Consider the following 72089-nt stretch of genomic DNA (forward strand, 5'->3'; position numbering starts at 1 on the left):
CACATCAAAATAAAAATAATTTAGCTCAACGGAACTGCAAAACTGTTTTCAAATGAGTTCTCACTCTTTGCTTTGTTTGGGTTTTTTAACAAAGTATTCTATGGCTAGAATGAATAAATTTTACCCAGGCAGTATAGTAACACAAGACGGAAAAAACTCACCCATGACACACAGCTTGGTGAGCCATGGGGAATGGGATTACCAAAATGCAACATATTGGTGAGCCCAATAAGTGACAAGGTGAAAATTAGGGACACAAGGTTTAGCATCCCTGTTTCATATCCAGTCCAAAGGGGTAGCAGAAGCAAGTGTCCCACGTGCAGTTCCTATGGGAGCAATCACTGGCAATCCCCACACATCCAGCAATGCATGTCCAGGCATTGCTTCTGGGGATCTGTTTTAAACACTGGGGATGTTTCTATTACCAAAAAAACCAAGAACTTGTGTCCTGCGACCATATTGTCTATTCTTGAACTGTGAATTTATTACTGAAATAAGTATAATAAGCAATATAATTGCTGAACCAGGTCCAGTGACTAGGTACAGTCACTAGGCAACAATGCTTATTGTCGTCACTGGGAGGGGGTGGCAAGAGTGTCTGGAAATAGATACTACATTTGAATTGGCATAAATTAGGAGAAAAGAAGCAAAGAACTAATGGTTGGATTAACAAAAGCATTAGAAGACATTGTCATCACTGTAAATTAAAAAAAAAAGTCCTGTTCTACTGCCATCTAGACATGAAATTGTACTAGTCTTTGGTGATCAAAATTCCAAGATTATTGCTAACAAGCATATGAGGGATATTACCATGATACAATTCTTTGGGCAGTTTTGATAATACTAGGCAGCTTATTGCCTTCCTCATACTTTGAAAATACCAAGCAGGTACTTTGTTTCTCTTCCCTGCTTTGGACTATATTTGCACCAGTTTTTGAAGCACGCCTGAAAGATGTCCAAGTAGAAAAATGACAGGCTCCTTTGTCTAGAAGCTGTGTGTGATGAAAGGTATTTAAATTGAATAGTGCATGATACAGCTTCAAAACCTACCTTTGTCTCCCAGAAACATAAACTAATTAACAGGTGATTAAGTGCTCTCTGGACCCTTCACATGGAAGGATGTTAGTACAAAATTGCATTTTCAGCTATGTGGACAAAATTACCATTGCTTTTTGCTCATAGCAGTTCCTATAAGTACATTAATCCAATTCTTCAGTAGTTACTCACCTTTTACAGTTTTTACCTGAGGTTTTTAGACTTAAATATGAAGTGTATTTGTGCATGTTTTTGTAAATGATTAACTGAAAACACTCCCCCACTGAGAAAGCCAGACAAGCCAGACCTGATGCTGAGTACACTGTTCATGTGAGGTTTACATTACTAAATTTAAGTGTTGAACTGTGATAAAAGAAGAATTTTCTTCATGACGTCTGAGGGTAAATAATTGCATTCATATGGTTTACCTCCAGCACCTGGCAACCGAAGTGCACCCTGATACACTTGCTTCCACTCCCTCTTCCCTCAAAGGGAGAAGAAGCAGAAACAAATCACAAGGGCACTGAATATAAATCAGATAAAGGAATAAGGCTCTTGAGTGTTTGTTCAGAGTACATTAAAGCTGTCTCCCTGGAGTGCGTAGCATTTTCACCCTTTGCTTACATGCTTGGTGTGCAGCATATTGAAAAATTAGATACTGCAGATTTCCCCTAATGCCAGTAGGAAGATTTCCATTTATCTTTTGTCAGTGCTAAGACAAGGTCTTCAGTCATTTTGTCTAAATCTTTTACTTGCTGTGGTACAAAAATACAAGCAGCATGGTTCCTGTCTTTAAACTTAGCTCTAGCACATTATTCACTGTTTTTTACAGTGGTACTAAGAAAATGGGTGGTAATCACCTCGGTCAAAGTCATCAGCATGTGGTAATGCTCTCAGATATTCTTCACTGAAGTAGCACTTAACACACAGGTCCTTTTTCTTTTTTTTTTTCTTCAGAGCTAAGTCACCAGTGTCTGTGTCTGGTGTCTCCTTAAGCCTTCTCTTACCTGTCTGCTCATTCATCCAAAGAAAAATCAACTTTCTTTAAAGAATAGTAAACACTGTCTTTGTTTTCAACAGTGATGAGATCCTATCTGTGGACACTCCCTATTTAAATTTGTTGGTTTTGTGAAAGATCTTAACAGCTTCTTACTGTTTAGTGAGCCAAAAGAAGTGTTCATGTTTTTCCAGGATATTACATGTGATGTGCTAATGCTGAATTTCCAATTGAGTGCATTTTAGCTTTTAAAAGAAGACACTCTACATGTCTAATAACTAGCACACAGCCCAAAAACCTTATATGGATGAAAGAGATTTACTTTATTAGGTGTACAAGCATAGAGTCATTATTTACCAGGTATTAATTTTCAAAGTATAGATCAGAATTTACTGAGTATTTCCGAAATTATTTTCTCTCTTCATTGCATTCCCTCATGCTGTGTTTTTGGTTATTGGTTAGTACCTTTCCACCAAGAAGAACAGGACAAATGTTTTTGATTTTTCATTTATTCAAAGCTCGTAACTAGAGATATATTAATACCTACTTGGATGAAAAGATCAAATTAGGTCAATCAATGTCCTGAAAAACACGTATTTATCAAATAACCTATTCTGCAAAGTAAATACAGTATCTATCTCCTACAAACAGAGGTGGACAGTAAGGCCCATGGTGGTACATCATGATTTTTGTAATACCTATATTATCAAAATACGAATCAGAAATTTTTCCTCTTTTTAACAGAACTGTTGCCTTCACACTCATCTGTGAAAGAATATTAAAGGGAAAGCCTAAATGAAGACCAACCTCCCTTTTTTGTATATAATTTTCAGTTAACGGCTTGGAAACTTTTCAGTTCACAGGCTGAAGGAAAAATGCAGAGGAATTTGCTTTTTTAAATTAAGCAACACAAATTCCAGGATTTTTTTGCTTTCTGTCTACCCAGACACAGTACACTCATCTTTTTTATTGAAACAGGTTCATTTGTGCTACCCACAAAACAAAGAAAAGTTACTTATATGAAGCAAGTAACTTGAAAGTAAAGACGCATGAGTGAAGCTCTGAAGGTGATAATTTGCTAAGGAAACTTCCCGGCTTGGCCATTCCCGAGGCCCCCGGCAGTCTCACTCCCAAGTTCAGAGACTTTCACTGCGGGGACCGAAGCCCCTCCACCACGGGTGGCTCCAGTGCCCCGAAGGGTCCCTGCTCGGCTCCTGCACATCCCGCTCAGTCAGACCAGGTTTCCTCACTGGCCCCACCCTACTTTTCCCCTGGCAGAGTCTCAGATGTTTCATTCCATAAAGCCATTTATTCACAGCACAGTAACACAGAAACAGCCCGAGCTGGTGCTGCTGAGGAGGGACCCCTAACAAAGGAACTCCTGGGCTTTCATCCCCTCACAGTCCAGGCCGGGTGCAAGTCTTGCTCTTCCTCCTTCCTTCTACTTCTATCCCCCTCTCCTTGTCTGTCCACCTTCACACATCTTCATCTCCTTGGTTATCTAAAAGGTCAACGATTCCCAGCTCCTGCTGTGTCTCAGTGTGCATTCACCTGGATGGCCTCGTCCATCTTCGTGCCCTTTGTTATCCCAAAGGTTGGCAGTTCACAACCGCTTGTCTTGGGCTCCCACTCAGTCGTCAGTCTGCATTTCAGTCTTGATCTCAACCTGCAGCTTCTGAGTCCTGCTACCTGGACCTGGTATTTGTCCACCAGTTTAACACAATAATAATATTTTTATAGACTGAGATTCAAAAGGAAAATTCTTAATGATTTCATACTAATTCTGTTTATTTCGTTTGTGAGTCACCCTCATATCTCCTCAAATGTATTACACTTGAAAGGCAAGAGGTTCTTGTCTTCCTTTCATTAGCTCAAGTCACTTCTAAGGGAACAAAAAGCTGTTGCCATGAGCTTGCAGAGATGTCATCAGATAAACTGATAGGTTTCATGTGTTCTGTTATTTATGCACCAGTGATATCACTTGTTCAAATTCCAATTTCAGTTACACTGACAAATAAGAGATTTCCTATACATAAAAGGGTTTCTTATGCTTTACAAATATAAAAATGAGAAAAATGTCTGCCTCAACAGAGAACTACAGACAAGTAAAGAATGCTGATAAACATTTAAAGACAAAAGGAAATAAAAATACACTATAATATCTCAGACTCATTTCAGAGCTTGGCTAAGGTGTGATGTCCTAATTACCATTTAATTAAGACAGTGGTCATTCAGTCTTCTGACAAGCTTTCAAACAAAGCTGAACATGGTATATCAACATTTGCCCACAGGCTGGCAACACAAGAACTATAAAGACTGAAGAGCAATTGAAGGAGCTTTGGAAAGAGAATTTCTGTGCCTGGAGAAAGGGAGATCTGTAAAGTATAACACAACATTATGAATGCTACTGGGCAGGAAACATCACCAACACTATTTTTAAATTTTTTTTTTATTTATTTAGCTCAGATGCTAGCAAAAGCCGCCCAGCCCTTCTTCCACAGTGGAAAAAATGTACCTTCCATCTATAAACACCCCTTTTTGCATCCTAATTTATGTAACGATAAAAAGGACATAAACATTACAATCCCTGCAGGAAGAATTAAACTTAGAAGGAAGAAGAAAATTTATCCCAGCTGTATTTCTGTGTTGCCTTTTTCCACATTTCTGGAAAGAACACACTGAACGAAGCATCTTTCTTCCTTATGAAAATGCAGATTTCTTCAGCAATCTTGACTTTGGCAATAAAAAGTCATTCTCCAGATGGGGATTTCTAGAGGACAGATATTAGCAGTAACATCTGCTGCCTGCCTGTGCTGGCTGGAAATTCAGTTTACATACCAAATTCTATTCCCAACAGAACTTTTTTTTAAATGGCACATTAATCTAAGTGTTTGAAAAAGCTAAATTTCATATGACTCATACCTCTTCCTGTCAGAATAGATGAATAGTCATGTTTATCCACACAGCACATGCAGCCCTATCAGTAAGAGATGGGCTTTCCTGGACTTGAATACGTACCACTAGACTGCCATCAGCCTTTTTGATTTATTATTTCAGTAGGAATACACAAGAATGAGAGAGCTGGAAGATGCAGGTCTTCTGGTCTACTACTTCTCTAGTCCTCATCTAGCTCACTCTGTTCCTCTCGGATCCAGATAAGGACAGATAATTCAAATCATATAATCATAGAATCACAGAATGGTTTGGGTATGGAGGCACCTTAAAGATTATGTAGTTCCAGGGACCTCCCACTAGACCAGGTTCCTCAGAGCCCCATCCAGCCTGGCTTTGAACACTTGCAGGGATGGGGCATTCACAGTTTCTCTGGGCAACCTGTGCCAATGCCTCACCACCCTTGCAGTAAAGAATTTCTCCCTAATATCTAATCTGAACCTACTCTCTGTAAGTTGGAAGCCATTTCTTCTTGTCCTGTCACTACATGTTCTTGTAAAGTGTTCTCTATCCTTTTCGTAACTTGTCTTCAAGTACTGGATGCCCACAATTAGGTCACCCTGGAGCCTTCTCTTCTCCATGCTGAACAATCCCAAAAATCTCAGCCTTTCCTCATATAGGAGAGGTACTCCATCCCTCTGATCATCTTGGTGGCCTCCTCTGGACTTGCTCTGTCCCTGTCCTTCCTGTGCATCCCCAGAGCTGGATGCAGTGCTCCAGGTGGGTCTCAGCAGGGCAGAGCAGAGGGGCAGAATCCCCTCCCTCCCCTGCTGCCCACGGGGCTCTGGATGCAGCCCAGGACACAACTCTGGGCTGTGAGTGCCATGGCTGGGGCATGTCCAGCCTCTCACCCACCAGCACCCCCAAGTCCTTCTGTGCACGGCTGCTCTCGGTCTGTTCATCCCCAGCTTGTCCCCCATACTTGGGATTGTCCCTCCCCAGGTGCAGCATCAGCACTTGGTCTTGTTAAACCTCATCAGATTCCCATGGGCCCCTTCTTGAGTTTGTCCAGGTCCCTCTGGATGGCATCCCATCCTTCAGGTGTGTCATCAGCACCATCAGGTTGGTGTCATCTGCTAATTTGCTGAGGGTGCACTTGATTCCTTTGTCTATATCATTAATGAACATATTAAATAACACTGGTCCCAGTATGGACCCCTGAGGGACACCTCTTGTCACTGATGTCCCCTGGGAATCTGAGCCATTGACCATTAACCTCCAGATGCAACTGTCCAGCTCCTTTCCTATCCATCTAACAGTCCACCCATCAAATCCGTGTCTCTCCAACTTATACAGAAGGACGTTGTGGGGGACCCTGTCTGTAGACCTTCCTTACCCACTGATGTGGTCACCCCATTATGGAAGGCCACTGGGTTGGTCAGACAGGACTTGGTGAGGCCATACTGGCTGTCTCCAATCACCCCCATGTCCTCCAAGGGATAGCACAGCTTGTAGGAGGATCCGTTACATGATTTTCACAGGCACAGACATGATGCTGGAAGGTCAGTCATTCCCAGGATCACCTTTCAAGCCTTTATAAAGATAGGTCCAATGTTTGGGACTCCACCTGACTGCCATGACTTCTCAAATATCATGGCAAGTGGCTTGGCAACTACTTCAGCCAGCTCTCTCAAGACATCAAGTTTCTAGGACTTAAGTATACTCAGGATCTTCAGGTGGTCACAGACTCTATGTTTACTGGCATTGGTGGTGTGGTTTAAGCCCAACTGGAAATTAAGCAGTATGCAGCCACTCATTCAAGCCCCTTCTCTACCCTGCCAACCTGATGGAATATGGAGGAGAATCAAAGCAAAACTTGTAGGTTGAGATACGAACAGTGTAATAATTGAAAATAAAGTAAAAAATACAGTAATAATGAAAATAATAATCATAGTAACAAGGGAAAAACAAGGGATGCCCAGTGAAATTGCTTACCACCCACTGACTGATGCCAGACCCCCTTTCCTCACCCAGACTGGCCCCTCTTCATGGTAATTGCCCACAGTTTATATGACATTCTATAGTGTGGAATATCCTTTGGGTCAGTTCGGATCACCAGTCCCAGCTAGGCTTCCTCCCAGTTTCTTTTGTGCGCCTCCTCAGTGGCAGAGAAAAAAGTCCTTGACTTAACATAAACACAATTAGCAGAAAACCAAAACATCAGTGTGTTATCAACACCATTCTCATTCCAAATCCAAAACACAGCACTGTAACAGCTACTGAGAAGAAATTAACTCTATCCCAGCCTGAAACCAAGACAACTGGGAAGTACTTTGCTTGTCCCATCCCCATAAGGATTAGCAGCCCTCTAAAAGACAAGTAGCAAAGTTTGAGCTATGCAACAGGTCCTGGCCATCTGTAGGCATACAAGGGAAAAGCAATTCAGTTCATGAAGCTTGTTCTTATCTTTGGAAAAACGGATTTGAATCTGGGCATTTCTCCAATAGCCTTTGGAGGGTCATAAATCCTTTGGTGGATGGGAAAACAACAGTGCATTTGAAAAGAGCAATCCCTGTCCCACTGGGAGAAAAGGGGTTTTAAACTTCCGCTTTTAGGATAATACTCCGAATTTCACAAACTAAATGGAGACGGTAAAGTAATACCTGTCTAACTATATCATATGAAAAAGTCTGCACAGAGATGTATGTAGAAAGTTGGCATAGATCTTCATGATACTGGACTCTGGATCCAAGTTAACTGTATAAAAACCAAGTACTGCAACATTTAAGCTTCTTTTTTTAGAAATCTAGCCCCAGATTTATACATATAATTGTTGCTAATATGTTTTATTGTGTTTACAAATTAAACTGTCATACAGAAAATTCCTCAGCACATTGTAGATGTGGTGGTTAGTCCTCTTGGGACAGAAGTGGCCAGCAGCTAAAGCACTTATTTGTCATTGTCCTTATTAAGCAGAAAGACTCCACATCTAAACACATCTACAGCACTAAAATATTGCACAACTGTGAGGTAGCTATGACTAGAGCCTGGCATTTGCAGGCTGGTTTCTGTTCCCAGTAATATGGATCTCTCCCTCCCCAGGTGGAAAGAACTCACAACTCTCTTTTGCAGACAGAAACCACCTTCTCCCTTAACAGAACCTGCTGCACTGGCACACTGTATACAATAGAAAAGAGATGGAAAACAGCAGCCTAACACAGTCTGAGGATGGGACACAAATGCCCCAACTCCTGATTATTAAAAGCCACGGGAACCTAGACATAGAAATTATTCCATGTACCAGACTGCAATCCAAACCCAAAGACAGTCATGACTGAGACCTGGAGGAATGTCCTTACAGGATCAGTGGTGCTCAGCATGTACCAGTTCTGCAGAAAATATTCTTATTTTTGGTAACATGTGCATGTTGTTTAGCAAGATATTTTTATTTCTTAATATGTATGCTCTGGAAAGAGACTGCTGAAGGGGCTCAGGCAACTATATAGAAAGAAATAGAAATTAACATAAAGAACAACAAAATTTGTCGGTTGTCACAGAATCATAGAATGGTTTGGGTTGGAAGACACCTCAAAGATCATCTAGTTCCACCCTGCCATGCAAAAAGACACCTTCCACTAGACAAGGCTGTTGAAAGATAGTCATGAACCTGATCTTCGTTTATCATCTGTTATATCAGCTTTGAGATGTGATGCAACTCTTTTGGATTTAATTCTTGAGTTTGTAGTAGTTGTGCCTGCCGAAGTGGTACAGTTCATACCTACAGGTCACTCACTGCCTTCCCAGAAAGCTCTGGATGTGTGAATGCTCAAGGTTTGTTAGCTATTAACAAAACCAGTCACAGGTAGCACCTTATTGAGGGCAGACATTTTCTAGCTAAGGTTTGAACATTCTTGGTATTGCCACTACTCTTACAGTTCTGTATTTTACCTTTTTTTCCTTGACTTTGTGGTACAATTTGGCCTACATTCACATCTTTAACTACACCATTTTAGCATGCTTAGCAATTTCTTTATTTATCCCATACTTCGGAATGCATGCCAGTTAATAGGAACCATGCACTGAACTTTCAGAACTATTCCGGGGGATGCATCTACTTCAATTTCCTGTATGCATCATAAAAAACCAGTCTGCAGATACATACAAAAATAAAAAAAGTCTCCCAGAACATCCACTCCAACCCCCCTTCCTTCCCCCCATGAAATTCATACACATAAAAATAAATAATAATAGAGAGATCAACATTAGACATCAATCAGATTGGTTTTAGGCAAGTTTTCACAATACCCCAATACCACAAAACCCAAAATAAGACAACAAAGGAAAAAGAACGTAATGCTCACAAAGAACTCTTTTCAGCGTATTTGTGAAATGGAGAATTTTACAGCACTGAGAGGAAGAAAACGAACACATCAGTTGAGAGACACCCAACTGAGAAGGGCTGAAAAATGGAAGAAATAACGAGACAGGTGAATGGTCTGCACTGCAGCCATACGGGGCGGTGGGATTTGTGTAGACTCTTGAAGACAGTAGGACCACCAGAGTTAGGGGTCATAGAACACAGGAGCACAGGCAGAGTGGACTTAAAACAGTCACTTTTCCTGGGAAATGAAAAGCAATACCTGAGACACAGAGTGATGATCTGGAAGAAAAGTATCAAAAATTTGCTTTGAAAATTAAAAGCTGTTCTAAAAATGGAAAGGGCATGAACAGCTAATGTATTTGCAGCAACTTGGATTATAGCTATGGATGTGCATTATCCCTTTGCAACAGCATAGGCCGTGGTAAGTGATATTAAATGATTATGTGCTAGGTGAAATAGCATGAATGAAAACTGAGCAGCATAACAAGTACATTCATTCACACCTTGACGAAAACCTTAGCCATACAATGGTTAACAAGACATCTTTGGGATGTGCCTCTGCTACTTGCTCCCCTCACAAGAGCTTTGCAAATTCTTTACTTAGGGGGGAGAGAGCAAAGATCAGTTAAAATAGTGTGTGTGAGTGGGGAACTGCTATTGAATACTTCTTAGAATAGATAATTAATGCTTTTCTCTGAAGTTTCACTTCAGGATGTTTGATACAGACTACAAAAGTACATTCTAATTACACTGGATCAGCTGATAGAACTCACCCTTCCTGCTCATCAAGAAGGCCAAAGGGATTGGACCAATTCAAGGAATACAGACCATCTACCCTTACTAGCCTCCAATGTGGTGTGTCCCTGAGCCACTGACTGCACAAAGCCAGGGAACACGGCAGGGAAAAGACCAGTCCATGTTTCCTCTTATGCTCTCTAATAACTTGCCACTAATGGAGACTAGGATACTTTGGTTTGATTCAGTACAACTGTTCTTTAACCAGATCAACATGAAATGATATAGTAATGAAAACTTTAAATGGTACAACACATAAAATCCAGAAAACAATACACAGCAAACTATCTGTCTGCTAGGACTCCTTCAGCAGAACAGTTTTCTTGAAATTTTACTTTCAAGGTTTACTGTCATTTCCCAATTCAAGACTTGGACTGAGAAAACAAAATGAGCACAAGTCTTTCTACCAACTGAAACTGCCTACTTGCTTTCAGTGTTTAGGATTTGAAACTGTAAAGCAGAAACTGAACCACTACACATGAAAATTAAAATACTTTGTGTTCATTAAATACTATGAAATAGTCAGTGGAAAAAATCCTGCAGCCTTTTTGCACTTTGCTTAGCTTGAGTCAACATCTTATAAATCCTTTGAGCCTCTCCAATTGAAACGGAGCCAAGGTCCAGCATAATTTTGCAATGGCCACAGATTGGCTGAAGAAGCACATTCCAATCCAGCTATTCAAAGATAGTATTTTTATTTTTACAGTTTAACTATAGGAAGTGTGCAGTGGCTTCCACATTTTTAACCACATGGAACTCATCTTGGTTGCAGCAGTAAGGATTATATACCATCTGATTGTCACGATCTAAACCTATAGTCGGACAAAGCGTTGTGTCTCCACTGTTCTCTTTAAAATTCAGTGTAAAAAGGTATTGTTTAGTTACTTTTGGAAAGGAATTTGAGCCAAATAGTCTTGAAATTAGTTGCTTTTAGTACATGTGGTTTTGATATAGAAACATCTGGGAAGATACCCTCCAAAATTAAAAGCCAGAAATATACAACACTTTATATGATTTCAAAATACACAGTGAAGTAACAGCTCTGCAAAGAGTAGAGTTCAGAGATGTCAAGAAGTTGGCAATATCTTTTTTCTACTACCCAAGCAAGGAATAGAAAAACACTCCTCTTCACAGTATTGAATACCATGCTTATTTTCAAGCTGTACACTATGCTGCAAACAAAGCATTATCTCTCTTGCCCTCAGCTTTCTGCCTGCTCAGAAGACAAAACCAGACCAACCAGATAAGCCAAACTGTGTGTAATATGAAAGAAAATGGCAGTTAGTGAGATGTTTTTGTCTTTGTCATCATCAGCTTGATTAAGATACCCTGGTCTGATGAGAAAAATCAGACATTGAAGTTCTAAACTGCAAACAGATCCTCAGAAACTAACATAGCCTACATGTTGCAACACCCAGTTTTTAAAATTTTTTTCATGTCTCATTCATATGTTTAACACTGCTCATTTCAATATAGGGTATGATTTAAAAAAAAAAAATTAATTATTGACTTCAAGGTGTGTTTAGTATTACAAACTTTGGAAAAGCTCAACCATTTGGGCCACACACATCCCATGCTTTGTATGCAGAGTCATAACTGGTAATTCTGAAAAAAGATACCTAAGTGTCTAAGAAGCAAGTACAGAGCAGCTGAGTCTAGGTTAGGAAGCCCACAGAAATCAGTGCATAAATGAAATGTAGTTATGAACTTTAATCTTTTCCACATGGAATTCCAAAAGCCTATTCAGATTTTAATAACAAAGTATGAAATATGTTTGCTCAGTACATGAATAAACTCAATTACAAAAGCCACAATAAATACAGCAGAAATCATATATTCATGATGTGCTGAAAACCTTGTTTAACTGGATCTGAGTAGGCTTCTGCCTAAAAGGCACATTTCTTTTTCAGGAAGAATTTCTTCATTGAAAAGGTTGTTAAGCATTTGAACGGGCTGCCCAGGAAGGTGGTGGAGTCACCATCCCTGGAAGTGTTCAAAAAATGACTGGATGTCTGGTTTAGTGCTATGGATTAGTTGACTAGGTGGTGTTTGGTCAAAGTTTAGACTTGATGACCTTGGAGGTCTCTTCCTACCTTAATGATTCTGTGATTCTTTTCTATGGTTCTGTATATTCCCTTGGACTGCCAGCAGTGCTCAGGTGGCTTCACAATCAGCCGATAAAAAAGCTTCAGTTTAATCTAATTCTAAAACTGTACCCTTAGAAGCATTTATTAGAGAACAGATTCAAAATTCCAATTTTTTTAATCAACAAAAACTGACATAATTTTACTTTTGAAAGTGTAAATATAGAAATGGTTCCTAGTTCACATAATGTATTTTACTGCAAACAGGGACCTACAGAAAGTTATTTGTGTGTGTCCTGGTTTCAATTAGGATAGACTTAATTTCCTCTCAGTAGCAGTTACAGTGCTGTGTTTTGGATTTGGAATGAGAATGGTGTTGATAACACACCGATGTTTTGGTTTTTTCTAACTCATGTTTATCCTAAGTCAAGGACTTTTTTCTTGTCTCATGCTCTGCCATCGAGGAGGTACACAAAAGAAACTGGAAGAGAGCTTTAAACTGTCTAAATTCTGAATTTTGAATAGAGTTCCATAGTGATTCAATCCCGTGGCAATGATTTGATATACGAGGTTGACAATAAACATTGCATATTGTCAGAAAAAAAGCTGCGGCTTTACTGCCAGTAGTTTCATTGGTGAAATTCACTAAACGCTACCAATATTGGAAATCGCTTTCAAATTTAGTTGCACTATTTCAGAATACTTTTCAAATTTCAGTAGGCAAGATGCCCTCATCACCTCTCCTTCCAATTACTGTGGCAGTCAACTGTATCCACAATTGATCTTGGATACAACTAAGAGCATAAGAGTTCGTGCTGCACCTAGAGCACTCACCACTATTAGCAGGTGATTCTTTTCATCAATCCTTCCCTATTGAGCTAACATATCTCATAGCCATTGATTAGTTCCTAATGCTGATAAGGAAGATCTAAATGGATGTTCCAATTGGTATAAATCACTTGTTAGGAATTTATTTTGTTTGCTAGGAGTTCAGTATCCATCTTATTAAATACTCCTAATCCTTTCCCAGGGTGCCTGTCCCATCTCCCCTTGATCATTCTAGAGAGGCAAGGGTCAATCCATGCAACCCTGCTGGCTGTCCTGTGTAAGATGTGCTCAGGAGTGGTGAGGAGGCAGGTTTAATTGCAGAGATATTAATCTGCACTGATAATTCCACTGATTTCAGAGACAATGAAGGACTAAATAGCACTTGTTGCTGGCCTGTATTTTTGATGGCATAGGATCCAATATTAGAAATTTGTGGCTATACAGTTTCAATACTCTTATTGGGGGTCTTAGAAATAGTGGAATGCATTGTGTAGACTACGTTAGTCTCTGTTGTGTCAATATATATTGTGCCAATGTACATTTATCCCAGTTACAGTTGTGCATGTATCTTCATGTGCATACTACTTCCTTTTTTACATCTTGTTTTAATGCCAACACTTACTGAACAGCAGCTAGTCTTACAAGTCTTTGAAATATCTTCCCTCTGATTGCTAACCTTATTTCTCTGAACTGGGGGTCCTCTCAGAACCACATGAATTAGACCCTGGCTAGTGCTGCTAGACTGTCTTTGAATTGCAGCTCTTGGAATGCCTAATGCTGAGACTTGATTACACAGCTCTTCCAAGTCTTGGGTGGATGATCAGGGAGTTCTGGTCCCAGGGAAATTTTTGTCTGATCTTGTAACTCGTATTTTTGGTTTCACTAGATATATTATCCCATCCCATCACTTGCACACAATTTATGATAGCATGCTTTAATGTTGCCATCATAGGGATATCTCTGCATAGTAGGACTTCTCCCTGATCTCCAACAATCTCTGTTACAGCCAACAGATAGCACTGAAGTCAGTGTCTATCTCAATTTCATGTCATTTTGCAATGAGATAACTTTTGAGGATGGCAGGGGCTTCCTTAATTAATGGATTTAGTACGTCATAATTTATAGGCTGAAATAGGAACATTAATAGGGTTATGCCTGTGCATGGCCTGGATACAGGCAGCTTTTGTAATAGCTGTGGAGAGTCCATTCAAGGATCTAACAGGTACTTAACAGGGTGCTTCTCTCTTCAACCCATCCACTCATCCCAATATAGCACTTTGCTTGTTATCAGGTGGGGAGCATCTGGGGATTTGGGTTCAGAATTTAGACACCAAAATCCATTGGATTCATCACTATTTAATAAAATTCTATTTCCAAGACGCGTGCCATAACTATTCAGTTTCATTTTTACCTGGCTTACAGCCATGGTATTCTCACTACCTGACTAGAATCCATGGGATCATTTTCCAGGTGTGATTTCCTGTTCCACCCAGTGGTCTAGTTGGTACTTCTGATTTTATAATTTGTCTGGCTTCATATTCAGGGAGATTTGGAAGATGAGTTCCATGCTATACCATCTGCGTTCTTGGAACCATCATCATCATCACTGTCATCATCATATGAACCTTTAGTTTTAGGGACCCATATGGCAATTAAAGAACATGTGCCATAAAAAGTGACAGCAGGCCTTAAAAAGTGTGAGACATTTATGATGACAAAGCTTAAATGCCACATGATAAGTGGCAGAGTACAACTGATAAGCACAGACATATGCCTAACTGATTTCTCCTTACAAATCTATGATAGTCACTATTGACAAATGTCTGCTACCATTGTTGACTTTTAGGGAAAAAACTCAATTTTAGCCTCAGCAAGCATGCTTGTAAATATGTTCTTAAATCTTTGTTACCTGCAAACTTTAGCTGGAAGCTAAATCCTCTTAAATTTAAGGTTTTTAGACAATATTCTATCCAGATTGCTTCATAGAAGTTCATCTCTCCATTGAAAATATGCAGGAAACAATGATTACTAAGGTCAAGTGGCACAAACTGCACTGAAGTCAGATACTTAAAGAAGGCAAGTGAATACTCCTAACACTGCACTATTTTTATTTACTTCTTTGTATTGAACACTATGGGCTGCTGCAATACTCAGCTGGGGCCTGGGCAGGGACAGCATTTTTTAGTCAATTTTTAGCAGAGACTCCAGGGGAGCAGTACAACCATCTATGAGAGAAGTGACCTTTCCACACTCTCCTGCAGAGAGGCTTGCATCAGAGAAGTCAGCAAACTGCCAAACTCACACAAATCTGACAGTGTACAGTCAGGATACAACCAAAAGGAACTATATTCTGACCCTGTCACAGGAGGCACATCCCATCCATACAGTTCTTTGAAGTCATATATGCTATCCTGAGATATTTCTATGTCATTTTCAGTCCAAAGTGCCCAAAGGAATGAGGGCTGTACTGCAGCTTGTCAGAGCGGTGCTTTCACAACAGGGAGCTGAAGTCAAGAGTATGTGCTGAAGGCCCAGGGGTATAACATGAGAGCACACAAACATCTAAAGATTCAGCGACAGTGCTTAGAGGGCAATTTCCATACTGACTACTGACTACAGCCTTGGTGCACGCTAACCCTTTAGCTGTGCCTAGACCAGCTGGCACAGGTTAGTGGAGAGCCAGCCAGCCAGCCAAAGACTGGTTGGCATAGTCGTAAGTGTAATGGGTTGCCTTCTACTGACTAAGGAGACCAGGAGTAGTCCAGTGTTGAGTTTTGCTCCTTGACAGCTTTGTTTTACAATATACAGCCAATATCCATGCCAAAGCATCAAATCCAGAAGAAAAATTCTCTTTATCTGGTAAGGAAATTAAGACTTCTGTAGTTATTATTTACTGCCATGGAGGCATGCTGCTCCTGTAAAAAGGCCAGTATCCCAGTTACTCTCTTGAAAAAGCGCAACTGAGAGGCTGGGAAACAGCTGTAACTGTGTGCAAAGTTCACTGTCTCAGCTTTTTTGAAACCTTTGACTCGTACACTGGCATTTGCACAAAGTTACACCCCTCACTACATATCAGAGAACTAATAACACTGCTTGTAATCTCTAAAGATCAAAGTTACGGTGGAGTGTTGGTAGAAGTTACACAGTGCTGGTAATATGCCAGATTGCACATGTGCACCTTAAACAGATTTATCTGTAGGACAGTTTTATCATTTATGAAACTATTGTACTGAAATTCAGTTACTCACCTCAGGTCACCTTGGTTGGATCACCTGCATATCTATCAGCTTTCATTCTTTTGGAATGTATTCCTTTAACTATATCTCCATACTACATGAATTGGCTCATGCTATATGACTCACCTAAAAGAAAAAAGGTTCCTTTTGCTTTTCATTCTATGAATGATTTAGCTTTAATAGTGTAGAACAGAAATATAAGATGAATTTACTACAAAACCAAAAATAGTTTTTTAAAGTCCACCTGGAAATAAAGATATTCTAGTCATGATTTTTGCTCCTCCAGTGTTAGCTTGCTAATATTTATGAATAAGATGACAAAAGAAAAGCTTTAATTCTTTTCCTTGATGTCAAGCAGCAAAGTTAAATTTAAATATATGTTTAACAGAAAGGCCACAAGATATATTCTAAGGCTAGGATAACATTGACCGAGTAACTTGAATTTTTGGTTCTTTCAAATTTGTTCATCATTTGGTTTTCCAATCCTATCACTTTTATAAAAATATATTATTGCAACTGTTAGAATAATATATTACTTAACCCTATTAAATAAATTATTACACATTATAGGTTATTACTTTAGGAAGCTAAAGTGAGGCATATCTGAAAACAGCAACATCATTCTGCTCCAAAATTCAAAGAGGACTGAAGATTTGCAGTAATTTGGGGAGGACAAAACAAGTTTAGAGCTCCTAAAAGGGAAGTAACTGGAAAACTGTGATATTGCACAGGCTTCTTGACAAGGCCTGTAATTTTTCTTTTAAAAATCTTAAGTCAGTTCTTGCCTCTATCCTGCTAGTGACCCATCTCTCTAACTATGAAAAGAAATGCCAAAGACAAATTAGCTCCTAGCTGAAACCTTGACGGGATGCAGAGTCAGATAATAAAACTCAGTTATAAGAGTATGAACAGGTAACACAGATTGACTGGGTACTTCTTTTTGGGTTTGTTTTGGGGGGTTTTTTGGGTGAGAGCGGGAGGGCTATTTTGTGAGTTTGGGGTTTTTTTCTGTTTGTTTGTTGGGTTTTGGGGTTTTTTTTTGTTTCTTTGTTTTTCTTTTTGTTTTTCTTTTTTTTTTTTTTTTTGGCCTTTTTGGTTTGGTTTGGTTCGGCTTTTTATTTGTTTTCTTTGTTTTTTGTTTGTTTGGGGCTTTTGTTTGTTGGTTTGGGGTTTTTTTTGGTTTGGTTTGGTTTTTTTTTTTTTGCAATGTAGATGATCGTCCAGTGAAAGGAATATTATTGTAAGAAGTAGATTTTAATTTCACAAAAATTCTTGAGGAAGATTTATACTTGCTTTTTTCAATTTAAAGCACTAACAATCAATGAAAGAAGAGAAGTGCTATTTATGAAACCGTGTACAATATCAGGGAATAAAAGGCACTCATATAAGGTTCATTCACCTAGGGACTGAAATTCTAGAGAACTGAGGTTTTGTATTTGTGCACAATCTATCCACAAGCTTATAAAAGTCAGTGAGACTGAACAATAAGAACTCCAATCACTGCCCTTTTATGGGATACATCAGAAAAGACAGTTCAATATTAAAAGGTGGATTAGAGCAAAAATTGAATCCTTGACTGTTCTTAGCTCCCCAGTAAGCCACAGCAGAGAGAGACCCAAGATTCATGATGGTGCACAAAATTACCACAAATCCTTCAGTCTTTCAGTGAGCATCTTTGGGTCCATGGAGAAAAGACCCAATGGTCTTCCTCATGCAAATACCACCCTGCACTTACAGGCCTTCACTCTGCAGCCACTGGAGTGTGAAAAGAAGCTCCAGTTGTGAGTGGTCCCCAAGAGATGCACACCAGTGCACACTCCACAGCCAGTGCTAGTACAAACCAGCACATTTACAATGCTTGAATGTTTCTGTAAATACAAGCACTGGGAAAATTCCTTGGTATGCAAGGTAGGCAAGTAACAGCTCTGCTCATGGATACATGCTGTGGCTTCCTTAATTGTACTGGCTCATTTGTCAGCCTTTACTGCACCCAGGAATTCCCCTTTCTGACTTCTTGCTGTGTTTAAAGACTTTGAGCACAGAGCTACAGATGCACGACAGAGAGTTTCATTCCATAAGCTTGGCAGAAGATACTTCAATTCTAGTTAAATATTGAACCAAGGGATGACTCAGAAATTTTCCCATGAATGCTTGTAAAATAAGCCTGGAATAAGCTCCTTTAGACTACAAATATTTGATCAGCACCTCTAATACTCCTTTTATCCAGAACAAACTGATTTGTCCTACCAGTTCTTTAGCCACTAATATGATCAACAGAATACAATTTATTTTGATGCAAAAGACATGTAAATAATACCAATGCATGCCCATCATATTGCCATTTCATAGGAATAGAAAGATGCCTCCAAAGTTTGATACACAAGGGAGGACCACTGCCCTGCATAAGACACCACTGCCATCTCAAGGTGCTGCCAAACATTCTTCAGCAGCCTATAAAAGGGGTCTGATAGTGGTTGTTCACAGTGAATCCACAGTGATAGTGTAGGAAAAAGGTACCATGTGTCAACACAACCATGATGAACCAAAGGTTAGTTCCAGACCACTACATTATTTATACACACTAATGGTAGAATACTCTCTGTTATTGCTCGATGCTTTCTTCTCTACATAATCATACTTTCTTGTCACGCTATCTTTCCTTCCTTCCTAAAATTTATTTCTGCATCTTATAAATACAGAAAATCCTATAAAAATGTTCTTAGATATTATAATTCTATATAGATAACATAAATAATGTTTTCCTCCTGTTTTTGTCAGGGAGAACATTTCCTTCTTTCTGGCGGTAATTGTCAATTAAGTAATTAACTGATGCTCAGCATGGCTGTGTCTGAATACTAAGTCCTCCATGCCTTCTTCTATCTATGAAACAATGGCAACTCGAATTCGATTAGTTCTAAACCTGTTTGCTAACAGCATGAGAAAAAGTAGGAAAAATTATTTTTGTTTCTATGTAGACACTAGAATGAAAATGACATTTTATGGTTTTATAATCAGAATTCCCTATATTACAAGATAAAATGCAAGTACATTCATCATTTATTAATATATATTAAAATGAATTGAACATTGATGAGTTGGGAAAACAGAGCAAAGGTTTGTTTGCTTCATCTAAGTGATACATTAAATAAACTAAAGCAGACAAAACAAACAGTCTGGCAAAATGCTAACAGTGGGTCTAGAATTCACTGCAACCACAAATACAGAGAATCTTTGTTAGCAGTGAATCACTAATAAAAATAACATTCAGTTAATGATAAAAAGAAGATCCGTTTAGAGATAAGTGAAAATTGACCTGATATTAAACGTTGTGAAAAAAAAAAAATCAGCTATTATGAGTCTCCCATCCCTCTCTAGAAGCCACTGAGGCAGCATTACGCTTCTGGGAAAAAAGGACAAAAAAATTAAATTTTCAATAAAATTATCAAGAAGCTTAACAAAGACATATGAATACAGCCAGAATTAAGTAAATTAAGAAATCAAATTCCTGAGGACAGAGTATAATGAGGGGTGTAATGCGAGTCTTTCCATTATCAGCTTCTGAATCTAGAAGATTATTGAAAATTCTGTGCAGTCATCCAGAAGACTACTTTTCCTGGAAAAATTACAAAATAAATCTAGATGAGCTGCCAGAAATTGAATCCAGAGGTTGTTCCTCAGTTTACTAACAAAAGGAACTCTTGCTAGAAACAAAGACAGTAAAATACAGTTTCTCTGTAGAACAGATTTACAGAAAAAAATCTCCCAACTGCCAATTCCAGTAGGGGGTAAGGAAAAGATGAGGGAATGAATAAAACAATATGGGAACTGGAATCAGTGATTTGTTACTGAGGAGATTTGGTGCCCGGAGCACCCACAGTATGCCAGCTACCAGTCATGGGGGAATCAGATTGGGTGTGTCATCTGCAATATGGTAAACTGCTTTTTAAAGGGCTCCCCAAAGACTATTTATATAGAGTGTCAGACTATTTTAGACTGACAGACTATGAAGGACTCAGTGCTCATGAAGTTCAAGGCTACCTCAAATCCTTTAGCTGGTCACACTTGATGTATGATGATCAACCAGCAAACGAATGCAAAGTGCTGTTCCTCATAGGTAACTAATGATCGTAAGACTTCATGGCAGGAAAAACTCAGTAACTTGGCAGTTCTCTAAAAAACTGGTTTCTAGATCCTGCTCAAGCCTTCAGCACTCACAAAAGTCCTGGTAGCTCAGCATTTTATGATATTCTGTGGACTGGCTCTCACACATTTGTCCTTCTAGAAGAAAGATCCCCAGGTAATGGTGGGTGACATCTCTGCCCATGGCAGGAGGGTTGGAACTAGATGATCTTTGAGGTCTCTTCCAACCCAAGTCATTCTGTGATTCTGTGAAGAAGCAGTCATAGAAATTTTCTCACAGAATGTCTCTAGCTGCCAAAGCCTTCCCACCCCCGAGTACTTCTGGCTGCCTGAGCCTGCTTTTCCCCTCTACACCAAGCTTCATATTGTGAATGAGGAAAACTTGCAAAGTGAATTGAAATCTGATTTCACAATGCTAAGCACTCCATAGTATCTCACTGATCTATTTTAAGGAATCTAATTTAATGAAAGCCCCAACACTGAAATAATTTATTCTCTGTGCAAAGTTTCCCAAGTGGCAGATGAACTCCAGCAGAATGAAAAAGAGACCAGCACTGCCAAGCCCACCACTAATTCTTGTCCCTAAGTGGCACACCTACATGTCTTGTGTATCTCCAGGGATGATGATTCCACCACTTCCCTGGGAGCCTGTTCCAGTGCTTGACAACCCTTTCTGTGGAGAAATTTTTCATAAAATCCCATCTAAACTCTCCCTGAAAAAAACTTGAGGCCACTGCCTCTCTTTCTGTACTTGTTAGCTAGGAAAAGCGGCTGACTACCACCTCATTACAACTTCCTTTCAGGCAGTGAGGTCTCCCCTGAGCCTCCTTTTCTCCAGTCTAAACCACCTCTGCTCCCTCAGCAGCTCCTCACAGGACTTGCGATTCAGACCCTTCACCAGCTCCACTGCCCTTCTCTGGACACACTCCAGGACCTCAATGTCTTTCCTGTGGTGAGGGGACCCAGAAATGAACAGAGAACTGAAACTGCAGCCTCAACAGTGCCAAGTACAGAGGGACAAGCACTGGTCCTGCTGTCACACTATGGCTGATCCGAGCCAGAATTCCATCAGCATTTGTGGCCACCTGGGCACACACTGGCTCATGTTCAGCTGCTGTTGACCAGCACCTCCAGGTCCAGCTTGGAGTGCTGTCTGTAATAGTTGTGAACAACAAGGCACTTGGCCTTGTTGAACCTCACACCACTGGCCTCAGCCCATGGATCCAGCCTGTCCAGACCCCTCTGCAGAGCCTTCCTGCCCTCCAGGAGATCAACACTCCCACCCAGTTCGGTGTTGTGTGGGGAGAGAGAGGATGGAATTAAGCTGCAGGCTGTGGGATGTGCCTGCAGAATGCCATGGCAGCACAGAGAAACTTGTCTCCGCCCAACCTTGGGGGAGGAGATGCCACATGGCAGAGCCCTGTAGAGAGGAGCCTGCCAGAAGCTGCCAGATGGGTGGGCAGCATGTGATCACCCCATATAAGGGCATTAAGAAAGTGTGTTACTGACATGGCAATGTGTGACAAGTTGCGCAGTGAAAAATACCATTTTAGGAAATACTGGGTCTTGAAGAAGTATATAAAACCAGCTCATTTCTTTGAATAAACATCTCAGATTCCCTGCCGGTCTGAGTCTGTGCCTTAGTCGTTACGTCAGTGTTGCCTGCAAATTGACTGAAGCTGCACTCAAAACTCTCATCCAGCTCATCAATAAAGATACTACACAGGACTGGCCCCAGTGCTGAGTTCTGGGGAATTCCACTAGTGACCAGGACGTAACTGCATTCACCACCACTCCCTGGGCCCAGCCAGACAGGCAGATCTTTACCCAGTGAAGAGTGTATCGGTTCACACCATGGGAAGCCACCTTCTCCAGGAGAATGCTGTGGGAAACTGTGTCAAAGGCTTTATTTGAAGTCCAGGCAGACAGCCACTAAGTGGGTCACGTGCCACATGAGAGATCATGTTGGTCAAGCAGGACCTGCCTTTCATAAACCCATCTGGCTGGGCCTGATCCCCCAGTTGTCCCGCATGTGCTGTGTGATGGCACTCAAGACTCTCCATGGCCTTCCCCAGCACCAAGGACTGGTTGACAGGCCTGTGGTTCCCTGAATCCTCCTTCCAGGCCCTCTTGTAGATGGTTTTCACATTTTCCAACCTGGGACCTCCCCAGTTAGCCAGGACTGCTGATAAATAATGTAAAGTGTCACTTCCACCTGCTTCTTCAGTATCCTTGAGTGATTCCCATCTGGCCCCATAGACAATGTGTGTCTAAGTGATGTAGCAGGTCACTGAGCATTTCTCCTTAGATTATGTGGGCTTTTTTTCTGCTCCCAAACCATGTCTTCCAGCTCAGGGGGCTGGGTACCCTGACAGGATCTGTGTTTGTTATTAAAGACTGAGGCAAAGACAATGAACAATGCTACATCTTAGGACTTTTAACATAACCACTGTGGCCTCCAATGCATCTCAAAGAGATTAATCTGAAAATTTTAGAGAATACCCTTGTTGATTGTGATCTTCTAGTCAGCATGGATGCTTGCACCCGTGTAGAATTAATTATGACTGATACAGCCTCCCTGATCCACAACAACTATGGTAATGTTAAGAGAAAATACATTTTATCAGTGAGAATTATCTGAATCCTCATCATTGGGTCTTATCACTTGCTTTTATGTTTTATTTTTTATATGTTGCACCCTTACAGCCTGTTCAGTGAGGTCACTGATTTGGCTGCACGGTGGCCATAGCCGGTCTCTGCAGATGGGGTGCATGCAACACTGCTATGAACAAATCCAAGTGGCAGTGTTCCCTGTAGAGCACTGCCCTCTAGCTTGATTTTACGTCAAATGTTGTTTGCACTCAACACTTAGTCTTTTTGCTTTGCCAAGACAGATTCATTATATGTTATGTCCTGATGATGCTGTTGTGAAAAAATTGAACACTTACTTCTGGCACATGATACAGATGTACCGTGTCCTTGGAGAATTTTCTAACCAGCACCTCAATTCTCTTCCACATTTTTGAGCTACAAACATTTAAGAATTTTACTAAAAGCATATCAGTTTCACCAGGATATGGAGAGACACAGTTTGAATAAGCTGATGGTAGAATCACATAACCAGAAGATAAAGGAAAAAAGCAAGGACGTCTTATTTACGCAATTTCTTAGGGGTTATAATACCATTAACGTTACTGTTAATGACAGGAAAAAGCGTTCCCAACTGAAACAGCTGAGAAGCATTTTAAGTAACTTTTGGCAAGTAACAGTGACAGAATATTTTGTCCAAATCTATGACACATTTGAATTGTGAGAAGGATGAACACATCAGTATGAATATTCTCCCAAAGTCACTAAATTTTAAAACATGATTATATCACAGCATTGTAGGAAGTTGGTTTTTTTCTGACTGATTTCCTATGGATGACAGGATCATGAGGGCAGCAGCAGGCCTTACACCCCAACCCAGCATTAACCCAAGATCTCGTTCACCCAACTGTAGCTTGGGATCCTATCTGACACACCCCAGAGCCACAGATCCATGCTTCTTCCTGACTGTGGACCTTGCTGATTGCAATCCCTACCCACAGGACTATGTCCTGGCCAAGCCTCAGCTCTTCCCTGAATCGAGGAAAGTGCCTGATGTCCATGACTGAGGCGATCCAGCTCCCTGGCCGGCTGCTTGGATGGGGCCTGGCTACCAGGCTCCTGCCCTGCCATCCTGGGGATCCTCTGCATCCCTGTGGAGCTGCCAACCTATGCGCTGCCATGAAAATTCAAATGCAAAAACCTTTCAGAGGAAACTAGGAACGCTAATATTTCACAATAAACAAACAAAATATATTACTATAAAATTACTTATGCATATATTTACATGTTATAAATTTACATCATAATTTAATTAGTTTTTACAAACCTGTTTCTTGTAAAAAACAAAAAAAATAGCCCATACTTCCACATGATTCAAACAGTGTATATTGCTAATAATAATTCCCAGTAAAAGATAAGATTAGTACATACTGTTGCATTTTCCACACAAAATCCTTAGGGCATTATTGCAGCTTTAACTAGAACATACATACTTACATCTATTTCATATATACTAACACCTTTTCAGTTTCTATACTCTTACTAATGAGATTAAAATGACAACTCCAATCGCTTATTACCTAGATAAGTAACTTGATTTCATTCTTTTATTCTAAGCAGTTATTATTGCATTGCAAAAATCTTGAATTTATATAAAACAACATGCCATGTCAATAAAGTTTCCATCTAGACAAAAAAAAAAATGTACTTCTTTTCACAAGTTACCCTCTCAGAAATTTCTTTAATATTGCCAAAGACAATGGAATCAATGGCATAGATCTGACTACAATAGGGAGCATTTGTTTCAGTATTACGAAAACTCAGGCCCCTGAGCAAACCTGCAATAAAATTAAGCATTGAAAGTTTATGCAATATTTCAGAGTTGCTTTAATGTCTGGATATAACTTTGCGATTCCTTTGATTTGCATGGATATACTATTCCTCTGGATCTTCAGTCTTGCATTAAAAAAAACCCCACGCAATTTCCATTCTGAATACATATATGTACTTTCTTCTTCTGCTTCCCCAGCTGATACTGATAGCATCCCACTGAGAAATAATTGCATGTCAATACACCAAAAATCTGAGGTATGAGCAGATACAGACATGGGAGTATAGAATTGTGCAGAAGGCATCTTAAGATTCAATCCTTTGTTCTAAGCAGTCCAAAAGGAAGTAAACATTTTGTATTGCTTTCTAAGAAGAAAATGAAGCACAGATTGAAGGCATCCAAATCCATTCTAACACGGTTTTTTTTTCATAAGATCATTTTACCTACCTAAATGAAACTACCATTCCCTTTCTAAGTTATTTGGGAATAGAAATACGTCACTTGTCATGCTATTAATATTGAATTGTGTATCTCTTCACAGTACTTACTGTGATACCACAACTCTGCAAACCTAAGTTCTTTGGAGCAGGTTAACTGGAACATATTTAATGGAAGAACTGTTACAAAGCTGAAATATTTCTAGGTTCTAGCAATAGGAGTATTACACCCACTGAAATTTATTTGGACAAAATTCTTGCTGTCTTATAGGAATTTAGTGAAGATGAGCAAATGGCAACAGTCAGCTGGTAGGGAATGAGATGCAAAAAGAGTTTAAAGGAGACTAGTTTGTTGTGGTCTTTATCCTAAGGAACAGCATTAGAAATTCAGTCTCAATGCTGAATCACTGGGAGCAGCTAATACTCCATATTTTAAATCTTCACCTCCTAGAGACTCCTAAGGAATAAATATCACTTTGTCTGGCTACTTCTCTATTCTTATAGAGTTTCTATTTTCCTAGGAATAAAATCTGCTTGCATCAAATAATGGCTAAGCTTCAATTGATCTGCAGACAAAACATTAAGTAAACTTTAAATTATTGTAAGGCTCAGTTCTAAAAGATAGAGATAATACTACCCAATTTGGTCAAGAAGAGAAACAGGAACATTAAGCCTCAGCGGCTTGCCTGGCAATTTTGCAGCCATTCAGTGGCAGGACAATGATTAAGATGTTTTAGTTCCCTTTCTAAATCCATTTGAATAAGCTGTTTCTGTTTAAGAAATTTAGGATCTAAGGATCTCAGTTTTTACCTGCTGCATTGAGAAAGTTAGCTGCTTCTGTTCCTGGGTTTCCAGCATGGCCACAAAATGGCACAATGGAAGCAACACCTTAGGTATAATATATGAGCAGCATGAGAAAGCCCTCTCACACAGCTTTCTGCTGAATTTCATTATGAACAAACTCAGAGGAGTTCAGATAAAACCCCAGAAATTCTGAACTCCATTGTCTTAACAACTTAAATATATTCTTGTCCTTTTTTTTTTTTTTTGCATAGTTCCATCATGACATTATGTCCTAACAACAGTAAAAGAGGTGGAGAAAAGAAGATGGCTGTGGAAGTGGAACTCCTACAGTAAACAGGAAACTAAATACATCAGTCATGACAAGAAGGATCCTAATGGAAAAAAAGCCAGTAATCTTTTTTTAAAAGTTCCCTCATACACAAATACCTGACAAAAATTGAAGACAAAGAGAAAAATGTTTTAGAAAAATAGTTTTGAGACACTTCTTGTATTTCTTTATAGAAGAAACCCATCTGAGATTTTTGTTCATCTATACTCAGGTTTTCTTTGATCTTTACTTAAAAGCTACACAGAGAAAAAGTTTAGACTCACATCCATTGCTATAGGTAGCTTCCATGCTGAAATTGTCAAATTCAAACAGATGCTTAAGATCTTTCCTCAAATATTTAACGTCAAATTTACAACTATGAACCAAATCATCTGTTCTACTTCTCCCACAACACATAGCATCTTTTGTTGAGGACACTTAAATTCTTCTACAAGATCCATGTCCCCTATGATACCTGCAAGAATGACCATGATGATACTTAGACTTTATGCAATTCAGTTACTTGATAAAATCAAAGGAAAGAACAAATGATACAAAAAGAGAAACTGATAAAAGTTCTCCCTTAAAATTCAGAAAAAATTTGATTTCAAAATATGTTGCCTGGACTGAGGATGTCCTCTATTCAACCTCTGTCCCAAGCTGGTTTTGTTGTTTCCTTTAAAATATCACTCATGTTGTTGTGTGTTCTGATGCCGCTAACATTCATTATTGAAACAAAATGTTTTCTATTGAGAAGCATGCTTCCTGTCCCTACAGGCTTTCTTCTTAGTAAGGAAAAGAACCTTAATGAGGTTTTCTTGTAAACTAATGCCACTAATAAATGCATAAACTGGGAACAAGAAAGAAATGAGGAGAGACTGCTGATTGTTTTCAGGATCTTCCTTTCAAAACAACATGTTCCTTTTAGTCCTTAAATGCTGTGGTCTCATGAAAAGCCACACACTTCCTAAACATAAAGGCTTCACAAATTCTCAAACAGGTAACACCTATTTTTGGGCCTATTTCTGAAGGCAGTAACAGAATCACAATGTTATTTCAGGTTCCAGATGCAAGGTGCAGTAAAAACATGCAAGAATATCCTTATATGTGAAAGTGAGACCCTGACGCAAACCAGTCCTTGTTCTGAGACTCAGAAAATGGAAAATTAAAAAAACACTTAACTGTTGCTTGTAATGAAGGTGTGAAGGAAGCAATCAGCAGCCAGTTAACCTACCATACGGATTAAAAAGAAAGATACATTCTGCAGAAAGGTACATTCTGCAGAAGAAAACACAAGAATAAAAAAACCTCTTCTCCTAAACAAGCCATTTTCTCGCCTGTGTGTAACATGTTTGAAGAGTCAGTCTGCTTCAACATGTGTTTGCAAATGAAGTGAAACAGGTTACTATATATGCTAGTGAGATATTTCCCACCTTACGAGCTGAAGACACATGGAAAAGTATAAAATAGTATCATGCAACAACAGGCTGGACAAGCTATTATATTCTGCAAAAGTTTTAACCCCACAGAAGATTCAACTGCTTCTGTATGTATTTTTTGGATTGTATGTTACTAAAATGACCTCCAAAGGTCCCATACAATCTCTTCCATTCTGCAGTCTGTGAGTACTAATAGAAAATAGGATTTGTCCTGCATATTTCTTTTTGTGACTCTTTATTACATACTTCTCAGCATTATCAGACAGCACATAAAGTACTAATGTTTCGAGGGAAAAATGGATTAAATTTGTAGTGCCCGAGTTACATAAATATGGAGGACAGGAAACTTACATTGACTAAAAATTTTTGGGATTATGTTGTACCTTGGCAACTTTAATGTATTTTGATGAAAACTAAGGTATCTGGCAGGATAGAAGTTTGCTCTCTTTCAAAGGAAGTGTAATGAAGATCTTGCACATCTCATTCAGCATGTCACAAAACAGAGGAACAATCCAAGGTATGCCAAAAAGAATTCCAAGAATTTAGCACAAAACTTGAAAGAGCTAAAACAGTGTAAGATGTAATACACACATGATCAGTGAATTTGAGGGCTGAGCAGAGGCTAGAGATTTGAATCTGAAATAGATATTCTGCAAACTAGTTCTGCTCCTATAATAGCTGTTGTTCCCTGCTGCTTTAATATTCACCCAATATTTTAAAAAAAGTGATAAAGCTGATACTTATAGCAGTATGTCAATAGCACTAAAACCAGAGGGACACAAGCAGCAGTTCAGTTGTCTTGTTGAGGTCACTCTTTCTTTTTACATCCACAGTTTTCCCAAAATGGATGATACCAAAGATACAGATAAGGGGAGATTAAACCAGATGCCACAGATGTAAACCTGACATACCTTCACCTTTGACATCAAAAGAATTCACACTGCTTTCATAGCTGAGTGCTTCAGAATTTTTAATGTCTCTTTATCCTTGTGATGGGCAGATTTATTCTTGACATAGGTGCCTGATTTCTACTGATATGAGAAAGTTACCTAAAAGAAGAGGGGCAGGGCTATAGAAAAGGTGTAAAGAAATAGAAATTAATTTCTGATTCCTGGCTGCTAGAATATGGGTTTTCTCCAGAACTGGTTCCACCAACTGTGGAACACCAGACTTACGGTAACACAGACCTCTTATTTTTCATATTATCACCAATGCCACAAGAAATATTACATTCATTAGCATGACTCAAAGTCAAAACACAGAGATTTAAGCCTAATTAACTAAATATTCAGATACACTTTCCCCATGCTACTTTAGAGTTACACTCTAAGAAAAGGACATACCTTCAGCTACTTAGATGAGCACAAAAGCTGTGTCTGGTCACATTGCATCCTGATTACTGCTATATACTCTTTTCTGACCTGACAAACAACTCTTGTCCTGCTAATATCTATGCACAATGCTTCTAGTAAAGCAAAAAATCAAGACGATAGAAAAATTAATTTAGAATGTACAGAAAATGCTATGAACACCTTGTATGAATTTTTCACAACAAGGAAGACAATTGTCTTAACTTTTATTTCCATTTTCAAGACCTATCAGTCCTTGTCCTTGAATTGCAGTTCTTTATTGAGTATACACAGTTCAAGTCTGCTCCAAACAGGCAGTCAGCATTGCCTCCTACTTATTTCCAAGCAGCACTTGCTCTTTTTCAGACAACACATTTTGAGGAAGCTACTTACACAGGTCCATGAAGCTAACCTTGTTCTAAACCAGCCCTAGCATAGCTCAAAATACTGCAAATATGCTACTTTTTTCACAGAAGAAAGCGCACAAGTGCCTCCCTTAGAAAACCATACTTAGTATGGTAATTGCAATATCCAATCCTCAGCCCCTCTGGGGAATTGTGACCTCTGCTATCTGGTCCTCATCTAGTTAGGTCTTTTCTTCTAAGACATAACCTCCTGATGCCTTATGTTTTAACTTTTATATTTTTCAAGTCCTGTACTGCCTAGTGTGCAACTCTGAAGTTTTGTGTGGCCTGTTAGCTGCTGTTCTCTCATGCTGGTTAGACATAACAAACCTCTCTAGGTTTCCACCTCAAGGACACCAGGCCCCAAAAAGTGTAAACTAAAAGCCTCTGAAGGGGGGCAAACTTGGGGTAATTACATCATGAACTGAGGTTATAACTGGACAATTAACCCTGATACACAAATGAACCAAACTTATAAAAGTGTGAAGAATTTGTGACCCAGGGTCCATCTTGGCAGTAGCCTTTTGACAGCCCAGGGTGTACCTTTGAAGGCCCTTCAAATAAATACCTACCTTTATTCCCTTATTCTTGTCTAGTCTCTGTGTCTTAGGTGGCCACCTCAGGCATCATCCCCACCAACTTTTCATCAGATTGTCACTTGTAAAAATCCAAATGGTATAGGCATTCTAACCAACTAAATACAATCTCCCTGGAATTCCCTCTGCTCTGCTTCAGGCAGTTGTACCTCAGTATGGGTTAGACTGAGGACTGCCTTCAGTGCCCACGTTTTTCTTTCCTCTTTTGCATTAAGATTCTCCTGGACTCCTGTAGTTGGGGCCAGGAAGGTGCTTGAGTGCACCCCTCAAACTCTGCTCTCTGCAGGCAAGTCAAATGGTCTAAGATCGCAATACCAGAAAGAACTGAATCTGCCGAAAAGCTACTATTTCTCTAGGTATTTATCAGCCTAGAATTAAAGCTTCCAAACACCCTTTTTAGATGAGACATGAAGTTTCTCCTCATCAAAAATCATGTTATTTCCTCTCCTAGAATAAACAAACCATTTCATGTATCATTTTTTTCTGGTCAAATTAAGCAATTTCTTGCACAGGATTAGATGTAAGCTAAAGCCAACCATATAAACTCAGGAACATTTTGTTCTTTTTGACAATGAAATACTGCAACAACATTTGAAACAGAAGTAACAGTATAAATCAGTACATTATTTCCCCAGTTCAGATAATTTTATTATAGAAGTTGATTTAACTGGTCCCATACCAGATTTTCGGTCTTTTGTATGCTTCCTTTTCTCCTTAACAGCAAAGTGTTTTTGATAGAATTATTTTGGTGAAGGTAAAACTTCTGTGTTTATTCTCTGATAAAACAGAGCCACCCTCATTTACAATCTCAGCCTTACCTCTAGTCTCTGTGACATATTTCATTTGCAGCTCTGGGTCCCAGGACAATCATAAAAGTGATGCAGAACTGTTACTAATTCAGTCATTTAGAAACCTGAGTAGTGAGGTTAGTTATGGGGAGTAGTTATTTGTGAGCTTCTACTTGATTCTCCTTGTGCTCACCTTGCTCCTGTGTCCATTGCCTTTTTTCCAGCACTCTGGTGTTGAGAAATAAATTTGGAGTAGGTAGCTTTGCATGCAGCTGCAGCGGAGCTGCAGGTTGAGCTCTGGGTGGCAGGAGCCAGAGGCAAGAGGCCATGAATTGCCCAGTTTGTGGTGAGGTGAGCAGGAGTCCAGCAGGGACTGTCAGGTCATGGGAGCCTCCTATGGTGAAAGGGCTTTGGTTCCAGCAGTGAAAAAATATTGTGGGTTCGGGCTTTTTTTGTGATACTCGTATCTTCTCTCAGCCTCCCATTATTCTGACTAAACAGTAACACAAGCTTTACGTTACAATCACATTAGGAGGGTCATGAACACACGACTGAATACAGTACAATGTTCAAATGGCACCTTAACATTTCCTAAAACCAAAAAGGCTGGACAAACAGGTAGAATTTAGTGTTCCATGAGTAAGGAAAAAAAAGTTAAACTGATCCACATACAATGCAGTTATACAGTATTCTAGTTAAGGTACTGCTGAACTTATGATGCAAATCATATGAACCTCTCACTGAAAGATTTGAAAGTTTTGAGTTTGTTCATGTGCAAGACCTTTTAATTAATCAGTGATCAGCAAAACACACTTCAGAACCTTGACTTTTTTATGACTAAAGAGCACTTGGAAATTACTGGCATAAACACTTTAATTTTCCAACTCTTTTAAAGCTATTCAGATGTTCAATTAATGTGGCTGTGGAAGGGAATGGAGTTATCATAGAGTCTATATTCCACATTTTCAGTAAGGATGGTTTCTCACCATTTGCATCATTTTAACTCTACAGTTAAGGTATTTCATTTACTTGTTTAGTATTTAAGTAATTATTACTAATTATTAAGACTCTGCTAGAAGTGTTTGCTTTCTTTTTAAACAGCCTAATGCTAACAATCTCAAGAGTTTTCAACAGAAATTACTTACTGCTGTATCTCAAAGCTCTGTGACATTTAACTTCCAAGAATAAATATGTCTGGAGATTCACAGATGCATATGATTTTATAAATATGATTAAATACAATTTAGTGTCTGCCTTTTTACATATCAAGGTTTTCACACTTCAACAAAATCACAACCAAAATGTATGAAGAGCCCAACAGGCTCCTTTTCTGTAACAGCAGAAAGACTGTCCTTCATAAACTGTCTGTTTTGTAGCGAGTTTTTCCAGTTTGCCTGGGTGCCTTACTCTTGGAATTTACTGGTCAGGTTAAGTTTTAGTTTTGTAGTAAGTGCTGTTCATGACATCTGTTTTTGTACAAATAGTTGGTGTGGAAAAAACAATCATGGATAATGCATTCTTCACTGTGCTCCTTTACGTTTCTCTAGAGGTATGCTCTGCAAGATGAGACACTGCTGTATTATGCAGTGCATACAGCAGTGGTATCTTTGCCCATTTGCTGAATTTTATAGCTCTTCCCTGGCTTTAAAAAGGCACTCCCCAAATTTTTTAAAGTTTTTTCTGTCGGGTAATCCAAGTGAAGGTCTGGACTGGGAAAATAAAAGAGTATAGGCCAACTTACGTCAAGACTTTCTGGAGAGCTAATGACATACACAGAGTAGGGCTGGATTTTACATCATTTCAGGTTTTATGCACTTGTGATACTGAAGAGTTTAAGTAGTTAAAAAATATATGAGGACACGCTTTCCTCAAGTATTTTGGTAGGGTGTTGCAGTGGGGATCCTGCAACACGCATATATCAAACCAGGAGTCCCGTGGAAAGGAAATATATATGGACAGACAGATTCTTGCTAGCTGTTTCAGAGATGTTTATTTCTCCAGCCGCATGGCCGGAGCTCTGCCCAGGAACTGTTCCAGTCACGGGACCAAGGGTCCTTCTGCCCGCGCAGGGAACACAAACCAACCAATGGGAACGAGGCTGAGCAGGGGCAGGGAAACCCCGTGTCTGTCCCCTCAGGGCCCCTCTCCCAGGGCTACACAGCGGGGGAGGGACCCCAACACCTCACCCGTTTTATTTTAATAAAAGGAGAATGAAAACAACTGGATAAACATAACAAGAACCATTTCAAAACAAAACAAGCCACCCTCCTGAGTCTTTAAATGTCCAATCAGATTCTGTGGAACATCTTAGGGCTGACAGGAGGGAGACAGGACTCTCTGAGCATGCTTTGTGGGGAAACTGAGGCAGGAGAGGGTTTAACTTCTTCCCTCCGCCTTTTCATCCCCCACTCGGCATTGGAAAGGGATTTTTGGGGAAACAATTGGCAAAAGCATGGTTTTGTGAGGGAAACCATGGATGAAAAAACGGATTGGGAATACACTGGGGGTAATAGGACATAGGGTAAAAGGGAAAGGTGGGATTAGGAAAGGGAAACTGTAGGGGGGGCTTACAATGGAGATATTGTCTAACATGACTACGATTTTTTGCATATATACTGCCTTTTACAGGAACACCATCAGGCCCAGTGACCTGCGATGCTTGTAACCCTTTTCTCCCTAGCACAATTTTGAATTCCACCACCTCTCCATCTCCCAAGCTTGGGATGCATTTTTCAGGGTTATTCTTTTTAATAGCAGTTCTATGCACGAATATGTCTTGCTGGTTGTCACACCTTGTTATAAAACCATAATTTTGCTTAACATTATACCATTTTACTATCCCTAAGGTCTTAGTTACTATGATCTTTTCCTTTTTCCGAGTGGCTGCTGTTTTCTGTCTCGCTGCATCTTTGCTCTCTCCTTCGGTCGCTCCCGTGTTGGAATTGTCGGGGCTGCTGGGGCCTGCGCGCTCTTCCCAGGGTTGCATTCGGGGCCGCGCGGGCCGGGCCGGGCCGCGCCGCTCAGTTCTCCGTGCGTCGCCTCCTCTGGTCGCAGCTTCGCTGCCGCTGCCGGGCGCTGCACCCACGTCTCGGCCGGGCCCCCGAGCGATGACCCCCGCGCTCTGTTCCAGCGCGCGTCTCGGCTGGGCACGGCTCTGGTCCCGCCGCTCCCGCCGCGCCTCGCTCCGCCACCGACACTGCGGCTCGCGTGGCTCCACCCGCACGCGGGAACTGCCTCGCTGCTGCTCGCAGAGCCGCTCGTGCACGTGGCCTGGGCCGCACGGTCCCTGCGCCAGGCTTCCCTTCGCCAGGAACACAGCTGACATTGCTCAACAGTCTCGGTAACTAAATAATATTCACGAAAATATTCTTCCATCGGCATAATATTTGACTCCAGTATTAACTGTGTCCAAAACGGTTTTCCAAAAGCCCTTCGTAAGAATTAAATCCCAAGAAGCATAGAAAAAGTTCTTAAACAACCATGCCAGGAAGTGTTTCAGTTCTTTTTTGAGCTTGAAATCAAGCTAAAATTTACAAATCGTTGTTCAAGAATCATTTTAAGTTTAAGATAAATGTCCATATGCGGCTCTGAGAGCCAAGAGTCTTCCCACGGTTCCTCCATAGTTTAGATATGGAATAGCAAAGCAAAACCAAGAAGAGGAATCCAAAGTTTCCAGGGTTTACTCACACAAATCAGTCGCTTAGGGATCGGGGATTGTTCTGCTCACAATTCTCCACCATTTGTTGCAGTGGGGATCCTGCAACACACATATATCAAACCAGGAGTCCCGTGGAAAGGAAATATATATGGACAGACAGATTCTTGCTAGCTGTTTCAGAGATGTTTATTTCTCCAGCCGCATGGCCGGAGCTCTGCCCAGGAACTGTTCCAGTCACGGGACCAAGGGTCCTTCTGCCCGCGCAGGGAACACAAACCAACCAATGGGAACGAGGCTGAGCAGGGACAGGGAAACCCCGTGTCTGTGCCCTCAGGGCCCCTCTCCCAGGGCTACATGGCGGGGGAGGGACCCCAACAGTAGGGCACTATAGGGCACTTGGTAGGACCCTGCTAAATGATGCTTCATTTTCCCTGAGTAAAGAAGAGCTACCTCCTTGTACATGTTTTGGATGGAACAAGACCAACCGGTTTTTTATAGTTTACATTTGGTTTGTGCTTTGTGTTTTCCCATTGAGCAGACCCCACCCTCAAAACAGTTATACCTGACCTGAAAATCTGGGTAGGAGAAGGCAAGTCTGACCAGGCAAAAGATTTGAGGTGGCCTTGAACTTCATGAGCGCTAAGTCCTTCATAGTCTGCCAGGTTTTAAAGTGCTTTTGGGGAGCCCCTTCAAAAGCAATTTACCATATTGCAGATGACACTCTGATTCCCCCGTGACTGGTAGCTGGCACACTGTGGCTGCGGCGGGCACCAAATCTCCTCAGTAACAAATTAGTTCACTGATTCCTTTTCCCATTCCATTTCATCCAGCCCCTCATTTTTGCTCTCTTTTCCCCTTCCACTTAGCAAACTAATGTATTTTACTATCCTTATGTCTAACAAGAGTTCCTTCTGCCAGCAAACTGAGAGCCTCAGCTTCTGGGCCCAGTTTCTGGCACCTCATCTAGAAAAGAAAATGTAACAAAATGAAACCTCTGGCAGGCTCTTCCATAAGATGAAGTACAGACAAATGTATATAAAACCACCGTGACTTCCCATTTTATGATGTAGATAGGCCACATCAGAACAGACTATTTTCTGTGAAGGTCTGTAAAACTGCACTCGTGTAACAGGAATGAAAAGATTCCCCTGAGCCAAAGTACAAGCTGAATGGCATCTCTCTACAGGGGGCTTCTTCTTGTTGCAGCCGGGTTAGGCAAATGCTTTCTGTGGCTGAAGAAAACCTGAGAATCATTGCAGCTCACTGTACGTACCTGAAAACAAAGACGAAAACAGCCTAATTAGGCAGTGTGCTGGACAGTATCACAATACCAGGCATGAATGAAGGCTTGGGCTCTTTTCCACAGTACTCAGAGCCCTGCAAGCTAACTTACTACCTGCAAACACAAAGTTTTAGCCTCCAGAGAGTCCTATCGAAGACATGGTACTGAGACTCAAGCTTTCTGTCAGATTAGGCAAGAGCACTGCATTGCTCAGCACCTTACAGAACGGAGGTCTTTCAAAGAGGTGAAGCCCTAAGGCCATAGTAGGAGAGAGATTAGGAGAAGATGGCAATTAAAAAAACATTTAATTTTATTTTCCAAAATAGGTCACCCAAGACTCTTAGTCTCAATGAGCAGTCTGGTATTCTGCTCATCAGTCTGGGTGAACAGGTTGTTGCTCTCATCTACTACTGACTGCTCTGCCATTTTTTTGCCTGTGTGGAACACTGTAGTGTTCCGAGGTGGAGACTCAGGAAACCTACTACTGCAAATGCATTAGCCAACCTAGAATGCTTCAACGAAACTATGTGAGGTAGCAAAGCCACACCAGTTACTGAAGAGCAATCCAAAACTTGTTGTATTCATAATTCACAAAGAGCAAACTGTAATGCCTTTGAAATGAAAAAATAGATAACATCTCATCTGAATTATAGCATCTGATCTGCAACTGAAATCCTTTGACTCAAACAGATTTAAAACAAAAACTAAGTACCTAGTCTTTTACCATGACAGCAGGGTACTCGTTCTGTTCCACTAAGTGCATCTAATCGCAGTCCAAGTCTGCACCGCTTCTTCATCAATATATAATTTGTTTTTCAAAGCACTCTGAAGAGAAAGAGAATGAGTCAGAGAAGACCAAAAACATGCTGATTGATCCTCAAATCAGTGCATTTTAATGTTCACTTAGAAGAGGGAGTTTGAAGGCATGATGAGGCTGACAGCTGGTCTGGGGGCCTCACAGAATTAGACCTAAAGACAGTCAGAATTTACCTGTGAGAATATTACAATGAAATTTTGCAGCTTCAGTGAAACCCACAGAAAAGGCCAAGAAGATAATCAATGAGAGAAGATACTCTGGACACAAGGAGATGATATTCTTGTTACGGGACATTAAGAGTGTACAAGGAAGAACTTGTGGATAACATGTAGCAACTATACCTTTGCTTGTATAGCTGATTGTTTTACTGCTTGAATGGTCACTGTTTGTTAGACAGCCTTGTCATTGTTTGCTAAGTGGCCAATCTCAATAGGCCACAGCAATTGTGAAGAGGTATAAGAATAGCAGTAGAGAAAATAAAAAATCTTTCTACCTCTCTCGACTATGGCTTACAATTAGTGCGTGCTGTTATGTCTGCCTCAACAAAAGCCACAAAGGCAGATACAGCATAATACTTCATTTTTTGGTTTTTTTTCTAGAGAATTACCTGATCTGACTCAGAGCAGCACCAATAAAAAGAAAGGTAAAACAAACAAACAAACAAACAATTAACTGTTTAAACTATTTTTTTACGCTGTTTGGAAATATTTCATTAAAAAAAACCCCAACCTTTCATCTTTGATAGGAACAAAAAGACAGGGCAATTCCAGACCTCAATCTGAAGGAGACAAATAAAAGTAATAAAAAGAAGGGGTAAGAAAAAGTTAACAGCAATAATCACAGTATTAACCTTTCCTTCAATGATATTAACTCAAAGCATATGCCATCCCAGTTTGTTCTCACCTTCAAGTATCTCCTTTATTGGAGAATCTTCTGCTTCAACTGTTCTATTAGAACTGCTTTGAGGGAAACTACCTTCAAAAATATTTACTTACATTTTATCTATACTGCAGTTAAATCAGTGCACAAAACATGCCCACGGAACACTGGAGAAATTCCTGATTTAACTCTGAATTAACTCTTATTGATACTACTCTTACCTTAAATACATAGAACTTAGAAGGGCTCATTTCAACAAAATTGTCTGCCTCAATAAGTCTCCTCTAAACTTCTAGATTATTTCCCACTATCTTAAAGGAAAAAAGACTTTTTTCGTTTTGAACTTGTCATTCAGGAACTGATCTGAACATCTAGTTTATTTCCCTGCTTGTAACAGCAGGAAACAGTGAACATGCCAAAAGACTGCAAGAATCTCAAACAAAGAAAGCATTATAACATGCATGAATCTCATTCTAATCTCTCAGACTGGTTTAAACTCAGAAATGTGGATCTTCATTTATCTGACAGTTGTCTCCAGTTACGATTACCCCAAGTAAATTATTACTCCTGTATAACTCAATACTTTGAAGCATGATTATACTTTTTAATATAACCATATATGGGTATCAGTTTCTTGTGTCAGCCTTAAATTAGCCATTACATGGATTTCCTGTGACAGTGAGCTCTGTTGTTCAGAAATGTTAACTCTACAAAGTGTGAAAAAAGGGAGTTAACAGAGAAAAATCATCATGGGGAGAGGAGACAATGCCCTCACCAGGGCCTCCTGAATGTTCAGCCGAAGTTCAAAACATTTGAATGAGAATATTTAGGTAAAATACTTATTACATTGAATACACAGAATCTGGTTTTCACTAGGTGTTGCATTATACAAAGCATGGTACATCCACACCATGTTATTGAATATTGTGAACTAGATTTCTAAAGTAAGAATAAATGTACCGGCTTAAACGTGATCAGTAGTACACCTTTCACAAAAGGGGCAAAATGAGCATCTGAGTACAAAATTCATTAAAGCTTTGTAGAATTGCTTCCAAACATGAAATGTACATGGAGGAGGTTCTGAAATATTGAAGTGATGAAATCCTGGTTAATTGAATAAATAAATATGATTAGTGAATTAAATTTTTATTGTTATTCAAACTCTTTTCTTCTGCTTTAATTTCTACTAACTTCATTCTATGAAAACAACTAAAGCCAGATTGTTCTCTCTTTAAATATGCAAACTGAAAGTGGAGATTAAACTTTTATATAATTTTTTATTTAAAGCTTTATAAAACCAGAGTTTTTTTCTTGTCCAGCAACAACTAAGTTCAAGATTTTCCTGCATTAGGTCTTTTATTGATGTGTTCTTATAATACATCCATATATAATTAAAAATATTACTTTCTTGCATTTTTCCTATAAACTTTAGTAATACTTCCCCTTCCTTTTTCAAAAGGACTTCTGCTGGTCCTTGGGGTTTTTTTTGCTAATCTTTTTATTGTTTATACTGTCTTGAAAAACGAAACATATTCGTTCAGTGAACTTCACTGAAAGTATTTTCATTATGTTAAAATATTTTCCTCCAGGTCTCCTCTACCTTTTTTTTTTTTTGAGTTATAATTTTGAGTTATTTCTAGAGGCGGGCTGTGTATACTGAGTGCTAACATTAGCAATTTAGTGTCTGTCTCCCAGAAATGCCTACAATCACATACATACTTCATAACACTTAGAAAATTAAAACTGTCATGACATGAATTATTAAATTGTTGAATAGACATTGTGAATGAAGCTGTTTTACATTTGCAAGATTTTCACTGGATCAGAAGTTAGGTCCAATGCTGATCTGTGAGCAAAAGCTTTTTCTGCTTCTGGGTGTGGAAGACAACAAATGTGTGAAGACATCAAATAATTAACTTCCTCTGTGGCAAATGGTTTTTATAAAAACCCTGAAAGGTAATAAGCACAACTGCTTTACAAGTGAATCAGGGAGATGGGAAGCAGGAGAATTAGTTTGTCAGGAACAATGCATCCAGCTTGGTCAGCATACCAGGGCAGGAAGAAAAGATAAGAGAACTCTGATAAAACCAGGGGGGTCTCAGACAGACATCCTGCAAACTAGCTCAAACCAGTCTCAAAGGCCAGGGGTACAAAAGAGCATGCGCAGGGAAGAAAGGTGAAAAGTTCAGGACGAGGAAGACCTCTGCCTTCATCAAAAAGACCCTCGGAGACCCCTACCAAAAAACACCAAACAACACTGCGCAAGCGCAACGCGGATGTAAATGACTTTTGGGTTCATTATAATACGAAGCGAGGCTGGGCGGGGCTAGGTGATGAATATGTATAGGCGTGTTGGGAAACTTAATGAATATGGAACTTGTAACCGGATAAATACCGAGCTGAATGCAGCTGTCGGCACACATGATTTTGGAGGAGCGATCCCCCGTGCGTCCCAGCTGGAAATAAACATACCTACTTTACTACTTCTTTAGTAGTGGAGTTCTGTCCGCTCTTCATTTGGCGAGCAGCCAGGAGAAACTCTGTCCGGCTGCAGGATCGGCTGAGGAGCGGACATCCTAGGCGCGCCCCAGGGCTTTCCTGGAGGATCTCCGCCCCTCGGCTCGCTCACTGCGGCGGACAGACAACGACCTGGAACTGCGGATAAACGGTATGTTTTGCATTTAGGTTGCCTATAAGTCGTACGCGTGGCCAGGGCTGCTGGTAAGCCGCGAGGAGACGTCCCGCGTTCAGCGCAGTCCCTGTGAGGGTAAAGGTGGGACTTGCAAGCAACCGGCTACCGGAGCCGGCAAGGGGGAATCGCCGACCGATAGGGCGGCCGCTAGCGATCCTGGGAGCGGATCGGGTGATTCCAGGGGGGTCCCACCGGAACTTGTTACCGTGTCGGAAAATATAAGCGGGACCCTGAAACTATTACAAGCGAGTGTTGCGAACATTTTTGCTACTAGTAGCTGGTTTGAATGTTGTTGTGTTGCTTATATGTCTGTGTGGATATTGGTTGTTGTCGGACTGCTTTTATGTGTGTAGATGTGTATTAGGTCGCCTATTCGTTTGTAAAACAGGAGCGTGCGTGTTGCCGTGTGTCGTTTGAGAGTGTGATATTGAGACATTTGTTTGGGGGGGAGTGCTTGCTTGTTGAATTTGGAATCGTGGCTGGGAGAACCTCTGCAGAAAGATTAGTGGCAGAGAATTTAGAGTTTGAAAGAGTACGTGGAATAACTTGTTCTTGTGGATGTATCAGAACCTTTTATTCAACGGGAGGATGGCAGGTCGCATGGGTATTAATACAGTGTAAAGTTTGTACGAGGAGGTGATACTGCTCTTCTGCCAGACGGCAGAGCCTGTGTTCTCAGTGCTATTAAGCTGATTTTGAGCCTGAGATTTTAAAGGTTGTGTGTGGGAAGTCGCATTTGGTACCTGAGATTTAGGAATTTCGGGAAGAAATTGGGAAAGAACTGAGAGAGAGTGTGGAAAAAGGGGATTTCAAGCAGCAGCAAGGCAGGCTTGGCAGAAGGCACAAGAGAATTTATAAAGAGTAACTTATACACTATACAGGTGACCCGAAGGGGGTGGCACAGTATGGGAACCAGACAAAGTAAGGAAATCCCCAGAGCAAGCCCGCTGGGCTGTATTCTGGTACATTGGAAGGAGATAGTAGGAGCTGGAGGCACAGAAAATAAAAGAACCCTTATAAAATATTGTACCCAGTGGTGGCCACTGTATAAATTAGAAAATGAAGCCAAATGGCCATCTAATGGAACTTTAGATTATAATACCTTGCTTCAGTTAATGCTGTTTCTGAGGCGGGAAGGTAAATGGGAAGAAGTTTCCTACGCTGACGCATTTTTTTCTCTCCGAAAACACCCTGAATGGCAGAGAGATTGTGGAATCAAACCCCCCAGTGATCCTATGGTGTTAGCTCTGGAAAAAGAAAATAATAAGGGCCGAAGAAGAATCAAACGATGCTGCTCGTCATGCAGCATAGGCCAGAGATGCACAAGGTCAGACAAAGTCTATCAAGCAGCAGCCCAGGGACAAGATGATGATGAATTAACCGATTTGCTTAAGCCTCCCCTTAGGAGACAGGAAGAGGATGCGGACTCGGAAGGAACACCAACGCCAACCTCCTCTCCCCCGGGCAGTCCTGTCTCGTCCCGAACCAGGAAACAGGTACTGATGGCACCTCTGAGAGAGGCAGTGGCACCTGATGGGGATACAATGTTAATTAGAGTACCTTTCTCTACTGCTGACCTAGATGCATGGTATAACGTTGCCAAAAATTACCAAAGTGATCCAGCAGGCACTGCTGAGCGCTTGCGACTTATAATCAAACAGCATAATCCAGATTGGGCTGATATACAATTATTAGTGGGTGGACTAACAGAGACAGAAAGACAGTTAGTTTTGAAAACAGCTCGAGACTTGGCAGAGGACTATTACAAAACACAACAATTAGATGTAAAAGATTACTTCCCACTCCAGGAACCACACTGGAATCCAAATAGAACAGCTGAATTCAAGAAATTAAAAGGTTATCAAGAATGGATAGCAAAAGGGGTGGAAAGGGCTATTCCCAAGACCCTAAACTGGTCAGCTTTGTACGCAATAAGACAGGGTCCTTCCGAGTCACCATCCGAATTCCTGGATCGTCTGAGGGATGCAATGCGCCGTAACACATCGCTGGATCCTGAGACCGAGGTAGGGCTACAACAGCTGGTATCTTTGTTTCTAGGACAATCCACAGGAGATATCAGACGTAAATTGCAGAAACTTCAGGGGCCAGAAGGGAGGAACCTGGAAACTCTATTAGATGCAGCTTGGAGGGTATTCAGTAATCGAGAAGAAGGTTACAAGCAAGGGATGAGGAAATTAGTAGCAGTAGTAAGAGAAGGGAATAGAGAAAAACTTAGACAAGGACCCCCCAGACGAGGACCTCCCAGACAAGGCCCACCCCGGCTAGGTAGAGACCAATGCGCGATTTGTGGGAGGTTTGGTCATTGGAAAAACGAGTGCCCAGAAAGAAGACAAGAAGACCACCAGAACAAGGGAAACCGAGGAAGGGGGAGGGTGGTTGCACATGTGAAAGAAGATTGAAGAGGACCGGGGGATTCTACCCTAGCAGATCTACTGGTTATAATGAAGCTAGGGGACAAAGAAAAAGAAATAGAATTTTTGGTGGATACAGGGGCAACATATTCAGTTTTAAATAAAGCTTTAATGCCTGTGGGGGATGACTATATTGTGGTACATGGAGCAACTGGCCAATCTGAAAAAGCTTATTTTTGTAAGCCATTGAAATATAAAATCGGGAAACAATGGGGTATTCACAAGTTTTTATATTTACCCAATTCTCCAAAAGCACTCTTGGGAAGAGATTTATTAGAACAATTACAAGCAACCATTATTTTTAGGAATGGGGAAGTTATTCTGGAGGTAAATGACCAACAGTATGTAGAAATACTGAGCCTAATATTAACAACCAAAGACCCTGTAGAGGAAATTAGGGAAGAGATAATGGGCCAAGTGTTCCCAGGAGTCTGGGCCACAGATGTACCTGGGAGAGCCAAAAATGCAACCCCAATACAGATCAAACTCAAAGAAGGGAGACAACCAGTTAGAATTAAACAGTACCCCCTCAAAAGGGAAGACAGGGAAGGAATTGGCCCAATAATTGAAAAATTCTTACAGATGGGATTACTAAAAGAGTGCACGTCTGATTTCAATACTCCTCTCCTGCCTGTCTGTAAACCTGATAGGTCTTACCGGGTGGTACAGGATTTACGGGCTGTTAACAAGATAACTGAGGACCTCTATCCTGTGGTGACAAACCCTTACACTCTGTTAACATGTTTAACACCAGAGCTAACTTGGTTTACCGTTTTAGATCTAAAAGATGCCTTTTTTCGCCTCCCTCTCCATGAAGCCAGCCAGAAAAGTTTTGCATTCGAATGGGAAAGCCCTAAGAGTGGGCGCAAAACCCAGCTCATGTGGACGGTGTTGCCTCAGGGATTTAAGAACAGTCCCACCCTGTTTGGAGAACAGCTCGCAAAAGACACAGAGTCCTGGGAAGCCCCACCAGGAGAAGGGAAGCTATTGCAGTACGTGGATGATCTCCTAATAGCTACCCGAACAGAAGAAGCTTGCACAGCTTGGATGGTAAGCCTCTTAAACTTCCTGGGACTCCAAGGGTACAGGGTATCCAAGAAAAAGGCTCAGGTGGTGAAACAAAAAGTGATCTATCTGGGCTATGAAGTCAGTGCTGGGCAACGAACTTCGGGGCAAGATGGCAAAGAAGCGATATGCCACACCCCGAAACCCCAGACAGTGAAAGAGTTACGGACTTTTCTGGGGATGACAGGGTGGTGCAGACTGTGGATTTACAATTATGGGCTGCTCGTGAAATCACTATATGAACTCATTACAAAGGAAAGCAGAGATCTCCAGTGGACAAAGGAGGCCACGCGGGCCTTCAGCCAGCTGAAGAATGCCCTCATGTCAGCTCCAGCTCTAGGACTTCCAGACGTGAGTAAGCCATTCTTTCTATTTTCCCATGAGAAGCAAGGGATCGCCCTGGGAATACTAGCACAGGACCTGGGCCCATACCGACGGGCAGTTGCCTATTTCTCTAAGCAGCGAGATGCAGCAGCCAAAGGATGGCCTGGGTGCCTCAGAGCTGTTGCAGCAGTCGTGCTAAACATCCAGGAAGCACGCAAATTCACCTTGGGCCAGAGAATGACTGTGCTGGTGTCCCACACGGTGTCTGTGGTGCTGGAAGTGAAAGGTGGGCACTGGCTCTCCCCACAAAGGTTTTTGAAATATCAAGCCATCATGGTAGAACAAGATGATGTAGAAATAGGGGTAACTAACATTGTCAACCCAGCTTCCTTTCTCAGTGGAAATCAAGGGGAACCGGTACGCCATGATTGCCTGGAGACTATCGAAGCTACCTACTCCAGCCGCCCGGATCTAAAGGATACCCCTTTAAGCAACACAGAGACCTGGTTTACTGACGGAAGCAGCTACATCATCAGTGGAAAGCGGCATGCTGGGTATGCAGTTACCACCTGCCGCGAGGTGATAGAATCTGGACCCCTGCCAACAAACACCTCTGCGCAGAAGGCTGAAATAATCGCCCTAACCCGTGCCTTAGAGATGGCAAAAGGAAAGAAAATAAACATCTATACAGACTCAAGGTATGCCTTTGGAGTTGTGCACGCACACGGGGCCATTTGGAAAGAAAGAGGACTGTTAAATTCGCATGGAAAGAACATCAAACATGCACAAGAAATAATGCAGCTGTTAGAAGCAGTCCAGCTACCTGAGAAGGTAGCAATCATGCACACAGGGCACATCAAAAGGTGAGCTCAGAATTGGAAGAAGGAAATGAACTGGCGGACAGAGAGGCAAAAGAAGCAGCAAAAGGTGAGGTAACAATAACTGGAGCCTTGATCCCAGATGGACAACTTTCCCTAGAGGGTAAGCCAACGTATAATAAAAAAGACAAGAAATTGATTAAAGATGAAAGGGGAACATTTAACCAAGAGGGATGGGCTATCAATGCAGAAGGAAAAGTAGTTATTCCCTCTCATTTGCTATGGGCCGTAGTTAGAGAGGAGCACCAGAAAACACACTGGGGAACAAATGCCTTATATAACTACTTAATTGGGAAAATTATTGCTAGAAACTTATACGAAACTGTTGTGCAAGTAACTCGACAGTGCAACCTTTGCCTCCAGACTAATCCCAAAAATACCCCCAAACCAAAAATGGGCCACACTGGGAGGGGCCATGGGCCTGGACAGCAGTGGCAAATTGATTTTACGGAACTTCCAAGAAAAGGGGGGTATCAATATTTACTGGTGCTGACAGATACCTTTTCAGGATGGCCAGAAGCTTTTCCTACCAGGACCGCTAAGGCTCGAGAAGTAACCAAGGCATTGCTACAAGAAATAATACCGCGCTTCGGAGTTCCAGCCACAATGTCCTCAGATAGGGGGCCACACTTTATTTCAAGGGTGGTACAACAAACTAGCCGACATTTAGGCATAGACTGGGAACTCCACACTCCATACCATCCCCAGTCAAGTGGCCAAGTAGAGAAAATGAATCATTTGATTAAACAGCAAATTGTGAGATTAGGGCAAGAAGCTAACCTACCCTGGCCCCAATCTCTTCCACTCGCATTGTTATGAATTCGGACCAAGCCCAGAAGTAAGGAAAAGCTAAGTCCCTTTGAAATACTTTATGGGACACCATATGGGGTACAGAAAGGCATATCTACCCAAAGAGGGGAAGAGACGCTAGCCACCTATATGATTGCTTTAGATAAACAGCTTAGAGAAATTGGAAAACACGTGGCTGGAACCCAAAGTCGAAGCTTGGATGGTCCTGTACATGACATTCAGCCTGGAGATTATGTATATGTTAAGTCGCTTACAGAAAAGACTCTGGAACCACAGTGGGAAGGACCATTCCAGGTGCTTCTCACCACTTACACCGCGATTAAGATCAGAGAACAGAGTGCCTGGATTCACCATACCCGAGTAAAGAAGGCTCCAGAGACCCCTTGGAAAGTGACCCCTGGGGATGATGAACTGAAATTGAAGTTCACCCGAACAAAATGAAAATGTCAGGGTGGCACGCAAGTATAACCCAGAAAATTGTTTTTCTCACAGTTATAATTGTAACCTTCAGCTGGGAAGTTATTCATAAGAGAGAGGACATATGGTCCCAAGCCTTTATGTGGGTTACTGGACTCATGGGGAGATATTCTGATATAAAAGATTTAAACCTGTTGACTGTAGTCATGCACGGAAACCAAATGTATACAAAGCAAGAATGGAAAAAACAAAGAACTTGGCAGCTCCAAGGGACTGTAGGAGAAAAAAATCAAGATAGGATGCCGAATGGTTAATGGGACTACTCATAGAAAAGCAACCCAAATCAGTGTCTCAACTACTCCTACAGACAAACACCGTGAGATCTGTAGTTATTCAAGTGAAGCAGATTGTTGGTGTAATTTTACACTAGTACAGACTGTGGAAGTGGTTTGTCTTTGGGGCCAAGACAGCAATGGACCCTCATTCAAATTCCAGATAAATGCCATGGCTAGGCCTACTACCCACTCTGACGATCAGATCCAAACCCAGGTCACATTACTTAAGTCTGAGCCAAAAGTTTATGAGATTGGCCCTTATGTAGTGAGGAACACAGGCCAGCAATTACTGCTGTTTAATCCAGAATGGTCTCTTAAGCGTGTAGAACTACTAATGCAAATTAACATTTCTGAAATCCAACCAGCCTGCTCCCCTTTAATTCAAACATCCCTTGAAGGATGGACAGCCTGGCTGCAGAAGCAAACACCCCTCAAAGGCAGAATGCGGAGAGACCTGACTGGCATGCTGGGAACAGGACTGGGAGTCATAAATGGGATTGATTCAGAGATACTGATGAACAAATTGGCCACAGCGACCAGTGACCTGACCAAATTAAAACAGCCCCTACAATCTTCCCTATTAGCATTGGGAAACAGCCAGTGGCAAGTCTCAAAAATACTCCCAGACCTAGCAAAACTCAGCAACCTGGACCACGAACTGATATTAAACACACTTGGCACAGCTCAAGACAACGTCTCATTAGCCCTTAGCTGCATACAAGCTCAATTATGGATGCAGTCCACAGCTTCCTTAATTATAAGAGAAGGAAATGAAGGTGTTTTCCCTATTGAAATCCGAGAGGCTGTTTGGAACAATGCTACTAAATTAGAAAGAAAGCTCCAATCCTGGTGGACCTTGGTAAATTTCACCTATGACCCAATGACTAACATAGCTACTGCCTTCGTGCTTACGATACGGAATGCCACAGTTGATGTAATTCATCCTATTGTTGCATTGGGACTAAACCATAAAGGGACAGTTTTTTACCCCTCTGAACACAGAGTATGGGCTCGGATGGTAGGAGAAAAATGGCAAACAGTGAATTTAGAATCTTGCATCACACGGGAACAACAAGGATTTATCTGTGAAAGTAATACACTTGATGCCAGAGACATATGTCTTGATGCAGAACAAGGCATTTGTCACTTTGAGATCCACCCAGACACTTCACCAAAAACTGTACTTGTATATATTGGTCAAGGCTGTGTATGCTTAAGAACTATCTGCACTTCTATGATAATAGATGACAATGTTATTAATGTAACTGCCATGAATCACTCTAATTTTTGTATTTGTAATTTTGCCAAAATTGTTGGGTGTGACTTTTCGTATTTAGCACCAGTTGTGTCTCATCAATTAATAAGGTCTAACTACACCATTTACCATAAATTGCTACCCACACCTATTGGGATGGACCTAACATTAGTAAAGCAATTAGTGGAACATCAGGACCTCATGGAGATTTTAAGAGAAATCCAAAGAAACGGGGAAAGGACCTTAATCACCGTCCATTATGACACACAAGAAATCAGCAGAATCTTGCAAAGAGTGAAACAAGACGCAAGTCATAACTGGTGGGACTCGCTTTTCGGGTGGTCACCTACCGCAACAGGCATCCTAAATACGTTATGTCACCCCATCATTGTCTTACTAACCTTGGTTAGTGTCTGCCTCGTGCTGTCTATCACGTTACTTATTTGAAACTATGGAGTACTCAAAAGGTTATCAGTTCTAACTACTTTGACAAACGCACACGGAAAAACATTAAGAGATGCCTACCAAAAAAAATTCATTAGAAAAGGAATTTAAGTATTAGTAAAAGAATTTACTAACTCTTTAGAAAAGGGGGGACTGAATCAGGGAGATGGGAAGCAGGAGAATTAGTTTGTCAGGAACAATGCATCCAGCTTGGTCAGCATACCAGGGCAGGAAGAAAAGATAAGAGAACTCTGATAAAACCAGGGGGGTCTCAGACAGACATCCTGCAAACTAGCTCAAACCAGTCTCAAAGGCCAGGGATACAAAAGAGCATGTGCAGGGAAGAAAGGTTAAAAGTTCAGGACGAGGAAGACCATCAGCCTTCCTCCAAAAGACCCCCCAAGACCCCTACCAAGAAAACACCAAACCACACTGCGCAAGCGCAACGCGGATGTAAATGACTTTTGGGTTCATTATAATACGAAGCGAGGCTGGGCGGGGCTAGGTGATGAATATGTATAGGCATGTTGCGAAACTTAATGAATATGGAACTTGTAACCCGGTAAATACCGAGCTGAATGCAGCTGTTGGCACGCATGGCTTTGGAGGAGCGATCCCCCGTGCGTCCCAGCTGGAAATAAACATACCTACTTTACTACTTCTTTAGTAGTGGAGTTCTGTCCGCTCTTCACAAGCATTAATCAAATTAATCTTTAACAGGCTCTCAAGAAACATACTTATACAACTGTAGTGTGGTATTAATATTTTTCCTTGACTTGTAATTTAAAAAGCATCAGAAAAAAGACCCAAAACTACTTCACAGAGATAACTCATTTTATATGATTTTTTTTTAAATAAACCTGAAGTTTTCTAAAGTTATTAGCTAGCTAGTTTGTTCTCTTGCTGATAATGAAAAGTGAACTCTAGGTAGGTGTGAGGAACTAATTTAATTTTGATTTATGCCTCAACATTGTTTGAAGATTACCAGAGGGGTGGGGGGAGGGGCTTCACACGTGCTGGCAGCCATTTCACGTCTCACATGGAATAGGCAGTCAGCATCCATGAAAAGAGCACCAAGAACAATGTGCCCTCTAGAAAGGCTCTCCAACTGACAGGAAAAAAGTCCCCACCAATGGACTGCAGTCGAACACTTGACTGGCCAATGGTTTCCTGCCAGCGAGCAGACCTGGGAAGGAGCCGGGGGGATAAAAGTAACTGCATCACAAGCTGCAAGGCTCAAGTGCTTGGCTTGCTAACTTCACTTTGCTGATTGACTACCTGAGACCACCTCCAAGCCGTGTGCCTAACCTGTGTCCTGCCCTACCGCTGCTTCTCCCTTGCCTGCTCCAGCCTTTGCTTGTCCTACCTCCTTGCATTCCTGCCCGACACCCCTACCCGCTTGGTCCCTGCCTACCTTGTTCCTGCTTGAGCCACATGCTTCCAGCCCTGCTTTGCTGATCCAGCCTGCTGCCACAATACTGCTGCCACCCTGTCCAGGATTCTGCACCTCCTGCCCAAGCACCCACTCGCCTCGTGTCTGGCTGCCCATCAATGCAGGAGGGGTGCCTTTGAAGCTGCGTTGCTCCGACAGCGGCAGAGGCTGCCCAGCAAGGCAGCGTGCACACACCCCCTACTGCTTGGATGTCGATGGCGCACTCCGAAGTTCTGGTGGTAATGCCCATTTTTTCTCCCCGTCTCTCTCCTCTCTCTCTTTCTCCTCCCTATATTCTTTTCCTTTTTCCTTCCCCCTTTTCTGCCTTTTTTATTTTTCTTTAGTAGGGCAAGGCACATTTCATCACCAGTGAACAGTTCTCAGATATATTTACCTCATTTGTGCTTAATTTTGTCCTAGAGAAATCTGTTGTAAAAGAACCTTCCGCAGTTTCCCACTGTAGAATATGACAATAGGATAATTTTTATATTTCAGTGCTGAAAGAGAGAGAACAAAGAGAGCAGAGTTATCATAGACTGAACAGCCATCTGATGCCAGAACATAAAGTAAGTATTTCCAGAGAGAATCGATTCCTTGGATTAGAGGGCAAGGAACAAAAGCCAAACCCAGCTTTCCTACCCTGAGGAAAACTTCACAAGTAATTTAGTATTAATCACTGTTATAAACAAAGTTGGAAAAGTTGGTTTTTGCATTAATGAATAATAGTTAATTAGTTTGTGTTATTAATTAAAATTGCATAATTAACCTATTAAGCTGAATCATAAAAGTTAAACCCTCCAAGTTTTACTATTGTTATGTAATAAATGGTTAAAAGTGGGTTTTTTTGGTTGAGAAGAAGTTAAAGGTTGCTTGTTAAAAGATTGGGGATATACAGTTAATGAGTTAATTGTTATTGTGACTGTACAGGTGTAATGTTGCTATGTGCCCACTAGATGGTGACACCAATGGGGGAAAGTAATGGGTCTACAGAAAAGAGGAGAATGTTCAAGAATGTTCTTAAGATGACTTAATAATTATGATGTAAACATTTTGGGGAACTATTGGTTAGGGGGCAAACCAATCACTCGATGCCCCAGAGACTGACAGAACTGAACACCAATGAGGACCCGAGCAACGAGCCATCAGAGGGAGGATCTGAGCTGCACCAATCAAAACATCAAGAGAGACTATAAAAACTGCCCTGGGGCTCAGCTCCCGGGGGGTCTTCCTGAGGAACTTGAGTCCGAGGAAATGCCCTCCGCGTCGCAATGTTTGTTTTTTTCTGGGTTGTCGAGTGGGACTTGGGCTTACCTGGTCTCCGTCCCAGGTGTTCTTTTTAATAAACGAGCAGAATTTTACTCCACTCAAAAAGTCCAAGCCTCGTTTATAACACGTGCTTCCTGGGCAATTATTACCAAAGATGTTCTGTAAGGCCTTCCAGGAGATTCTGAGCCTTGGGGGCCATGCACGCATAAGTCATGAATATTTCCTTCCCAGAAGAGCTGCTCAGCTGAAGAGCCGCCCGTGTTAACTCCTAGCTGTGGGAACCTACGCCTTTGTGTGTGTCCCATGGCAGTACCCTGTGGTGTCTGAGGACAAGCAAGAGGGAGCTCAGGGCCCTCTGGAGGACTGCTGGAGGGATCCGGGGCACACGGAGTATTTTCTTCTGCCCCTTGCAGTGAACCACCGGGGCAGACACAGGAAAATCCTACAGGTGAATGAATACCTTGGCTCCGAGGCCGGTGTTCCCAGCAGAACTGGGGGGGTTTGACCGTGGGTCGCTCTACAGGACACCAGGCCTGGTGGTGGCACACGGACTACGCCTGCCTCAAAGGGGAAAAGGACTTTGCTCAGGAGTTAGTGGAGCTTCTTGAGAGAGCTTTAATCGGGGTTGGAAGTGGACGGGGAATAAACCAGGCTCATTTGGGAGAAGCCATGCTAGAGAGATAGTAGAGGAGGGAAGAAGTGTTGTCTTCAAAGGTCATGAAACTGTAGCAAAACTACTGGAAAAAGCAGGTTTCTTGCCAGAATGCTGTCAAGACAGAAATAGTACCAAGAAAGGCACGTGCACTTGGCTTTTCTTATGCAGCCTTCGTACAGGGCTTTTGAAAGGGATTTCTGGGGAGCACGACCAGAGTGCCTCTGCATTCCTATTCACAGTGCTGCCTCCCAAAATACATCCACCCTTCTCTATCATGCTCCTTCCAGGCCTGTGCAGAGTGAGGAAATTCAACAGGGGGAAGGTCCAAGAATTCACAGGTAACAGGAGTATGTTGGGGAGCACTGGCAGAGGGCCAGGGCCCAGTGATGATGTGAGGTCACAGACTCCACTTTTTATGAGGTCAAAGAGCCCCATTTGCTGTGAGGTTCCAAAGCCCCACTGGGCTCTTCAGTGCTCACTCTGGGCAACAGTGCAGCAGTTGCAGCAGCAGTTGCAGCAGTTGCAGTTGCAGCAGCAGTTGCAGCAGTTGCAGCAGCAGTTGCAGCAGTTGCAGCAGGCAGCAGCAGCAGCAGCAGAATGTTGCGAGCAGGGGGGGTCATGGTCCTCACCCACTACCTCCTGCTCCTCTTTCTCTTGGCCTTGCAAGCCCAGAATGCCCACAGTGCTCCAATACATGGGCCAGGGGAGCAGGTAGGCCACAGGGACCAGCAGCCAGCCCCAGGTGGCAGCAGTGGGGCCAGGGCTAGGGCTGGCTGAGCCAGGAAGCCACCATGGTGCGGGCAGTGGGGCAGACACGCCAGGGGAGGTGTGAGGAGCTGCAGCTGCTTCAGGGTGCGGCGTGAGAGGGGGTCCTTAAGGAGCAGGGAGATGGGGAGTGGCAGTTCAGGGCCAGAACCTCGGCACTGAGTTGTTGGTTATCCATCACTCGGCACTGGTTATCCAACCTCCTGGCCAGGCCCCAGGGCTGACCTGCCTCCCGGTCGTGTGGGCATGCCATGGCTTTTTATTCCTGTGAGAGCTGCCAGCTCAGTGTCCCAAGGGCAGCCAGACCCCCCTGCAGCTGTGTGAATACAAACCTGCCAGTGCGTGCCCTGTCAGTACCTTCCGCATCCAGGTCTTGAGGTGTGACCATGGGAGCAGTGCACGTGATGGGAACTTCTTGTGGGTGTTTGATTGTAGTTGTGGAGAGAGAGAGTGCTCTTTCAGCTCCTGAGTTAGAGCCAGATTCCGTGCTGATTCCGAGCTGGTATCTCAAGCGTGAGTAGTCAGTCTCTAATGCCTTCACAAGAATGAGCACTCCTTTCCCCTGTGTTATGCATGGGAAATGCACCTTCATAGGTTAACATCCTTTTATAAATCTAACATAGAGAAGGATTACGCCAAGTTCCTTGAAGAATTGCCTGAAGGATTCCCTGAAGCTCCACAGGATTACCTGACAGCCGTGGATGAAGCCCCATCTGGTTCGTATAGCCCACTCTGTTGACCTGGGAAGCTGAACTTTTGGTTCCTGTAGGGATGTGCTGCATCTGACGCAGCCAGAAGGGCTCAGTCAGAGCCTTGCTGCAGGGACACTGCATTTCACACCTCCTGGGCTGAGCCACAGAGATGGTGCAGCACAGCTCCTGCTCCCAGTTGTGCCTCCTGATGACTGCCAGGGACAACTGCTGCTGCTGCTGCTCCACTTGTACCATTACTGGCCAGAGCTGCTGTGTGCAGACACTGGCATCCAGATGCTGGGAACAGGCCTGTGCTGAATTTGTGTTTGCCTCACACTCAGCACAGCACTGAGGCAGAAATGATATCCCATGAAATCTTGGCTGCCCCTGCCAGACCTCAGCGCCAGGGGTGGGTTGGACCTGGACCCCAAGCAGGAGTGTGAACCTGAAGGGGTTCCATATACGGGTCATTTTGTTGATTCAGTCTTGGGTGGCTTGGGTCTGCATTTCTTGTTGCAGTGCAGAAAATTTGGCTGTGGTTTCCTCTTGTCTTTGGGGACAGAAGGCTCCTCACTGCCACTTGTCAAAGTGTCCAGGCCATGTTACTGTGCTCCCGGTAAGGGACAGTGACTTCTTTTTTAAAGTGTCCCGTGTTTTATCTAAAGTGATGGATCCTGAGACTGTGCCGGAGACCCTTCCTATAGGAGAAAGTGACAGCGTGCCAGACTCACATGAAGAAACAGAAGAAATAGAGGACACCAGCACTCCTGAGCAGCCTGAGGAACATTCAGGTGAGCGCTTTGGAGAGGCTGGCTTGGGGAAAGAGGAGCATTTCTGCTGTATCCCTGCAGTGCTCTCCATGGATGACTTGCAGGTGCCCGGCACACAGCCGTGGCCTGCAGCCCGGAGGAGCAGACGGGATCAGTGCTGGTGCAACTGCTCTCTGACACACACTGGGCTCTTCTCCATGAGAACTTTATGGGATCCCTCTTGTTCCCTTGTGCTGAGACACCAGAGCCAGAGGAACTGATCTCTGAAGACAGTAATCCTTGGGCACCTGAAGCGCACTGTGAGGTTTATCCCTGGTGCAGAGCACAAACGTTGTCTCTTGCGTTGTCTTTTCTCCTGCCAGGGTCAGCTGCTGGGCAGAAAGCCAAAACTGCTGGAAATTGGGATGCGAGCAAGAACTACATCCTAGGGACCGTAGCAGCCTCAGTTTTGCTTCTGCTTGTGGTAGTGTCTGGGTGTATAGTCATGTATCAGCTGCTGAAGAGAGACACGTGAGTTGGCTTTTCCCTTGAGTTATTTATTGCTGCCATTGGCAATGAAGTGTTTGCACAGCGCTGGAGTGCCAGGATGACTCCTGGCAGTGCTCTGGGGAAACCTCTGCAGTGCAATCCTTTTAACTGTGCTCTAAAATCATATCTATGAGGGGTCTTCTCAGAAATCAGTTTCTACAGGACAACCCAGGGAGATAAAGAAGCACCAGGACAAGTCTACACTGACTCTTCCTGGGAAAGCAAAGATCACCCTAGAGGTACAGGTGAAGCAGAGTCAGGAGAAGGGCCAGGAAGGGGTGAGAGATCCCAAGCCAAGAGGTTCAGGGAGAGCTGCCACCTGTTTCCTGAGGTCTTTGCGGCAGAGCTCGCCCAGCTGCACAAGAACATGGGCGCAGACTCCTCACCTCTGCCCACCTGTCCCTTCTGTGCTCTGGCTGATGGTGCCTCTACAAGGGACCACTGGATTTCCCTGGACTCACCTCAGCCCACGCCGTCCTGGTGTTCCTGCTACCAGTACCAGCAGGAATACTTTATATTAGAGGATGACAGTTATTTTAGTGATAGCGTTTAAATAAATACATTTTTAAAAGCAGAAAGTTCTTGCCTGTTGCAGCTGTTTCTCTTGGGTAGAATGCACAGAGCTGGGAACAGGGCTGGAGCGGTGAGAGGAGCTGAGAGAGACGTGCACTGCAGTGCAGGACCTGTTTGTGCCAGCCTCAGCCTTCTTTCCCGGAAGCGGCCATCAACAACGCTTTCCTGCACCTGAATGGGGAGATGATGGTGAGATGTGCAAAGGCTTGCCCATGAGCTCATCTGCGATGCTGTCTAAAGGACTGTGCCCCATGGAAGAGTGACCCACACTGCAGCAATTCGTGCAGAACATTTGCCCATGGGATGGACTCACGTTGGAGAAGAACACAGGGGACTGTCTCCTGTGGGAGGAACCCCGGGGAGGCGCAGAGGAAAGACCCTTTTCCCTGAGCAGCTGCAGGAACAACTGTGTGATGAACTGACTGTAATCCCTATGTGCCGTCTCCCTGCGCTACTGGGAGGGGCGGAGATAGAGCTAGGGAAGGGAAGGGGAGGAAAGGTGTATTTTAAGATTTATTTTACTCCTCATTATCCTGCTGTGATTTCCTAATTTTACTAATTAGATTTTACTAATAAAATTCAATTAATAGCCCCCAGTCAAGTCTGTATTGCTCATGATGGTGTTCATCAAGTGATCTCCCCTGCTCCTTTTCACAGTTCAGGAACCTCTCTTACACTTCCTGTCCTCTGCCCAGCTGAGAAGGGGAGTGATAGAGTGGCTTTGGTGGGTGCCTGGCATCCAGCTTCAATGGAGGGAAACCACTACTGTAGCAACCCACAGGAAGAGGGCCGTGGTGTTTTGCTTGTGCGAGTGAGGCAGTTGCAGGTTTTGCATGTCTTTTTAGTGGCCGCTTTGGGATTTTACTTAACTTTGGGTCACGGGGTAATGATTGAAGACAAAATACACCCGGGTATTTCCTGCTCAATTTCTAAAGAGATGGAATGTAAGATGGTGAAGAAGGAGGCCTTCCAGGTGGGAAGAAGTGACAGAGTAGCAGTCTCAGATAAAGAAAGCGAGGTACCGCAAGAAACCAGCACGCCAAGGAATTGCTGTCCTGGCCTCACAAGTCAGATTCACTGTGATCCTGCAGGCTTTTCACTGTGATCCTGCAGGCTTTTCCCTGTGCCCGCTCCTGCTCGGCCATCAGCAGCCAAAGCTGGAGGTGTGAGTGCAGCAAAGCTGTTGTCCAAGAAACTCAGCACAGCTCTCTGAGGCTGCAGTGTCTGGGGAGGATATTGCCAGCAGCAGTTGCCAGAGGGATCCTTGAAGGCATCTCTGGACGCTGTAGGATTTGCCAGAGTTTCTTACACTTTTGGCTCAGGTGGTCAAGATTGTCCCAAGACAGTGCTATTCCCTTTGAAGTGGTGAAGAGGAACCACTGAGCTGCTCGCCCATGTCCCTCTCCTCTCCACAGTCAGCTCCAGCTCCAGCTTTGAGCTGTCTCTCATGGGCTAACTTAGCAGCCTCGTAAATTTCCACCTCTGGGAGGGCAGCCCAAGGCTCTTTTCAGAAGACAGCTTTGCCTCAACCCTTGAGTCAAGCCCCACAAGTCCTTCTCACACAGACACCCGCAGCCGCAGCCCTGCAGATGCCCATGTGAACTGAGCGCTGTGGGACACACGCAGGGTCATGCCCTGCAGTGCCATTTCTGAAATGCCTCGGCTGCTTCCGAGGGAGCTGACACGGCTACGTGCCACTGCAGCAGGAAAGTACCCCTGGATTCAACGGCGTGCAGCAAAAACCGCCCCTGGGTTTCTCTTTGTCCTGATCTTGTGTGTTGCTCTGTCCAGCTGCCAGGCCCTTGGTTTCTGGCTAGATCTCTGTTCCGTCCCACTCCCTATCAGGCTTGCTGCCCATCCAGAGCGTCTTCAGCAGTCTCCATCCTGCCCCCAGCCCTGATTTTCTTGCTCCCTCCTGCCCATTCTGCCTCTCGTCCTCTTTCCCTGCTGCCTCTTCCTGCACTTCTGGTTCCGTCCCTTGCCCCGCTTTTGCTCTCGCTGTCTCCCTGGTCTGCTTCCTGCCCCTGTCTCTTCTGGCTTCACTTCTTGGCTCCGCTCCCTGCGCCACGCTCAGCCCAGACTGCCAGGCGAACTGCCCCGGCAGCCGTTCTCTGCAGGCGGGACGCGGCGGGGAGCTCCGTTGCACCGGCACGACCTGCACGTCGGCCTTGGGACAGGGGCAGCTGCGACCCCGCGGGAGCAGCCGGAGCAGCGGCCCGTGAAGCGCGGCCGGCACAGCCCCACAGCGCCGTGCCCGCCCCTCACGGCCCCGTGCGAAATGGCGGCAGCGCGGGCAGCGCCGCCTCCGTGCCGTGCCACATGCGGCAAGCGGCTTCGGGAGCAGCGCCGGCGGTCTGGGGACACTGGTCCCAGAGCTGGTGAGGAGCCGGCGAGCAGCACAATGCCGCGCAGTGGATTAAGGGAGAGACTAGGTGTGTAGCGAGTTAGGGAACAAAGAGAGGTAGTGTTCATCGCTGCCTCCCTTCGCGGAGGAATGGAGGGCGCGAGACCCAGACCCAACGCCGAGGCAACTGGGCAGTGTGCCTGGGTTCTGGGCAGGCGATGTCACCAAGGGACCCTCCTCCAGCCTAGTACGGCCCTCTGCTCATTCCGCGCTTCAGCCTTCATGGTGGGCAACGATCTGTGCTTGATTCCAAAAGATGGCATTGGCTGACTCTATGCAGCTGATCAGCTGGAGACTGCTTCTGAGCCTTGGAGACACCCCAGAGTTGTCAATGGAAAGTTGTCAATGCCTGTCTGCTTGCAGCTATAAACACCTGGGGTTTATTGGTGCTTCCTGGGCAATTATTACCAAAGATGTTCTGTAAGGCCTTCCAGGAGATTCTGAGCCTTGGGGGCCATGCACGCATAAGTCATGAATATTTCCTTCCCAGAAGAGCTGCTCAGCTGAAGAGCCGCCCGTGTTAACTCCTAGCTGTGGGAACCTACGCCTTTGTGTGTGTCCCATGGAGTATTTTCTTCTGCCCCTTGCAGTGAACCACCGGGGCAGACACAGGAAAATCCTACAGGTGAATGAATACCTTGGCTCCGAGGCCGGTGTTCCCAGCAGAACTGGGGGGGTTTGACCGTGGGTCGCTCTACAGGACACCAGGCCTGGTGGTGGCACACGGACTACGCCTGCCTCAAAGGGGAAAAGGACCTTTGCTCAGGAGTTAGTGGAGCTTCTTGAGAGAGCTTTAATCGGGGTTGGAAGTGGACGGGGAATAAACCAGGCTCATTTGGGAGAAGCCATGCTAGAGAGATAGTAGAGGAGGGAAGAAGTGTTGTCTTCAAAGGTCATGAAACTGTAGCAAAACTACTGGAAAAAGCAGGTTTCTTGCCAGAATGCTGTCAAGACAGAAATAGTACCAAAGAAAGGCACGTGCACTTGGCTTTTCTTATGCAGCCTTCGTACAGGGCTTTTGAAAGGGATTTCTGGGGAGCACGACCAGAGTGCCTCTGCATTCCTATTCACAGTGCTGCCTCCCAAAATACATCCACCCTTCTCTATCATGCTCCTTCCAGGCCTGTGCAGAGTGAGGAAATTCAACAGGGGGAAGGTCCAAGAATTCACAGGTAACAGGAGTATGTTGGGGAGCACTGGCAGAGGGCCAGGGCCCAGTGATGATGTGAGGTCACAGACTCCACTTTTTATGAGGTCAAAGAGCCCCATTTGCTGTGAGGTTCCAAAGCCCCACTGGGCTCTTCAGTGCTCACTCTGGGCAACAGTGCAGCAGTTGCAGCAGCAGTTGCAGCAGTTGCAGTTGCAGCAGCAGTTGCAGCAGTTGCAGCAGCAGCAGCAGCAGCAGCAGCAGCAGAATGTTGCGAGCAGGGGGGGTCATGGTCCTCACCCACTACCTCCTGCTCCTCTTTCTCTTGGCCTTGCAAGCCCAGAATGCCCACAGTGCTCCAATACATGGCCAGGGAGCAGGTAGGCACACAGGGACCAGCAGCCAGCCCCAGGTGGCAGCAGTGGGCCAGGGCTAGGGCTGGCTGAGCCAGGAAGCCACCATGGTGCGGGCAGTGGGGCAGACACGCCAGGGGAGGTGTGAGGAGCTGCAGCTGCTTCAGGGTGCGGCGTGGAGAGGGGGTCCTTAAGGAGCAGGGAGATGGGGAGTGGCAGTTCAGGGCCAGAACCTCGGCACTGAGTTGTTGGTTATCCATCACTCGGCACTGGTTATCCAACCTCCTGGCCAGGCCCCAGGGCTGACCTGCCTCCCGGTCGTGTGGGCATGCCATGGCTTTTTATTCCTGTGAGAGCTGCCAGCTCAGTGTCCCAAGGGCAGCCAGACCCCCCTGCAGCTGTGTGAATACAAACCTGCCAGTGCGTGCCCTGTCAGTACCTTCCGCATCCAGGTCTTGAGGTGTGACCATGGGAGCAGTGCACGTGATGGGAACTTCTTGTGGGTGTTTGATTGTAGTTGTGGAGAGAGAGAGTGCTCTTTCAGCTCCTGAGTTAGAGCCAGATTCCGTGCTGATTCCGAGCTGGTATCTCAAGCGTGAGTAGTCAGTCTCTAATGCCTTCACAAGAATGAGCACTCCTTTCCCCTGTGTTATGCATGGGAAATGCACCTTCATAGGTTAACATCCTTTTATAAATCTAACATAGAGAAGGATTACGCCAAGTTCCTTGAAGAATTGCCTGAAGGATTCCCTGAAGCTCCACAGGATTACCTGACAGCCGTGGATGAAGCCCCATCTGGTTCGTATAGCCCACTCTGTTGACCTGGGAAGCTGAACTTTTGGTTCCTGTAGGGATGTGCTGCATCTGACGCAGCCAGAAGGGCTCAGTCAGAGCCTTGCTGCAGGGACACTGCATTTCACACCTCCTGGGCTGAGCCACAGAGATGGTGCAGCACAGCTCCTGCTCCCAGTTGTGCCTCCTGATGACTGCCAGGGACAACTGCTGCTGCTGCTGCTCCACTTGTACCATTACTGGCCAGAGCTGCTGTGTGCAGACACTGGCATCCAGATGCTGGGAACAGGCCTGTGCTGAATTTGTGTTTGCCTCACACTCAGCACAGCACTGAGGCAGAAATGATATCCCATGAAATCTTGGCTGCCCCTGCCAGACCTCAGCGCCAGGGGTGGGTTGGACCTGGACCCCAAGCAGGAGTGTGAACCTGAAGGGGTTCCATATACGGGTCATTTTGTTGATTCAGTCTTGGGTGGCTTGGGTCTGCATTTCTTGTTGCAGTGCAGAAAATTTGGCTGTGGTTTCCTCTTGTCTTTGGGGACAGAAGGCTCCTCACTGCCACTTGTCAAAGTGTCCAGGCCATGTTACTGTGCTCCCGGTAAGGGACAGTGACTTCTTTTTTAAAGTGTCCCGTGTTTTATCTAAAGTGATGGATCCTGAGACTGTGCCGGAGACCCTTCCTATAGGAGAAAGTGACAGCGTGCCAGACTCACATGAAGAAACAGAAGAAATAGAGGACTCCAGCACTCCTGAGCAGCCTGAGGAACATTCAGGTGAGCGCTTTGGAGAGGCTGGCTTGGGGAAAGAGGAGCATTTCTGCTGTATCCCTGCAGTGCTCTCCATGGATGACTTGCAGGTGCCCGGCACACAGCCGTGGCCTGCAGCCCGGAGGAGCAGACGGGATCAGTGCTGGTGCAACTGCTCTCTGACACACACTGGGCTCTTCTCCATGAGAACTTTATGGGATCCCTCTTGTTCCCTTGTGCTGAGACACCAGAGCCAGAGGAACTGATCTCTGAAGACAATAATCCTTGGGCACCTGAAGCGCACTGTGAGGTTTATCCCTGGTGCAGAGCACAAACGTTGTCTCTTGCGTTGTCTTTTCTCCTGCCAGGGTCAGCTGCTGGGCAGAAAGCCAAAACTGCTGGAAATTGGGATGCGAGCAAGAACTACATCCTAGGGACCGTAGCAGCCTCAGTTTTGCTTCTGCTTGTGGTAGTGTCTGGGTGTATAGTCATGTATCAGCTGCTGAAGAGAGACACGTGAGTTGGCTTTTCCCTTGAGTTATTTATTGCTGCCATTGGCAATGAAGTGTTTGCACAGCGCTGGAGTGCCAGGATGACTCCTGGCAGTGCTCTGGGGAAACCTCTGCAGTGCAATCCTTTTAACTGTGCTCTAAAATCATATCTATGAGGGGTCTTCTCAGAAATCAGTTTCTACAGGACAACCCAGGGAGATAAAGAAGCACCAGGACAAGTCTACACTGACTCTTCCTGGGAAAGCAAAGATCACCCTAGAGGTACAGGTGAAGCAGAGTCAGGAGAAGGGCCAGGAAGGGGTGAGAGATCCCAAGCCAAGAGGTTCAGGGAGAGCTGCCACCTGTTTCCTGAGGTCTTTGCGGCAGAGCTCGCCCAGCTGCACAAGAACATGGGCGCAGACTCCTCACCTCTGCCCACCTGTCCCTTCTGTGCTCTGGCTGATGGTGCCTCTACAAGGGACCACTGGATTTCCCTGGACTCACCTCAGCCCACGCCGTCCTGGTGTTCCTGCTACCAGTACCAGCAGGAATACTTTATATTAGAGGATGACAGTTATTTTAGTGATAGCGTTTAAATAAATACATTTTTAAAAGCAGAAAGTTCTTGCCTGTTGCAGCTGTTTCTCTTGGGGTAGAATGCACAGAGCTGGGAACAGGGCTGGAGCGGTGAGAGGAGCTGAGAGAGACGTGCACTGCAGTGCAGGACCTGTTTGTGCCAGCCTCAGCCTTCTTTCCCGGAAGCGGCCATCAACAACGCTTTCCTGCACCTGAATGGGGAGATGATGGTGAGATGTGCAAAGGCTTGCCCATGAGCTCATCTGCGATGCTGTCTAAAGGACTGTGCCCCATGGAAGAGTGACCCACACTGCAGCAATTCGTGCAGAACATTTGCCCATGGGATGGACTCACGTTGGAGAAGAACACAGGGGACTGTCTCCTGTGGGAGGAACCCCGGGGAGGCGCAGAGGAAAGACCCTTTTCCCTGAGCAGCTGCAGGAACAACTGTGTGATGAACTGACTGTAATCCCTATGTGCCGTCTCCCTGCGCTACTGGGAGGGGCGGAGATAGAGCTAGGGAAGGGAAGGGGAGGAAAGGTGTATTTTAAGATTTATTTTACTCCTCATTATCCTGCTGTGATTTCCTAATTTTACTAATTAGATTTTACTAATAAAATTCAATTAATAGCCCCCAGTCAAGTCTGTATTGCTCATGATGGTGTTCATCAAGTGATCTCCCCTGCTCCTTTTCACAGTTCAGGAACCTCTCTTACACTTCCTGTCCTCTGCCCAGCTGAGAAGGGGAGTGATAGAGTGGCTTTGGTGGGTGCCTGGCATCCAGCTTCAATGGAGGGAAACCACTACTGTAGCAACCCACAGGAAGAGGGCCGTGGTGTTTTGCTTGTGCGAGTGAGGCAGTTGCAGGTTTTGCATGTCTTTTTAGTGGCCGCTTTGGGATTTTACTTAACTTTGGGTCACGGGGTAATGATTGAAGACAAAATACACCCGGGTATTTCCTGCTCAATTTCTAAAGAGATGGAATGTAAGATGGTGAAGAAGGAGGCCTTCCAGGTGGGAAGAAGTGACAGAGTAGCAGTCTCAGATAAAGAAAGCGAGGTACCGCAAGAAACCAGCACGCCAAGGAATTGCTGTCCTGGCCTCACAAGTCAGATTCACTGTGATCCTGCAGGCTTTTCACTGTGATCCTGCAGGCTTTTCCCTGTGCCCGCTCCTGCTCGGCCATCAGCAGCCAAAGCTGGAGGTGTGAGTGCAGCAAAGCTGTTGTCCAAGAAACTCAGCACAGCTCTCTGAGGCTGCAGTGTCTGGGGAGGATATTGCCAGCAGCAGTTGCCAGAGGGATCCTTGAAGGCATCTCTGGACGCTGTAGGATTTGCCAGAGTTTCTTACACTTTTGGCTCAGGTGGTCAAGATTGTCCCAAGACAGTGCTATTCCCTTTGAAGTGGTGAAGAGGAACCACTGAGCTGCTCGCCCATGTCCCTCTCCTCTCCACAGTCAGCTCCAGCTCCAGCTTTGAGCTGTCTCTCATGGGCTAACTTAGCAGCCTCGTAAATTTCCACCTCTGGGAGGGCAGCCCAAGGCTCTTTTCAGAAGACAGCTTTGCCTCAACCCTTAGTCAAGCCCCACAAGTCCTTCTCACACAGACACCCGCAGCCGCAGCCCTGCAGATGCCCATGTGAACTGAGCGCTGTGGACACACGCAGGGTCATGCCCTGCAGTGCCATTTCTGAAATGCCTCGGCTGCTTCCGAGGGAGCTGACACGGCTACGTGCCACTGCAGCAGGAAAGTACCCCTGGATTCAACGGCGTGCAGCAAAAACCGCCCCTGGGTTTCTCTTTGTCCTGATCTTGTGTGTTGCTCTGTCCAGCTGCCAGGCCCTTGGTTTCTGGCTAGATCTCTGTTCCGTCCCACTCCCTATCAGGCTTGCTGCCCATCCAGAGCGTCTTCAGCAGTCTCCATCCTGCCCCCAGCCCTGATTTTCTTGCTCCCTCCTGCCCATTCTGCCTCTCGTCCTCTTTCCCTGCTGCCTCTTCCTGCACTTCTGGTTCCGTCCCTTGCCCCGCTTTTGCTCTCGCTGTCTCCCTGGTCTGCTTCCTGCCCCTGTCTCTTCTGGCTTCACTTCTTGGCTCCGCTCCCTGCGCCACGCTCAGCCCAGACTGCCAGGCGAACTGCCCCGGCAGCCGTTCTCTGCAGGCGGGACGCGGCGGGGAGCTCCGTTGCACCGGCACGACCTGCACGTCGGCCTTGGGACAGGGGCAGCTGCGACCCCGCGGGAGCAGCCGGAGCAGCGGCCCGTGAAGCGCGGCCGGCACAGCCCCACAGCGCCGTGCCCGCCCCTCACGGCCCCGTGCGAAATGGCGGCAGCGCGGGCAGCGCCGCCTCCGTGCCGTGCCACATGCGGCAAGCGGCTTCGGGAGCAGCGCCGGCGGTCTGGGGACACTGGTCCCAGAGCTGGTGAGGAGCCGGCGAGCAGCACAATGCCGCGCAGTGGATTAAGGGAGAGACTAGGTGTGTAGCGAGTTAGGGAACAAAGAGAGGTAGTGTTCATCGCTGCCTCCCTTCGCGGAGGAATGGAGGGCGCGAGACCCAGACCCAACGCCGAGGCAACTGGGCAGTGTGCCTGGGTTCTGGGCAGGCGATGTCACCAAGGGACCCTCCTCCAGCCTAGTACGGCCCTCTGCTCATTCCGCGCTTCAGCCTTCATGGTGGGCAACGATCTGTGCTTGATTCCAAAAGATGGCATTGGCTGACTCTATGCAGCTGATCAGCTGGAGACTGCTTCTGAGCCTTGGAGACACCCCAGAGTTGTCAATGGAAAGCTGTCAATGCCTGTCTGCTTGCAGCTATAAACACCTGGGGTTTATTGGTGCTTCCTGGGCAATTATTACCAAAGATGTTCTGTAAGGCCTTCCAGGAGATTCTGAGCCTTGGGGGCCATGCACGCATAAGTCATGAATATTTCCTTCCCAGAAGAGCTGCTCAGCTGAAGAGCCGCCCGTGTTAACTCCTAGCTGTGGGAACCTACGCCTTTGTGTGTGTCCCATGGCAGTACCTCGTGGTGTCTGAGGACAAGCAAGAGGGAGCTCAGGGCCTCTGGAGGACTGCTGGAGGGATCCGGGGCACACGGAGTATTTTCTTCTGCCCCTTGCAGTGAACCACCGGGGCAGACACAGGAAAATCCTACAGGTGAATGAATACCTTGGCTCCGAGGCCGGTGTTCCCAGCAGAACTGGGGGGGTTTGACCGTGGGTCGCTCTACAGGACACCAGGCCTGGTGGTGGCACACGGACTACGCCTGCCTCAAAGGGGAAAAGGACCTTTGCTCAGGAGTTAGTGGAGCTTCTTGAGAGAGCTTTAATCGGGGTTGGAAGTGGACGGGGAATAAACCAGGCTCATTTGGGAGAAGCCATGCTAGAGAGATAGTAGAGGAGGGAAGAAGTGTTGTCTTCAAAGGTCATGAAACTGTAGCAAAACTACTGGAAAAAGCAGGTTTCTTGCCAGAATGCTGTCAAGACAGAAATAGTACCAAAGAAAGGCACGTGCACTTGGCTTTTCTTATGCAGCCTTCGTACAGGGCTTTTGAAAGGGATTTCTGGGGAGCACGACCAGAGTGCCTCTGCATTCCTATTCACAGTGCTGCCTCCCAAAATACATCCACCCTTCTCTATCATGCTCCTTCCAGGCCTGTGCAGAGTGAGGAAATTCAACAGGGGGAAGGTCCAAGAATTCACAGGTAACAGGAGTATGTTGGGGAGCACTGGCAGAGGGCCAGGGCCCAGTGATGATGTGAGGTCACAGACTCCACTTTTTATGAGGTCAAAGAGCCCCATTTGCTGTGAGGTTCCAAAGCCCCACTGGGCTCTTCAGTGCTCACTCTGGGCAACAGTGCAGCAGTTGCAGCAGCAGTTGCAGCAGTTGCAGCAGCAGTTGCAGCAGTTGCAGCAGCAGTTGCAGCAGTTGCAGCAGCGCAGCAGCAGCAGCAGCAGAATGTTGCGAGCAGGGGGGGTCATGGTCCTCACCCACTACCTCCTGCTCCTCTTTCTCTTGGCCTTGCAAGCCCAGAATGCCCACAGTGCTCCAATACATGGCCAGGGAGCAGGTAGGCACACAGGGACCAGCAGCCAGCCCCAGGTGGCAGCAGTGGGGCCAGGGCTAGGGCTGGCTGAGCCAGGAAGCCACCATGGTGCGGGCAGTGGGGCAGACACGCCAGGGGAGGTGTGAGGAGCTGCAGCTGCTTCAGGGTGCGGCGTGGAGAGGGGGTCCTTAAGGAGCAGGGAGATGGGGAGTGGCAGTTCAGGGCCAGAACCTCGGCACTGAGTTGTTGGTTATCCATCACTCGGCACTGGTTATCCAACCTCCTGGCCAGGCCCCAGGGCTGACCTGCCTCCCGGTCGTGTGGGCATGCCATGGCTTTTTATTCCTGTGAGAGCTGCCAGCTCAGTGTCCCAAGGGCAGCCAGACCCCCCTGCAGCTGTGTGAATACAAACCTGCCAGTGCGTGCCCTGTCAGTACCTTCCGCATCCAGGTCTTGAGGTGTGACCATGGGAGCAGTGCACGTGATGGGAACTTCTTGTGGGTGTTTGATTGTAGTTCTGGACAGAGAGGGTCCTCCTCCAGCTCCTCAAAGGGATTCCATGCTGATTCCGAGCTGGTATCTCAAACGTGAGTAGTTAGTGTGTATTTGGATTCACCGAATTAGCACTTCTTTTTCTTGTAGTAGTCATGGGAAATGTACCTTCATATGATAATGTCTTTTTATAAATCTAAAATAGGTAAGGATTCCCAGAAGATACCTGTAGTTCCAAAGGGTCTCCTAAGAGCATTGGTGAAAACTGCATCTGGTTTGTATATCCCACTCTGTTGACCTGGGAAGCTGAACTTTTGGTTCCTGTAGGGATGTGCTTCTTGTCTTTGGGGACAGAAGGCTCCTCACTGCCACTTGTCAAAGTGTCCAGGCCATGTTACTGTGCTCTTTGTGACTTCTTTTTAAAATGTCCCATGTTCTTTCTTAAGAGACAGATCATAAGATTGTGCAGAAGGAGATCTTTCCAATGGGAGAAGGTGACAGCATGCCAGGCTCAGATGAAAAACAAGAGGCAATGCAAGACACCAGATCACTTGCTCAGCCTAAGGGACATTCAGGAAGTGAGTGCTTCAGAGATGTTTGCTTAGAGAAATAGGAGCATTTCTGCTGTATCCCTGCAGTGCTCTCCATGGATGACTTGCAGGTGCCTGCAGCCTGGAGGAGCCGATGGGAACAGTGCTGGTGCAACTGCTCTCTGACACACACTGGGCTCTTCTCCATGAGAACTTTATGGGATCCCTCTTGTTCCCTTGTGCTGAGACACCAGAGCCAGAGGAACTGATCTCTGAAGACAATAATCCTTGGGCACCTGAAGCGCACTGTGAGGTTTATCCCTGGTGCAGAGCACAAACGTTGTCTCTTGCGTTGTCTTTTCTCCTGCCAGGGTCAGCTGCTGGGCAGAAAGCCAAAACTGCTGAACAGTGGAAGCTCAGCAAGAACTACATCCTAGTGTCTATAGCAGTCTCGGCTGTGCTGCTGCTTGCAGGAGTGGTTGGGTATATAGTCATGTATCAGCTGCTGAAGAGAGACACGTGAGTTGGCTTTTCCCTTGAGTTATTTATTGCTGCCATTGGCAATGAAGTGTTTGCACAGCGCTGGAGTGCCAGGACGACTCCTGGCAGTGCTCTGGGGAAGCCTCCGCCATGCAATCCTTTAACTGTGCTTTTATCTCATATCTGAGGAGTCTTCTCGGAAATCTGTTTCTACAGGAGGATCCAGGGAGACAAAGAAGTATCAGCAGAATCCAGTACTTACTCTTTTTTGGACAGCAAATATTAGAGTGAAAACAAAGGCAAAGCAGAGTGAGAAGAATGCCCAGGAGGGATCAGGAGAGCCCAAGGCAACAAATTCAACAACAGCTTCCACCTGTCACCAGAGATCTTTGTGGCAGAGTTCACCCAGCTGTACAAGAGCATGTGTGCAGACCCCTCGCCTCTGCTTACCTGTCTCAGCTGCCATTTGTCTGACAGTGCCTTTTCACAGGTGTTCTAGGTGACCTAGATGTTTTTCATATATATATTTATATATAGCATTATATTTCCTGTATGTCAATCTTTGCAGTCTGTGTTACTGTTTTTTTAAGACCCGACAACCTGCATAACAGAACTTGTGTGTTTTGCCTTGGGTTCACGGAGGGGTGGTGTGCTGAGTTCCGTGGAAAAGAGGGAATGGACACATGCAGGCACTCTTTTGTTTCTCTCTGGGCTCTGGATGGGATTGCCAGTCACAGGTCTCCAAGAAGTTGCACTTTGTAATTAGAAAATCAAAATCCTCTGGTACCATTTAGATTGCCTTGATCATCTCAAATCTTCATTTCATCAATGTGCAAAAAGACAGAAAATGTTTACATCTTTGCTGTACCAGCAGAGCTAAAAAGGAACTTCATGAGACCACCAGGGCTGACTGCCCTTTTCTGGGAATGCTCTGATCCCTGATTCAAAAATCCCTTCGTTGTTCCAAGAGTTTCATAGTATTGGAGGTTTCTTCCTGGAGATAGTGTTCTTGCAAATCTCTGACTGCTGACAGTGGAAGGAGGATGAATGAATTCAGTCCTTTCTGAACACTGGTTTATCTGTAAATACACCTAGAACATAGAAGCTCTTCTCCAGTACGATTCACAAGAGCCTTCTGCCATTCCTTTTGATATCGGCACTCACAAAGGCAGTGGTCATTTGCTTCACTATATCACTTCCTTCTCTAAAAATTTACATCTACTTTCCTTTTTACATTTAATTCATTTTCCTTACAGAAATCCAGCTGTTCTTCTAGTTTTATTTCAGAATTTCTGAAGGCCTCCAGAGAGAGAAAGGGAACCTTAAAGTTTGTGAAGCACAGGGGGAGGGATGACCATTGCCTTGGTCCTGCTGGCCACACTACTGCTAGTCCAGGCCAGGTGCCACTGCCCTTCTTGGCCACCTGGGCACACATTGGCTCATGTTCAGCTGCTGTTGACCAGCACCCCCAGGTCCTTTTCTGCTGGGCATCTTTTCCAATTACTCTGTGTCCAGCCTGTGGTGTTGCCTGGGGTTGTTACCCAAGGAGCTGGAACTTCACCTTTTTGAACCTCTTGCCACTGGTCGTGGCCCATTGATCCAGCCTGTCCGGATCCCTCTGCAGAGCCTTCCTGCCCTGCAGCAGATCAACACTCCCACCCAACTTGGTGTCATTCACGAACTGAGGGTGCACGCATCAATATGTCCACATCATCAATAAAGATATTAAACAAAACTGGATGCCTGGTAGACTGACTTTTGATATTGATGTAATGAGTTTCTTTACAGACCCAAAGACATAAAACACGGAGGATCCTTTTGAGAGGGCAGAAAGCCACCAGGCCTCTGGCCTGATATATGCAGGCATTTTCTTTCTCATTTTTCTTTCTAATACTGCTGCAGGGCATCTCCATGCCTAAAAGGTCAGAACAAAATAGCAGAATAACAAAATACTAAACAAACAAACATCCTGCTGTAGGTAGGATATTCTTTTAGTTCTTCCTTGCCCATGATGCAGCAGACCCTCAGTGTTGCAAGGGACAGTGTCAAGCCAGCCCCTGCAAGAGAGGCACGTGGGCATTCCCACCTGGCCCAAAGCGTATATTAATCCACAGAATTCTGCACTCTTTGGCGTGTGGCGGTGTGTGGTGTGGCAGCATGGCATGGCGTGCAGCAGCATGTGGCGGCGTGGCCACAGTGGTGACGGGGGACCCTCACCACCAGCAGACCAGATGGAGGGGAGCAACGAGACGTCATTGGGACCCTTGGATGGGTGATATGCTTCCATCTAACCCCTGTCACCTCTCCCTGTTCCCCCACCCCCCACGCACACTTCTTTTTCTTTCTCTCCTTCTTTTCTCTTCCCTTCTCTTTGCCTCTTTTACTATCAAATAAAATACATCCATTTTTTGGCAACAACAGCTAACCTCGTTTGGTTTTAATCTCATTTCTGGGGATATTTTGAACCTTCCAGGTTCTTTCCGGTTTATGCTCAGAGACTTAGCTTGCTTTGCTTTCCTGGGTCTAAACTGGATTGCAACAGGAACCCATGCAGCTTATGGCTTAAACCATAATCATTAATCAAGGTGAAATAGTAAGTGTCGGGAAAGTATTCATAAAGTAGTTAAATCTCTTTTTGTGGCAAATTCTTCTACTAGTCACATAAGAGCAACTATATTTGTGTTAAAAAATGCCAAATGTTCCCAGCATTGCTGCAGTCCCTGTCATTTTTACATTTAGTAGAAGGCGTATCAGTTTCAAACTATATCAAGTTTCTTTTTAGTTTTAGATAAATGCTTAGGCTAACAGGTGACAATAGCTGATTGCAGAGATGGTATAGATTCTTATCATACTGCTGTTGATCCTTCTCAAGTGCTGTGACTGTTTTTTGCAGGACGATGTGAAATACAAAGACTTTTCCTGTGTGTACTTTCAGGCTTATTAGTATCCCCTTTTCAAACGCAGGCTGGACTAGCTGACCTTTAAAGGTCCCTTCCAACCCCAAACTTTCTGTGATTCTATGGCTTCGTGTCACTACAGTGGCAGCTCTTTAGTTCAGTGCCTTCTGTTCTTTTTCAGTGACAAATACATTCACTGTCATTTCTGCAGCAGAGAACTAATTAGGCAGCAGTGGCACTCTCCCTCATTGTCCTGAAGAGAGAAATATTGAGGATTATATGTAGAATTCTGTTAAGAGAGAAAGAACTTTAAGCCTGTGAATCTGGCTGTTGACCCTTGCTCTGAGATACTCTGTATGCTGTGACAGGGTGTCCCAACAATTCCATTCTACATTTTTAATACATAGTGTAGAAGTCACATATTCTTTCCATTGCAATGCCTGCATATGATGGAAGAAATTATTACCACATACCTAAAATTATTTTCCAAGCTTTTCTGCAAACTTGTCCCATTTAGTTAGTTTTGGGGGAAATGACAAAACCACTGATTCAGTCTTTTTCTGGATTTCACAAAATAAATAGAAAAAAAATCCCAAAACCCCAGGACAAATTAATGGGTCTTACTTTTAAGAATGAATTTTTAATACTCTTTACTGAGTAGTTTTCATGAAGAGTATCACAGCTATTTTTAACAGTACAAAGTACTTTCCTTCAAGACAGTGCTAAAGTTCCTTATTTCCGTACAAAAATAGTGAATTTGATGCAGTTTTTAAAAATAGCTCACAGATTTTCTGGAAATGAGAATTAATTTCCTGAAAATTAATTAATTTCCTTTTTCACCTATGGACCAAACACTGAGACTGTCATTCTGGTATTCTTATGGGAGTTGATTCTGAACTAAGAGGCTTGGACATGCATTGAAATACATCTGGCTTTTTTGCCTTTTAAATTCTAAGAATTCAGTTGTTCCAAGAGAAGCACCACAGAAAAACATCTAGACCATCCAGTGTCTCTCCCAGCCTCCAACTCATATTTTTGCTTTAGGTTTCAGCTTCAATTTTTATTATTTCCTGTTAGCCCAGCAGACTGTTGCATGATCCAGAAGCTCACAAACCCAGAAGCTCACAAACTCTTTTCAAGAGTACACTCTTCAAAGTGTATGAAAATGATGATAATCAAAAGAGTGGGACCTAGAATTCATAAAAGGGATATTCAGGTAGAACATTTCTAAATATATTTTTCAATTATCAGACTTAAGTAAATCATATTTTCAGGTGATAGATTTTCCAGCTTCTTTTCACTTCCCATGATTTAGTGATGTAATAGAAAAAAGAGTCTTTGATTCTTCATAATAAAATGAAAGAAGCAGCAGTGAGAGTTTACACATTCAGGTTGGACAATCCTGAGACACAGGGAAGATCACTGTTTACCTAAAGCAACATCAGAAAGGGAGTGAGTAAATACAGAAAAATGTCTTAAAAGTTTTGTTTTACAGTGATGCTTTTATCACTGTGCAGAGTTTTCCACTCTCATCCGGTCCAAGCAGTGCCACTTAGTTTTATCCCCCTGTGTTTCTTACCTCGTAGTTAAGTAGTTACTGCACTGGAGTAAGATCAATCTTCGTGGTTTTTGTTTGAACAGTTCATTGCTCAAATTGCTCCCACGCCTCTGGCTGACAACAGTAGGTGCTGCAGAAATAAAAAAAAATAAAATCTGAGTACAGAGAATTTGATAAAGAAACCATGATTCACCTACATAAAGAGATGATAGATGAGCTGGGCTTTAAAAATGTGCAGACAGAAAAGAGACAGACACACAAAAAAGGACAAGGAGGAGAAATTATTAGTGTTAATAAATGCAAAGATATCGTGACTGCTTCAGAATGTCTGAAAAACAAATTTTTGGGGGCCAGGAAAATATATTTCATGTCCAGTCACTGTAGATAATATATCTATCTGCTAGAGATGGTAGACTAATCCACCACGGCCATTCCAAGGACCTTATATAAATGACTGACGCTGAAGAAATAGAGATGTGATGAGCAGTCAGAGAAGGGAAAGAAGACTAGAAAGCCTGGAAAACCCATGGAAGGTGCAACTTTGAGAAGTACAGGTAATAAAAGAAAGTGAAAAAAACTCAGAACTGGAAAACAACCAGGATATGGAGCATATGAGGTGTGCCTCTCTTCATTCGGGTCAAGCCTCTTGCAAGCAGGGTTGGAAGTAAGGAAGAGGAGAATGAC

The 72089-nt window shown here is 44.0% G+C and overlaps 2 protein-coding genes and 1 long non-coding RNA gene across 4 annotated transcripts in view; 1 reads left to right on the forward strand and 2 right to left on the reverse strand.

The window, feature by feature from the left end:
• Positions 1–34906: 34906 nt before the first annotated feature.
• LOC104686633 lies at positions 34907–50123 on the reverse strand. Its single transcript, XR_751372.3, has 3 exons — positions 50047–50123; positions 36585–36697; positions 34907–35863 (listed from the first exon to the last, which is right to left on the reverse strand). It is a non-coding gene; the product is annotated as an uncharacterized LOC104686633 (long non-coding RNA).
• Positions 41144–42694, forward strand: LOC120409633. Its single transcript, XM_039567609.1, has 2 exons — positions 41144–41756; positions 42201–42694. The coding sequence occupies exons 1-2, from the start codon at positions 41166–41168 to the stop codon at positions 42678–42680; spliced, it is 1071 nt and encodes a 356-aa protein (XP_039423543.1). The 5' UTR covers positions 41144–41165; the 3' UTR covers positions 42681–42694.
• Positions 50124–70506: 20383 nt separating the features above from the next.
• The window catches only part of FBXO4 (F-box protein 4), a 16990-nt gene continuing 15407 nt past the window's right edge, over positions 70507–72089 (reverse strand). The window contains exons 6-7 of one of the 2 annotated variants that reach the window (XM_039567369.1): positions 71427–71535; positions 70507–71277 (exon numbers count right to left, since the gene is read on the reverse strand). In XM_039567369.1, the coding sequence (XP_039423303.1) occupies positions 71274–71277; positions 71427–71535 (113 nt within the window). In that variant the 3' untranslated portion in view covers positions 70507–71273. The remainder of the gene's footprint in view (positions 71278–71426; positions 71536–72089) is intronic. The other variant, XM_039567368.1, reaches the window with a different exon arrangement.

The sequence above is a fragment of the Corvus cornix genome, chromosome Z (assembly GCF_000738735.6).
Source record: "Corvus cornix cornix isolate S_Up_H32 chromosome Z, ASM73873v5, whole genome shotgun sequence".
In the NCBI taxonomy this organism is placed as follows: Eukaryota; Metazoa; Chordata; class Aves; order Passeriformes; family Corvidae; genus Corvus; species Corvus cornix.

What these genes read in the sequence shown, in the direction of transcription:
- LOC120409633 (XM_039567609.1), top strand. Translation starts at nt 41,166, where the DNA reads ATGGGAACCAGACAAAGTAAGGAAATCCCCAGAGCAAGCCCGCTGGGC. An exon ending in CGTCCCGAACCAGGAAACAG is followed by an intron (nt 41,757 to 42,200) that starts GTACTGATGGCA and finishes GCAATAAGACAG; the next exon opens with GGTCCTTCCGAGTCACCATC.